Genomic DNA, 72,089 nt, shown 5'->3' on the forward strand with positions numbered 1-72,089 from the left:
TTTAAGGAATTGGGCATGTTAGAGGGCTGGTGGGGGGGGGGGGGGGGGGGGGGGGTTGGCAGAGAAGTAGCGGGGGCAGGTTAGTACTTGGTTATTTATGAAACTTATATTATGTGCATATTTTTGGATGTATGTATATTGCTATTTCTATTTAATAATTCAATAAAATGTTTATCAAAAAACATTTCGGGTCTAAATGATCCATTTGCCGAGCTAAGGAAATGTTGAGCATTATATAGTTGGAAAGGGGGCAGGGGAGGTGGTGCAGAATAGGACAGGGATAGGTCAGGGCAAAGGAGGTATTAGGCAAAAGGGGGTATTAATGCTGTCATTAAGGGATGAAGAGTGCTAATAATGGCAAAAGGTGAGATAGCAGGATGTATTCACGGGAGCAACTGAGCATCCAGGGACAGGTGAGCAAGTGGGAGAGGGGTGGAGTTGTGACGGGGCAGGCCAGGGAACTGCAAAGCAACTAACAACAAAATTGGGACGGGGGGGTATGGTAGAGAGGCAAGTTTACTGTCTGAAGTTGTTGAACTCAATTTTGAGTCCTGAATGCTACAACGTGCTAAATCGGAAAATATCTGAATATTGTTCTTCCAGTTTGTGTGGAACATCTCTGAAACAGGCCTAGGATGGACATGTGGGCATGAGACCAAGATACTGAGATGAAATGGCGAGTCACCAGAAGATTGGGTCACACTTGCGATCCGTTCCGCAAAGCGATCAGCCAACCTGCTTTTCTTTTCCCCAATGTCGAGGAGGTTGCATTGGGAGCAGCGAGTATTCTGTTTCCCTCCATGGATGCTGCCAGATCTGCTGATTTTATCCAGAATTTTCTGTTTTTATTGCTGTTTTAATTGATCTTACCCTTTGAGCTGTTAACTCCTTTAAGTAAACATAGCCCCAACCTTTTAAATGTAATCGTCTTCCACATGCTTTAGTTGACTTCATCCCATTTTCTACAATTAAACTTTGATCTTTCCAGAACTAAAAATTATCTCTAAAAATTACACAAACCATGAACTAGGTATTTAGAACAATAGCAAGTCCACATTGATGCCCAATATACACAGGGAGACCGGTATACACAGTAAGACCAGTATACTCAGCAAGACTGACGTACAAAAGGTATTAGTGTAGACAGGGAAACCAATGCACACAATGCCCAGATTCAGCCATCAGTGCTCACTGTTGTAACAGAGAAAATCAAACAAAGTTCCTTTAATGACCAAGGATGCCAGCGGTAGGAAGGAAAAGATTTGATCTACTTTTAACAATAATCTACCCATGGCAGTAACTGCCTACATTCACAGGCCCTGCTCAGGCTGGCTTTTATGCTCAGTTCTAACGAGCCCCAGCTGGGTGTGCTTCCAACCCCTACCTGGGACGATCATACAGCACGAGCCCCATGGGGAGAGCGATAATGGTTTCCTCATGGGTTTATGACAGTTCCAAAATCTGCACATGCGCAATTAAACAGGAATTCAGGAAGTAACTGGACTGGATTCTCCATATCGGGAACTCCACTACCAGCAGCAGGTGCAGAGAATGCAGCATCGTCAGAAAATGAGATTGATGTCCTTACGATGCTCTGGTCCCCAACTGGTGCAGATATCGAGGTACACGCCATGAGTAACTGAAAGCACTTAACTCTGTTTGGTGTGGTCCAAGAGCTGTCGATCATTGCTTGATCTTTATAAACATTGCAGTTAATTTCATAGCTGACTACTTCAAAACCACTCTGGCATGAAGGGAGATGAATGAAACAATGCTGGCAGCTGTGTGTGTGGAAGCTTTCAATCACAACCGAGTAAAATCAGTACCACAAATAAATTAATGAAAGGCTTGTAGCTCAAAAGATCTGTGGGGGTTTAAACCCACCTGACTGCTTTTCTCTTTCCAGGAATTGGCAGAAGGTGCTTCCTGTGCCTGAGTCGGTATGTGAATTGTGTAGATGAGTTCTAAAGCAGTGATATAGGGCATCACGGTGGCCTAGTGGTTAGCACAGCTGACTCACGGCGCTGCGGTCCCAGGTTCGATCCCGGCTCTGGGTCACTGTCCGTGTGGAGTTTGCACATTCTCCCCGTGTCTGCGTGGGTTTCACCCCCACAACCCAAAGATGTGCAGAGTACGTGGATTGGCCACGCTGAATTGCCCCTTAATTGAAAAAAATAATAATTGGGTAATCTAAAGCAGTGATATTCTTTCACTGCCTCTGTCTGGACTGCTGTCTAGCTTCCAGACAGGGCTCACTTCTTGGGGCAGGGGGGGGGGGGCTTTGCTGGGTGTCTCTTTAACTAGGTTATCTGTGGTGAACGTCACCTTATTTAGGGGGGTCTGGTGGGGGGGAGGTGAGCAGGGGGTCTGGTCACCATTCATACTGTGGAGGGGGTGGGGGGGGAGGGGGGTGGCGCAAAAAATCCCGGGGGGGGGGAGGAATTGTATTGCAGGGGGCCCAGCCGCCTGACCTCGCTATTGGGCTGCCCAATAAAATGAAGGCCAGGGAGCAGGATTCCCTCAGCACTTCCTCGCAATCCTCGGCATGAATAAATGTGCGTGAGCGTAAATCAGGAGCAATTCAGTTCCGGCGGAAGAAACGGAGAATCCTGCCCACTATCAGATTTTCCCTGCTCAGTATGCACCTTAAAAGCACTCACTTTTTCAAGTTTCCTTTGGAGTTTGTTTCTGTTTCATGTGGTATTCCTTAAAATGGCCACCTTTTGGTTTTGTCCCTAAATTTGTTAATTTAGTTTTACTGATTTACCCAAAATAGGATAAAAGCATTCACCAATGGACTCAGCATTGAAATGAATGTGAGGGTGTAGAGTAGTGGGGCTGGATTCTCTGTTTTTAGGACTATGTCCCCACGCAGTCGTACAAACTGTGGACTGTCACGCCAGAAAAACTGACGTGAAAGGGCCACATATTCCTAACCCTGTAGGGGGCTAGCGGTGAACCAGCATAAAACTAGCAGCCTTTGCTGCAGATACGGTCCCCCCCACTTCCAGGTCGGAAGGCCGTGCAGGTTTCTCTCTCCCCGCCGCTTGACAATGGGATTTGCTATTGAAGCTACCCCATCGCAGCCAGGAAACCCACGGATGGAGGTACTCTGCCAGCGGGAAAAGAGAAACCCAACGGCTGGAATATTCCGACCCTGGTGGCTCATTCCTATTGAGGTTAATTGACGTTGGAGAGTTTTAAAGTAATGGCCGGAATTCTCCGGTCTTTGCGATTCACTTTTCCTGCCGGCAATGGGAAATCCCATTGATGAACAGCGGGAAGATAGAATCACAGCTGCAGCAAACGGCACGCCACTGAGAAACACATGTTTGGCGGAACGGAGATTCCCAACCAATATTTTTCATTTTACTTTTTCTTCCTGCCTCTTTAATCTTTCCATCTTAATCAAACTTTCTTTGCTCTCTTTCCTGTATCTAATTTTGCAATGAATTAAACTTATACTTCTTGATTTACTCTGTGCACGTCTCAGTGAGCATTTTTCAATCTGATTGGTTGACGACGTTGGCTGTTGCTTGCTCTGTTTGCAAAGGCTCTAAATCCAGAGAAGAGGACATTGAATCAGACACCCGGTGACTAGCAAGTCTCTGCTCACAAGCCCATGAAGTCTCTGGCCTGCTGTCAATGGAGTGAACAGTGAACATTGTTCCTTTGCCAATGACAGCAAAATCCAGATGATGAGACCGATGCATAAAGTAAGACAAATACATAGATCTCTCCCTGAATGCTGCACCTTCTAATGTACACTGCATTTCTTCTTCCTTCCAAGTGCCTTCCTCAGTCTGTTGACAATGACCGTCAACAAATTTCAGTCTGTCACAAATGCATGCAAAATGCAAAGAGCTATTGCCCCAGTATTGCCCCTTTCACAGGTGACTGATGTAAAGTCCCCTCTCCTGGATTTATCCTGGCTCCAATTACCTTCATTTGATAGTCCAAAATTTGCTCTGTGACAAGCCTGGTGCTTGAGACTTCCTTAATATGTCTGCAGCCCCTTTCATTGTGGAAGCTGGCCATAGCAGTCCTGAGCAATGGCTGAAGGAATATTTTCCAATCAGCCCAGGAGTCAGCCTTTGATCAGACTTTCCTGTTTAAATATGGTCACCAGATGGGATTATCTGAGGACATAGTAAGATTCAGAATGGTTCTGACACTGCATCCCTTGTGCGCTGTACTTCATGAGGCGTTGCTGCTCTGAAAAGTCAGGAATGTTACACGGCGTGGGGGTGTTGAAAGCAAGTTTGAGCTTTATTTATGGGATGAGGGTATCGCTGGTTAGGCCAACATTTATTGCCCATTTCTAGTTGCCCTCCAGAAGGTGGTGGTGAGTTGCCTCCTTGAACCACTGCAGTCTCTGAGGTGTGGGTACACCCACTGTGCTGTTAGTGAGGGAGTTCATGATTTTGATCAGTGACAGTGATGGAACGGCGAAGTATTTCCAAGTCAGGGTGATGAGTGACTTGGAGGGGAACTTCCAGTGGTGTTTCCATGCATCTGCTGCTCTTGTCCTTCGAGATGGTAGTGGTCGTGGGTTTGGAAGCTGTTGCTGTTCACACCTCTGCCACGCCTCCCATGCTCCCTGCACTCTCACCCCATGTTTTCAGGCAACAGCTGCTCTCCCATCTGAAAGTCCATTCGTGATTGAACACTCATCTTTCTTTCCTTCGACAGATTCTAAATGGCGTAAAGTCTGGAAGGTATCCTACCATTATCCTTTAACCAGGTCTCCAACTGACCTTGAATAAAATGGGGCACAAGATCAGGGAAGTTAATTGGGATTTCTTTGATGAATTTCCTTAAATGTTCTGCACAGTGTTGCTAATGTATGAAGATGTTTGGCAACATTTAATACCTAAATACAAATTACTTTCACCGAAAGTTAACCTGTCAGAAAAGAAAGAATCGCGTAATATCATTCATAAGTAAATTCAGCTCAAGTTCTAGTGCATGTGAATGTCATTAATCAGTAATGGTGCCATTTATTCCGTCTGGCTCTCAACAGTGTCGTTGTGACAAAAAAAGAACAAGAAGTATAAAGTACAGTTCATTTCCTGACATTGCAAAATCTAGTGCCAGCCAACAAACAATTGCAATTAGGTCTTGATAAAGCGTGAGTAAAATAGTTAGCAACAAGAAAATAACCCTTTGTGCTACTGCACCTCCAATCTACCACAATTCAATTTTTTAAAGGCAATCCTATTGCTTTTTTTCCAAAGCATATTTGAGTCTGTGTACCATTGGGTGATGATACGCTGTTTTGAGTCTGAGGCACCAGCACAGTAATCCTCCACCCATAGTCCTACACACAAGCATTCTCTGCTAGCTGATCTCGGGGAGACACTGGCAGGGTCTATAAAGGACTACTGCTCAGTCTGCCTTCAAAGCTGGTGCGTCTTTAGGGAAATCAAATGTATGGAAAATGGATGCAAATAAAATGATGTCATAGAACTGCACGTCATAGCAGAAGAGGTCTATCGGGCTTGTGTTAGTTCTTTGAACGAGCTATTCCCTAAGCCCCACTCCCATTCTCTTTCGACATAGCCCTACAAAATATTTTAAAAATTGTTTTCCAATTCTCTTTTGAAAGTTATGATTGATTCTGCTTTCATTAGTATTTCCGTCAGTGAATTCCATGCCATAACATCTCGCTGCCCAACAAAGGACTCTTTTTAAACCTCCCCCTCTGAATCCTTTCATATTACCTGAGACCTGTGTCTTCTGTTTATCGATCTAACTGCCAGCGAAAAACCTTTCTCCTCATTTACTCTGTCAAGGTCTTTCATTAGTTCGGAACACCTCTATTAAATCTCCCACTTACCTTTCCCATTCTGAGGAGAACAATCCCAATTACTTTCATCTTTCCACTAGACTTAAATCCATATCTCTGGTAGTATTCTAGTAAATCCCCCCAGCTTCCCAATGTGTACAGTGCAGGATTGGATATGGTACTCCAGCTGAGGCTTAGCCAGTGACTTATAAAGGTTTAACATAACTTACCTCCGCCTGTACTCGGTTGGTGGAATTTGAAACGGATAGTTCTTAGTGTTGGGGCCTGTGGCAGATCGGAAACCCATTGGCATTTGAAACGAGTGATACACTCCCTCCCCACCCCTTCAAGGGTTTCTCACTCTTGCCTGGATATCCTGCTGCTGTTTGTGGGAATTAAGGGATTGAAGTGAGGGTAATGCTGCCCAAGAGTGAGGGGAAGAGGCCAGCCACTCAAACCAAGCAGGCAAGGAAATGAAAATGAGTTTACATAAGCAGCAGGAGATAGTGCACCAAGAGATTCCTGGACCTCAGACGGGTGGAAATGGTGAGTGTTATAACACTTTGATGTGCCAAGTACCACACTCTGTCTTCTCCTGCACTGCCCAGCTCCAAACACATCTTGTAGCTGTGCTGATCCCTCTCTCTGCACGGGCAGCTCACGTGAGCAGCCAACACCCACACCCACCATCATCCTGTTGCCCTCTCAGACCCATATCTCTCAGTCACCCTCATAATGAGTGTCATTTGCTCCTTTCCATGCCAGTCATTTCTAACACTCACATCTTTCTGTTTTCTCCCCTTGCGGGAGAAGAGAATGAAGAGCCTCAGTAAGAGTCAGTGACCCAGGAAAGGGGTGGGGGACAGGGTCAGATGTTTGTCCCCCCCACTGATGGCCTCCTTATAGCAAAAAGCAATGCATGTCCAGCTTGTCCAGGAGCCTGCAATTATGAGCAGTGACCTACCATGAAAAAGCTTCCTGAGCCATTGGTGCTCAGACCTGCCAGGTCTGCTTGGAGACATTGTTTTGGAGGGGGCCTTGCCTCCTTGGAACTAGATCTCTGTGTCCATCGCCTTTGTGAAGTGGTACATGGCTGCGGAGAAGGTAGTTGGTGCTCTGGCTAATGTTCCATCTGCTGCCACTGGTATGGCTGAAGTTGCTGCACTTCTTGTTCATCACCACAGATACAAGATGGAGTGGCGCAAACTGCTCCCGTGTAGAGTCTGGGGAGAGGCAAATGCAGCTGAAGGTGAGTAGAATGAATGACACGTTAAGTGACTTCTAAAAAGCTGCAAGCCACCTGTGGAAGAAATTTCTGAAAAAGAATGAAGTCAACAAATGCCACTCACCTGCCCACGGCTGAAGCTCTTCAATTTCACTGATCAAAAGCTTCCCAGCCTGTCAGTCTCACTGAAGAAGCACTCCCAACTGGTTAATCCAGGCAAGTTGCTGACAGCTTGGGAAATATGTCGGCTCGCTGTTAAATCTAGAATCCTCGATTATAACGCCACTTAATGATACTTGCAGTCGACAACTACTTACCCCACAGCCCCGCAACCAGACAATTTACGAGTCTCATCGCGCCGACTTGGCGATGCCTCCCGCGGGATTCGCGCGCTCGAGATGACTCGCGAGATTCATCCGAACCTCGCGAGACATCAAGATCTGGATCTTGCCCTCGCTGGCCGTTTAGTACTGATCCACACAAACGTGGACCAGGCATAACGGCACCTAGGGGGTTTACCAGGCCATTGGAGACCCCGGCTGGTCAGAGATAGGACAAGGTGGCACTCTGTTACACTGGCACTCAGGAACCTTAGCACTACCAGCCTGGTATCTTGACACTGCCACCCTGGCACTGACAGGTGCCCAGGTGGCAATGCCAGGGTGCCCAAGTGGCAGGGTGGTACTGCCAAGGATCTAGACCTGAAGGGGGTGGGGCATGTTCATGAAAGGGGAAATAATGGGGAGTACAAATGGTGGGGGGATTAATGATGAGTATGAATGTTAGGTCAGTTAAGGATGGTTGCCTTGAAAGGAGGAGCATGAAAGGAGGAGTGGGGAGACCTGAAAAAGGGGGGCCCTCAACGACCCCATAATGGGGTGTCCTCACTTGGGGGATATGGGGTACTGTCCATGTGTGCCGGAGGTGACATTGGCTGCAGCTGGTGCCTGTGGGGGACTCACAAGTTCATTTGGAGAGCAGGGCACCCTTTCAAAATGGCGGCCAGACCTCTGAGGAGCCGTCTCCCCAGCAAGTTCAGTTCCCCAGTGTTGAAAAAATTTCTAAGCATGGGCTTGACCAGGAAGAATCTGCCCAAAGCCACAAAGAAAATGTAGTTAATAGCAGATCTCATTCAAAAGCCGATGAGAAACACCCCACCAAAGTTACCCAAAATGACACAAGGCGCGATTTTCCCAAAAGTGAACATAGTCCCCTAACAAGCGCATTTAGCGCACTGCCAAGAAACACATGGCTATTCAACACGACTCGTGTTGAATAAGGGGCCTGAAAGGGGAAAGCGCGGCCGAGGTTGCACATTGCCCTGTTTTTTTACAATGGGGAGCTCTGCTCGCTGGAACTCCCCGTTGTAGCGAGAAATAGGGACGTCATTCTTAAACAGTATCCCAATCTCCAAAGCCCCAGTAGAATCTCCGACCTCCTCCCAGCCCGAACGCAATTTGGGGGGGGGGGGTGATATGGGGGGGTCCACCGCATCCCCCAACACCCATGCCGGGAAAACCCAGCCCAATTGCATGTCTGCAAGAAATGCCAACTTGGCACCTTGACAGTGCCACCTGGGCACCTTGACAGTGCCATAATGGCACTGAGGTAGAACCACCAAGGTGCCAGACTGGCACTGCCAGGGTGCAAGACTGGCACAGCCTGCATATCCAGGTGGTACCAGAAGTGCCAGGGCACTCCCTGCCCAAAGGGAATGCAGCTGGGGACTTTGATCCCCTTGGAGGCTTCCGTGAGTGCTATTCCATCTGGTCCCCTTTTGCAGGGACCAGTGCTGAACGGCGCTCGCCCGCGGTCTCTGAGGCCAAGGGGATGAATCCCAGAACTTCAGGTACCTCAGGAATTTGCACATTAGAGTGAGATTAGCTGACTCACTGTAAAAGGCAGATTTGCCAAGAAGTGATCGGGCCCAGAATAGGCGGGATTTACATCACAGCGTCGCGCAAGATCGCGTTGGCAGTGTGAGCCGGTAGATTCTGAGAGTGGGGTCTTCCGGGTTTTATCAGGCAGGCTGCACCACTATGGCCATTAGATCGCGCCCATGGCGACGCCCTTTTAAGATAAAGATGAAGAAAGAAAAATTCCCTCAGAGCGTCATGAGATTTTGAAATTCTCAGCCTCAAAACGTGGTGGAGGCGGAGGTAGAATCTTTCTGAGGCAGAGGTAGAAAGATTCTTGATAAGAAAGGGAGTCAAAATGTATAGGGAATAGGCAGGAATGCAGAATTGAGTTTAAAATCAGATCAGCCATGATTTTATTGAATGACCGATTAGCCATGTGGCCTACTCCTGCTCCCAATTTGTATGTTTTTATGTCCAAGAAGGAGCCAGCTCGTCTGCAGTCTTGCCTAGATCAAATCCAGTAATGTTGAAATTCCAACTCAGTATCACTTTTAGGGGGTTAAGCTCCTCACAAGCACAAAATACCCCTCTCCTTGCATGTTAAAATTCTTTCCTACATCTCCATTTCTAAAGCCAAGTACCCTGCAAGCTTTATAAACAGCTTTATCAATGTAAGATTGATGAAAGATAGGCCTAATCAGAAGAAAATAACTATTATCTTTGGTCACTGTTGAGGATATTTCTGTAAGTTACTATAAACATATTCAAATGATCATGGGCTAAATTCTCTGCCCTTGGTGCCGGGATAACATATTGCGATCAGACGGAGAATTGGGCATCCGGCAAATTGAGGATCATGCCCGGTGCCGAATTGACCACTATGCACTATTGACCAGGATGTTAAGCAGGAGGATCCACTTAGCAGGACGGGCACTGTATTCTCCGGCCTTTTGTGATTCTCCAGTCCCCTGGACCGGGAATCACACGGGCGGGATTTACAACAGGCCTCCCCATACGTGAGCCTGACGTGATGGACCTCACGGTAGGCCAAGATGGTTACTCCTTAAGGGGGTCTCCCCCGAAGACTATCCGATGGCCACCCTCCACTACCCCACTCCTCAATGAGTAAGCCTAAGTGTTGAATCCACAATGTTTACAATCATCCACACATCAAAGAGAGTTAAGTGCATTCCAATCACACCCCTTCTGTAGAAGTCAGGTATTTTAAATACACTTAATATAGGTAAGAAGACTGTTTAAGACAGAAATATTAAATCCCAGTTTTAAAATGAAAGAAATATACAACTTCCAAACTCAGACATGTGTTTGGGAAAAACAGAACCACTGATAAAAACATCATTCTTTCAAGGGCAGCAGCAAAATCCCATGGATTTTAAGGTGATATAATCAAAGGACCCATTGTTTTGAATTCTGGCCACTTGTGATAACAGCCTGAACCACATTCCATAATGTATGCAAGCTGAAACATTTTAAACTGTGTCAAAATACAGTTTCATTTATATTTTTGAAATAATAGCATGATGAGATGACTAACGTCTCAATTGTTGCAGATAAGCAACAATTGGAAGTGGCGTTGCATTGTCATGATGGACGGCTTTTTATCAAATCAAATGTGTTTTGAATATAGCTTAAACCAATTAAGATTATATTGGGGTGTGATCAGATCGCTTAAGACAGATATCAAATAGTATATCCATGGATAATTTGGCCACCATTTTAAGACTAGAGACAGAAGACTAGAGACAGAAGACTAGAGACAGAGACGAGAGACAGAAGACTAGAGACAGAAGACTAGAGACAGAAGACTAGAGACAGAGACGAGAGACAGAAGACTAGAGACAGAAGACTAGAGACAGAAGACTAGAGACAGAAGACTAGAGACAGAAGACTAGAGACAGAAGACTAGAGACAGAGACGAGAGACAGAAGACTAGAGACAGAAGACTAGAGGCAAGAAGACAGACAAGTCAGAAAGGCAAGAAGACAGACAAGTCAGAGAGACAAAGAGAACAAGACAGAAAGAGAGAGAGAGAGAGAGAGAATTAGAAAAGAGTTCTGTATTCCTATTTCATTTTCATACTTTGACTTCAGCCTCTGACTTTTAAAGTTGTGTTCAGGCTATTGTCTCAGAAGATAATTCCTGTGATTCTTTGAAGAAAATCAAATTGTCTACAAACTACCTTTTAAATCATTTTCAAGTTGTAACCAATGAACTTCAATAAAACAATTCTTATTTGCACCTGACAAGTTTTTAACTTGAATTTCTACTGAGTTTCAGCAATGTCTCACCAACAACCGGCAACCGTAAATTAAATAAAACTGGATCAAATCCTTAAGATACTTCCAGTCCCCTGGACCGGGAATCACACGGGCGGGATTTACAACAGGCCTCCCCATACGTGAGCCTGACGTGATGGACCTCACGGTAGGCCAAGATGGTTACTCCTTAAGGGGGTCTCCCCCGAAGACTATCCGAAGGCCACCCTCCACTACCCCACTCCTCAATGAGTAAGCCTAAGTGTTGAATCCACAATGTTTACAATCATCCACACATCAAAGAGAGTTAAGTGCATTCCAATCACACCCCTTCACATTTGAGTGATGTTGAAGTGCTGATCTGGAATTTGAATGCACTTTCTTTGATGCAGTGGATGTTTGCAAACTTTGTAGTTTCAGCACTTAGACTTACTCATCCATGAAGAAGATGAATGGGGCAATGCTCACATATGCTTTGTGGAATTTGTCAATCAGAGCCCACTACCAGAAATGAATGAATGGCATACAGCTAATAGACCTGAGGGTTTAAACACAGCTGTTCGCTGTCCAGGAATGGACAGGTGGTGCTTCCAGGTAATTTGTCAACTGTAATTTGTTTCACTGCCCCAGTCTAGGCTGCTCTCTTGTTTCCAGACAGAGGTCCTTTTACTGGTGGTGGGGGGTCCCTCTTTTTAGGGGGGCCCTATGGGTTGTCCCCCTAGTTAGGGGTCTCTTGTTCGGGTCCTTTAGTTAGGGGGCTCCTGTGGGATGTCCCTCTAGTTAAGGGGTTCCTGTGGGATGGCTCTCTAGTTAGGGGGTCCCTGTGGGATATCCCTCTAGTTTGGGGGTCATTGTTGGAGGGCTCCTTTAGTTCGGGGTCCCTATGGGGGTCTCTGTATTTAGGGCGTCCCGGCACCGGGGGTGGGAGGGACCAATGGCAGCACAAACAACATGCAGGAGAACATAGTCTTCCAAACACAGAATTTCCCCAATATCTTCTTCCTATGCTCCTGTCATCTTCCTCTAATCTGTTACTATTTCAGCAACCTGTAACAAAAGACTGTTCCAATTCTCTGCACAAGGTGGTGACTGTGAGGAACACAGCCATGTCAATTCAACCTTAAGGGCTTTTATGACTGAACCCAATGCAGCATTTAAATTAAAAATTGTTATATAACTTAATTTATCTTCAGCTTTACTTTTTTTGTTGGACATTTGTGAGGGGAAAAAATTGCAGCAGTTAATATACAATAAAACTGACCGATATTCTTTCTTATAAAAAATGAGAGCGCTGTATTATGTTTCAAATAACTGGCGTAGTAGTTTGCAGCCACATATTGTCACAGGTTCTCTGGCTTTGATGTAATTTATGATATATTGTCATAAAAATGAAGTCAGCTTGTGATTAACATATTTTGTGTAAACGACCTCAAATCAACATTAATATATTAAAAACACTCTTTAAGTATTAGCAGCAAGCATTCAAGCTGTTACAGTACGGCGGAATGAAATTAAAATGCAATTTTCTTAACAGTTCAACCGTGTGTAGTTAACTAGTAATGTAAATCAATGTATTATTGTTTCCTTAACTCTTCTGCTATACAATTATCTCATGTCTAGTTCTAGCCCTGTAGAGATTTGAGGAGGGAGCAAGAGCAGTTGCAAGAGAATGTTATTATAAGGTAGAGCTTGGAATCATACAGTGCAAATAAAGTGTGCTAAATATGGCCTCCTTTGATTCAAATAGCTGCTACATGGATTCATAAAATTATTTATCTCCGTTCCTCACAGAAAAGGGCAGCACGGTAGCAGTGTGGATAGTGCAATCGCTTCACAGCTCCAGGGTCCCAGGTTCAATTCTGGCTTGGGTCACTGTCTGTGCGGAGTCTGCACATCCTCCCCGTGTGTGCGTGGGTTTCCTCCGGGTGCTCCGGTTTCCTCCCACAGTCCAAAGATGTGCAGGTTAGGTGGATTGGCCATGATAAATTGCCCTTAGTGTCCAAAATTGGCCTTAGTGTTGGGTGGGGTTACTGGGTTATGGGGAGAGGGTGGAGGTGTTAACCTTGGGTAGGGTGCTCTTTCCAGGAGCCGGTGCAGACTCGATGGGCCGAATGGCCTCCTTCTGCATTGTAAATTCTATGTAAATGCACTGCCTATTGGGGTTACTTGAGATAGAAAGGTAGAAATCTGTCTTGGGCAATAGCACAAAGCTGATAGTATTTCATCACCTGCCTTTTAAACCCTCCACCCAATATTGGGTACCATTGGCTGCAACAAGTGTCCAAAGTGAATTTCTACCCCAAAGATTACACCAGGTTATCGACAGGATTCTAGTGAGCACTGTTGTCCATAGGCCATACACGACCCGTAAAACCCTCACAGGCTGAGTTAAGGACTTGTACTTTAAGGGTTGGCCTTTCAGTGTCCTCCAATAGAGGTGGAGGACTGCCCTCTCTGGGACATTCGTCCAATCATTATCTGCAACCTTGTCCAATGGTTTGGAGATGCCTCTTGAGAAAGCATTTAACTGGAGCTGCTCTTCCAGGCCCATTCCCCAACTTGCAACTTAAGCTAACACAAGAACAGGCAAGCTAAAACATAGAGTCAAGGGTGGAGTCGGGGGGGCTGTTGACAAAGTAATGTTATTATCAAGTCAGGGCAATACGGACAATTGAAGTCTTAATTTGCTTACTCACAGCATAAGGGGAAGACAAGCTGTTCAATGTCAGGAAGCCAGATGGTAACGGGATTGGAAAGCAGTTGGACTATTAACTGGCTGGTGGGCTTCCAAAAGTTCAGTAAACATATGGTGACCCGGAGGAAGCAGGATCCCTGTTTCAGATCAATTTTTCACTGCATCAAGTACACTTTTGGTCATTAGTGGTTCTTCCTCCCTTTCCCTAATCTTCGCTTAATTCCATTTCTTCAGTTTTGATCCTAATCTTCCTCTCACTTATTTAGTTTTCCTGTCATTGCTGCTGTCAGTCTTTGGGGGTTAAACAAAATCATAAAGGAGCCCAAAATAGTTCCATTCCTGCCGCATTTTGCTTCTGCTTTAGTCCCTGGCTCACCCATGCTGAGATATTTATAACGTGTCTGTATACTGCACTTGTTTCGATGCGATTGTTGATGAACGTTTGGCTATTCCCCATATCTTAACACATTGAAATAATCAACCTACTACAGTTTTATTACTCACACTATACCTCGACCATCGTACTGAGAATGCAACCAGCCATACTGAATTCCTACACCATTGTGATGTAGATTGTCAGGAACGCATGGATGTTATATATTACTGGTCAAAGAAATAGTAATTCGCACAAGTGAAAAATAAAAATCTGACATGTCTGTGTGAAATATCACTTGACAGTTAGCAGCATTGGAACATCAATTTGAAGACAAGACTAAATTCAAGGGATAATTCATTCTGTCCGAATATATAAATGCCCCTAATAATGACCATCAGTTCTAGGCATTCATACTGGTAACTCAAAACATTAATGTAAAAGGTCAGTGTAGATTGCATTCCCTCCCCTATGTATTAATATTTCGATCAATTTGGATGTTGGCTTTGCGAAGTGCAAAATTCAGACATTGCAAGTTTGAATCTGGTGTTCAGGTGTAATGCTGCTGGTGAGTGAGCAGTGTCTAAGAACATTTGTCTGTCAAGCACTTTGATCAGATGGGATAGGCCCTCAGCAAGTGAGTGAGATAACAGCAAGGGCTATGGCTTGGAGCACGGGAGGCCACCCGCCATTTAGACCTTCCTACCACTACCAGTTGCCCTCCTGCTGCTATTTCCTCATAGTTCTACACCTAATGCCTTTCATACTGTTTAGATATAAGAAACCATTTACAAACCCAATGTTCAATTGTCTGGGAGAATTGACCCAAATCGATATGGGAAAAATAAAGCACAAAATTGGGAAGAAACGTTTCACCTTGTTTTGAAGTATATCTTTACAGTTGCTCCCAAATGATAATCTGGTATCTCCTGAGGTACAACAGTTCCATAAAAGAAGGGATACATCTTAATTTTAACTTATTTTTCATTCATGGGAAGTGGACGTGGCTGGCTGGACCAACATTTGTCCTCCATCCACAATTGCCCTGCTCGGCCATTTCAGAGGGCATTTAAGAGTCAACCACATTGCTGTGGATCAGGAGTTACATGTAGGTCAGACCAAGTATCGATGGTAGATTTTCTTCCTTGAAGGTCATTAATGAACCAGAGGAGGTTGTACAACAATCGCCAAATGGTGTCATGGTCATCATTAGACTTTTAATTCCAGATTTTATTTCACTGAATTCAAATTTCCTCATCTGTCATGATTTAGATTTAGAATTTAGATTTAGAACAGTACAGCACAGAACAGGCCCTTCGGCCCTCGATGTTGTGCCGAGCAATGATCACCCTACTCAAACTCACATATCCACCCTATACCCGTAACCCAACAACTCCCCCTTAAACTTACTTTTTAGGACACTACGGGCAATTTAGCATGGCCAATCCACCTAACCCGCACATCTTTGGAATGTGGGAGGAAACCGGAGCACCCGGAGGAAACCCATGCACACACGGGGAGGACGTGCAGACTCCGCACAGACAGTGACCCAGCCGGGAATCGAACATGGGACCCTGGAGCTGTGAAGCATTGATGCTAACCACTATGCTACCGTGCTGCCCCATGGTGGGATTTGAACCCGAGTCCCCAGAACATTATCCTGAATCTCTGGTTCTCCACTAGTCCAGCGACAATGCCACTACACCATTGAAAAGGAAGCACCTAACGTCACACCACGCCTTGTGGTGATGCTACAGAGAAAATAATAGAGTGCTATCAGAGCCGAGATACCAGCGACTTTCTCATTCTTGTAGCTGTGGAATGATATACATATGGGAAGGGAGAACAAAATTGCAAGAGAATTGGAGAAAACATGTCAGCTACTGTTTGCAGACCGCTTGTCATGAAAATGTCATTTTAAGAAATGTTTCACTGCTCATATTACTGCAGTGATGTCAGGGTGTGGGTGGAGCTGGGCTGTCTGTCAGCTTTTTACTTTTGTTTAGGCTGTTTGCTGCAGGATGTGTTTTAGTTTCGTTTTCAGTTTTGGAGTTGAAGCCAGACAGAGCAGGTGTACTGCTGTTCTCTCTGTCATCAAAAAACTATCTCTTGATCATTTGGTGAATTCAGAATTATAAATGTTCTCAGTAGTGAATGTAATCCTAATGTGCTTCTGTTAAAAGGTCTTTTTTTAAGTCTTCTGGATGTGAAAAGGACAGCTTACGGATTAGTTTAAGTAGGAAGCATGTTGTGGAAAATGGCTCTTTCAGAGGCTCTGAAGTTTTTGGGGGTGGAGACGGTCATATGCAGTTCCTTACAGACAGAGACTAAAAGCAGACTGTTAGATTTGGCAAAAACATTGCAGTTAACATTACCTGACAAAATGCAAAAAGATGAGGTAATTATGGCGGTGGCTAAGCATTTAAAGTTGCCTCAGATACAGTTTGACTCATTGGAAACGGCAAAAATTCAGTTACAAATTAAACAAATGGAACATGAGAAAAAAATAAAGCAGCTTGAATATGAAAGAGATAGGGAGGAAAATGAAAGAGAAAGGGAGATACAGATCAGGGAAAAAGATAAAGGGCGCGATTCTCCCGAGTTACGAAAAATCGGGAAGCTGGCGTCAAAAACGGGCGTGTTTGACACCAGCCTCCGACCCCCCCCCCCCGACCGGGAACCGATTCTGCTCCCCGGTCGGGGCTAGCATCGCGCGGCCGTGAACTCCGGCATCGCGGGCTTAACGAATTTCGTTAAGCCCGCTAGCCAAAGTTAGCGACGGCTGATGCGTCAGATGTCGTCAGCCGCGCATGCGCGGATTGGACGATTCCAACCCACGTATGCGTGGATGACATCATCACGCATATGCGTGAAACCCGCACATGCGCGGGCCGGTATGCCCCTCAGCCGCCCCGCGAATGGATCCAGCGGGGCAGCGGAGGGAGAACGAGTGCGCGGGGTAAGTACCCGTGGTACAGCCGTGCCATTCGGTGCCATGGTTCCCCAGATCGGGACTTTACGGCCGTTTTTATGAACGGTCAGACCAGGTGTGTTTTACGTTCATAAAAACGGCCGTAAAGGCCTTGGAAATCGGCCCATCGGCCAGGGGAGAATCGCTGCTCGCTGTATAAAAACGGCGAGCAGCGATTTGTGTCGGGGGGCGGCCTTGGGGGGGGGGAGAATAGCGGGAGGGCGTCGGACCAGCGTGTCCATAAAAATTTACGCCGCCCGCTATTCTCCGATTTTTCGTAAGTCCGGAGAATTGCACCCAAAGAGAGAGAGTTTGAACTTCAGAAAATGGCCATGAAACATGACAGTCAGTTAAAATTGGCAGCCATAAAGGGAAATGTACAGTTGGATGATAGTGATGAGGATAGTGAGAAAGAGTGTCAAAGTCGAAGTCTAGGTGGGGATCTATTTAAATATGTCCAAGCATTGCCAATGTTTGATGAGAAAGAGGTAGGAACCTTTTTCATTTCATTTGAGAAGGCAGCTAAACAAATGAAATGACCACAGGACATGTGGGTATTACTGATTCAAACAAAGCTGGTAGGTAGGGCTAGCGAAGTGTTTGCATCACTATCAGAGGAGGTATCTGAGATGTATGAGGAGGTGAAGAAATCCATCTTAGGTGCATATGAACTAGTGCCTGAAGCCGACAGACAAAGGTTTAGATATTTAAGGAAATAACAGGTCAAACATACATGAAGTTTGAAAGGATCAAACAGAGAAATTTTGATAGGTGGATAAGGACTTTGAAAATAGACCAAACGTATGAAGCTCTCAGAGAAATTATACTTTTGGAGGAGTTTAAAAATTCAATTCCTGATGTCCTGAGAATTCATGTGGAATAGCAGAGGGTTAAACCTGTGAGATTAGCAGCAGAAATGACAGATGATTATGAATTAATTCATAAATCAAAGCTTGGTTTCTGACATCAGTTTCAGCCTGTGAGGGATAGAAACTGGGGACATGAGAAATACTCAAGTGGTAAAGGTAAAGGTGATCTGATGGGAGATAATAAAAAGAGTGTACCTCAGATTAAAAAAGAAATCCAGGAGGGTGGAAAAGAAATGAAAAGTTTCAAATGTTTTCACTGTAATAAACCATGCCATGTAAAGCCACAATGTTGGTGGTTGAAGAAAAGCACTGGGAAGGCTGATATGGTAAAACAGGATAAGACAGTGGGGTTTGTTAAAGTGGTAAAGGAAAGCCCAAGTTAAGCGAAGGAGGTGCAAAAGATTGTACAGCCTGATCAAGAGGTGATTGATAGGAAGATGCCAGATCACTTTAAAGAATGTACTTGTGTGGGTAAAGTTTACCCATGTGTATCAGAAGGAACAGGTAAAGAAGTCACAATTTTAAGAGATACAGGAGCTAGTCAATCTTTAATGGTGAGGAGCTATGTAGTTTGGGAAGAATGTTGCCAGAAAAGGTGGTAATATGTGGAATTCAGGGTGAGAAGAGTAGTGTTGAATTATATAAGGTAAGGTCCAGTGAAGAGTGGTGAAGTGGTAGGAGGAGTAATAGAGAAACTATCTTGTCCAGGAATACAGTTTATCTTGGGTAATGATACAGCTGGATCGCAGGTGGGAGTGATGCCTAATGTGGTTGATAAGCCAGTGAAAAATCAGACAACTGAAGTGTTGAAGGACAAATATCCTGGGATTTTTCAGGATTGTGTAGTAACAAGGTCGCAAAGTCACAGGTTAAGACAAGAGGAGAATTCAAAGAGTGAAGATGAAGTTGAAGTGCAATTATCAGAAACGATTTTTGATCAGATGGTTGAAAAAGAACAAGAACTGGTGGAGGATGAGGCAGATATTTTTAGTTCAGGAAAATTGGCGGAGTTACAACAGAAAGTTGCAGAAATAAAACGGATGATTCAGAAAGCATATATGGAAGAGGAATCTGAGTGGATACCAGAGTGTTATCTCCGTAAAAGTGATGGCTTAATGAGAAAATGGAGACCTTTACATATGTAGGTGGATGAAAAGTGGGCAGTAGTTCATCAAGTAGTATTGCCGGTGGGGTACAGAAAGGAGGTGTTGCGAGTTGCACATGAGGTACCAGTGGGAGCTCATTTGGGAATAAGGAAACCTCAAGCTAAAATCCAGAAACATTTTTATTGCCTGGACTACATAAAGATGTAGTAAAAATTTGTCAATCATGACACAAATGTCAGGTGATAGGGAAACCTCAAGCAGTGACAAAACTGCTTGAGGAATCCTTATCCTTAAGCGCCCTTAATACCCATTCCAGCATTTGAGGAATCTTTTACAAGGGTCCTAATTGATTGCGGAGGACCGCTTCTGAAAACGAAAAGTGGGAGTCAATATCTTTTGACTATAATGGATATGTCTTCTAGGTTTCCAGCGGCCATTCCAGTACATAATATTACAGCTAAAAATATTGTGGCGGAGTTACTTAAATTCTATACTAGATATGGACTGCCCACAGAAATACAATCGGATCAAGGATCAAATTTTATCTCGAGGTTATTCAAAGAAGTTATGGATAGCTTAGAAATAAAACAATTTAAATCAACTGCATACATCCTGAATCACAGGGAGCATTAGAAAGGTACCATCAGACATTAAAGACAATGTTGAGGGCTTATTGTCAAGATTATCCAGAGGATTGAGATAAAGGAATTCCATTCGTACTGTTTGCAATTAGGGATTCAGACCTTTTGAACTAATTTTTGGTCATGAGGGAAGAGGACCACTTAAATTGATTAAGGAAAAATTGGTGAGTGAGAAATCGGAAACTACATTATTGGATTACGTGTCAAATTTTAGTGAACAATTAAATAGAGCAGGTGAATTGGCTGGACAACATTTAAAAGTTGCATAAAATGTAATGAAACGGTTCGCGTACAAGAAATTCAAAGTTCGTAGTTTTGCCAGTGGAGATAAAGTTTTAGTGTTGTTACCAGTGGAAGGTGAACCTTTAAAAGCTAGGTCTTGTGGACCTTATCAGATTGAAAGGAAATTAAGTGAGGTGAATTATGTGGAAAAAACACCAGATAGAAGGAAGACTCACTGAGTGTGTCATGTGAATATGCTTAAAAGGTACTTTGAAAGAGAAGGAGAGAAAAATGAGGTTTTTAACTCTGTTTCTAACTCAAAGTGACGAACCAAATCCAGATGACTGTGAATTTGACATACCTCAAATTAAATTGGAAAATGAGGATGTTTTTTTAAATTGGGATAAATTGTTGAGTTACTTTCCAGAGGAAAAAGAAACTGACCTGAAAGAGTTATTGATATCACATGGGCATGGCTGTAGAGATAAATTGGGAAGTACTAAAATGGCTGTATGTGTAGATGTGGGAAATGCTGTTCCAATCAAACAACATCCATACAGACTTAACCCTTTACAATTGGCACAGGTTAACAAAGAGATTGAGAGTGTGCTTAAAAATGGCATAATTGAAGTGGGTTACAGCCAATGGAGCTCACCCATAGTGATGGTACCTAAACCAGACGGTACCCAATGGATGTGTGTGGACTATAGAAAGGTTAATGCTGTTACAAGGACTCTTATCCTATCTCACTTTTGGAGGATTGCATTGAAAAAGTGGGTCAATCAGTTTTTATTTCCAAACTGGATTTACTTAAAGGTTACTGGTAGGTACCTTTATCCGAAAGGGTGAAGGAGATTTCAGCTTTTGTGACTCCAGATGGTATATACCAATACAGAGTTATGCCATTTGGCATGAAAAAGGCCCCAGCCACATTTCAACAGTTAACTAACAAACTCGTTACCCAATTGTGCGGTATATATCGACGATCTGGTAATTTTCAGCCAGACATGGAAATAACATTTAAAACATCTGATGGAGTTACTCGATCGACTTCAGGAGGAATTTGGAAAAGCCCAAGTCACTTTCCTTGGGGAGTTTCCGATACCCTCAAGATGAAGGGAAATAACGTGATTTCTTGGCATGAGTGGATTTGATCGAACATTTGTGCAAACGTTTTGTAGCGTGATTGCTCCATGATGGATTTGCTAAAGAAACGTCAAAAATTTCAATGGACAGCGGAGTTTCAACATACATTTGACTGCCTGAAAGCTGTGATAACCAATTCTCATGTGTTGTAGAATTGCAAGGCACTCTGTGATAAGATTGAACTAAAGTATCTGACTTTAAAGAGAAATGCTGAGGCATAAAGAAATGGACGGATCATGTAGAGACCTTCTTGGTCAAAGAGACTGTCAAACGAGAAGGATTTCAGTTGGAGGAAGAAGGAAAAAAATGAACTATATTATTATACCTGTTAGTCTATGTTTTTTTTTTAAACGAAAAAGTAAATTTACTGTGTGCATTTCTTAAAGGATAGCGAAAAGGTGAAAAATGAAACTATCTTGAAGTTGATGGTTTATTTTTTTTTCTTGGGGGAGGTGTCATGAGAATGTTGCTTTAAGTAATGTTTGGCTGCTCATATTGCTGCAGTGATGTCAGAGTGTGGGTGGAGCTGGGCCGTCTGTCAGCTTTTTATTTTCATTTTAGGCTGCTTGCTGCACAGTGTGTTTTAGTTTTGTTTTCAGTGTTGGAGCTGAAGCCAGACCACACAGGTGTTTTGCTGTTTTCTCTGCCATCAAAAGACTATCTCTTGATCATTTGGTGAATTCAGAATTATAAATGTTCTCAGTAGTGAATGTAAACCTAATGTGCTTCTGTTTAAAGGTTTTTTTAAAGTCTTCTGGATGTTAAAGGGACATCTTACGGATTACTTAGTGTTGTATTCTTTGGGGATTGTATTTGAATTAATGGTTGCAAAGATGTTCACTATGTTTTTAAAGGTTAACTGGAGTTCATAGAATAAACATTGTTTCGCATCAAAAAATACTTTTCAATTTCTGCTGTGCCACACCTGTAGAGTGGGCTGTGTGCTCCACATATCACAATCTATTAAAAGTTGTGGGTCAGGTGGACTTCATGATACACTTTGGGGTTCTCTAAACCCTGGCCCATAACAAGCTATAGAATCATTCATGGTTCATTTTGAAAATGATTAAGTCAATGAACCAGTGGCTGATTTGACTGTCAAATAACTTGACAAATGCAAGTATGAAAGGCGCCAGACAAGAAAGAGTTGTCTTAGATCTGGCAGTTCTAAGATCCATCTCAAAACAAGTCAGCGAGTAATATGCAGACTGAAACTGCAATAGCTATGAGCTTGTGCTGCCATCATTCCTTGGTGTAAATAATCAAAAATCCTGAACACATTTTGACTTTCAAGTATTCTCAAATGAAAGAAATATGCTGTAAGTTTTCCGATAAAGGTACAGCAGCTCTGAAGTGTCAAAGAGCCTAAAAGTGGCCTGGTAAGAACAGCAAGATCTTAACTTTCCAAAGTTTTCCAGTGTGAGTTTTCTGTTCTGAGAATCTATTCAACTGATTGTGCCCAAACCAAGTACACTTCACAATGTCACAGTTTGGCTTTCCAGAGAGTTTGGTTAACAATTGCAACAGTTTTGAATTTTATGTGCGCTGGTGTAGGACCAATTTAATAAGGCGGTATGCTGTATTATCTCAGATGAAGAATTCGGTGATAAGCTGATGAGGATCACAATCCCAGCCACATGAAAACTTGAACATGGAAACTGAAATTTAATAGCCTATAACGTTTAAAAATAAAATCTGTGTCGAATAAACAGGCATTTCTTTTGAGTCAAAAACAAATGTTGTTATTTGCCAATCTTTGGCTTAATCGAGCAACACAATTTTGAAAGGAATATATGAAATTATCTTAAGTAACTAATAACTTATATTTATATAGCGTCGTTCGCAGAATGCATCATTCCAAGGTGCTCCCCAGGACTATTATGAAACACTGAGTTACATTAAGAGACATCAGATCAGGGGTGGGATTTACCCACCATCCCGCCACCTGTTTCTCGGCGGCAGAGGTCAGCGGGATCTACCGGTCCTGCCGTTGTCAACACGAATTCCCATTGATTGCACGCCTCATTGAGGAGAACCCATGCTCCGGCATAGGGCAGGAGTATCCAGCATGTGTGCACAGCCAGTAAATCCTGCCCCAGATGACCAAAATCTGGGCCAAAGAGGTGGTTTTAAGGAATATCTTAAAGGAACAAAGAAAGGTAGAGAGATAAAATAGTTAGGGAAGGAATTACAATGCTTGTGGCCTAGGCAACTGAAGGCACAGCCACCATAATTGGGAATACTGTGAGAGTCCTTCCTGTTTATTTCCATTGTTCCCATTTATATTATTTTTATTATTTTGGTCGGTGGATCCATAATCGGGACGTGCCTTTGAGCAGAAGACTCAAGGTTGAAACAGTCTGTTTGCCAGGACACTGTGTTCCCAGATTTTGTATTTTGCAAAGGCGAAGTCAAAATCTTTGGCATCAACTGGATCTTAGGAACCAATTTTGGAGGGAGTCAGTTCAGTTGGTTAAATGGCTATCAGTGGGTTGGCCAGGGGCAGTGTTCCACCTGACAACAATCAGTAATTGGTTCCTGCGTGGTGCTTTCTGAGAGAACTTAGCAGAAGTTTTTAGAACTCTCTCTCTTTCTCTCTCCTGCTTTGCTTAAGTGAAATAACTGATCTATTGTTCTGAGAGCAGTGTATGCCAGATGCGTACTTTGCTGTAAACCATAAATTATGCTAAGTCTGCAGAGAAAATAGACAGCCTTGCTGATAGAAAACCATCTCAAGCCTAGAAGGAAGAAGTACCAAAACAAAAGCCTGAACTTCAGAAAGACATTGACTGAAACTCATCCCAATGGATCACAGATCCTTATCCTTTTTGTTGTTAATTAGTATTTTATTTCCCTTTCCACCACCCTTTCCCCTCTGTATTGTTTGTCTGTGCGTGTGTATAGAAAGTGGGGTAAGTTAGGAAGGGGGTGGCTAGGAAAGGGGTAGTAGATAGTTACATTTTCTGTCCGTTTAATTTTAATACTGTACATAATAAACGGTGTTTGTGATTTCAAGTTACGAACTTGGTGACTGTAGTTTATTAGGCTTAACCAAATACTTGCATATTTTAAATAAAATCTAATTTCACATTTGTTGCAACTTCAGGTCAAGTGGAGTTGGCATTGACCGTGCACTAAGGTGTCATGACAACACACAAAGGGCCAGAATAAGTGGAAGACAGATATCCCAGAGGGTTGTGGAGGTGGAAGGGATTAAAGGGAGGGGTAATGAATAATAAACATCCACAGCAATCTACACAAAGCAAAGTATTCAAAGGAGCTGTTGAATAAACTGATGCTCACAGGCCTAGGGCAGAACTTCATGCACAGGAAGATTCTCACTCAGTCAGTGGGAACAGGATGCAAGGCAGATGTGAGCAGCTTCACCAGAGAGAAAATGGATGAGTGATCAAGCATAATGGCATAGGCTGTTGACTAAGAGCAGATCTCCTGACTTCCCTCTGTCAGCTAACAAAGGTGAGGAGATTCAAAAATTAGGAAGAGGGGGGGGAGATATAAGATAGTTTTTAAAAAAATTAACTAATGCATTTGTTGAACCTCTATATTATTATGCTGCTCCAACTAGCAACAACCAAACATTCAAGCCAAAATCAATAAGACAGTTACACAAGTTTACATTACAGGACCACATCCGGTAATCATTAGCCAATAACATTCCACACTAAAACCAGTTAAGAAGTCTTACAACACCAGGTTAAAGTCCAACAGGTTTGTTTCAAACACGAGCTTTCGGAGCACTGCTCCTTCCTCAGGTGAAGAAGGAGCCGTGCTCCGAAAGCTCGTGTTTGAAACAAACCTGTTGGACTTTAACCTGGTGTTGTAAGACTTCTTACTGTGCTCACCCCAGTCCAACGCCGGCATCTCCACATCACACTAAAACCAACACTTGAAGGAATTGGATTTCCCTCCCTTGTTCCCAGAATTATATTGTCACATTTCCTTTTGGATATTTACTGATTCCCCCCCCCCCCCCCCCAAATCCCAGCCCCACCCCGAGTCTCAACACCACAAAATTATGTTTCATCTAGCTTTCTTCAAAGGATTCATTGAGTGACATTCCCTCACTTCCCCACCCACCCCTTGCAATGATGGGAATTAAACAATGGGGCGGCATGGTGGCAGTAAGGTTAACACTGCTGCCTCACAGCACCAGAGACCTGGGTTCGATTCTGACCTTGGTGACTGTGTGTTTGCACATTCTTCCCGTGTCTGTGTGGGTTTCCTCTGGCTGCTCCAGTTTCCTACCACAGTCCAAAGATGCGCTGGTTAGGTGGATTGCCCCTAGGTGGAGTTACAGGGACAGGGTGGGAGATTGGTCCTAGGTAGGGTGCTCTCTCAGAGGGTCAGTGCAGATTCGATGGGTCAAATAGCCGCCTTCTGCACTGGAGGACTCTATGATTCTACACCACATAATAATAATCATCTTCATTGTCACAAGTAGGCTTACATTAACAATGCAATGAAGTTACTATGAAAAGCCCCTCATCAGCACATTCCAGCACCTCCTGGGGTACATGGAAGGTGAATTCAGAATGTCCACGTCATCTAACAAGCATGTCTTTCGGGACTTGTGGGAGGAGATGGAGCACTGGGAGGAAGCCCACGCAGACACAGGAAAACATGTAGAATCCACACAGACAGTGACCCAAGCCGGGAATTGAACCTGGGACCCTGGAGCTCTGAAGCAACACTCCTACCCACTGTGCTACCGTGTTGCCATGCGATATTTATGTAATGAACTGAACTATAGATTAAGCATGTGTTAGACCAAATAGAGTGTGAGGCAGATCAGAGTCCGTATGCGTTCAACCCACTGGTTTCATAATTGCCTTTATCAAAAAAAGCATTTCAGTCAGATACGGAAAATAAAGAAAGACAGACTTACCTTATGGGCAGACACATCGATATCAGATGTGCAACAATGGAGTGAGACATTGTCGAATAAATTAGAGAATTGGACTTTCCTTATTGTTGTTTCGAGAAGTTCTGATAATCCAGAATGAAATATGACAAAGATAAACAACCAGATATATTGTGGTTGACAATAAGCTTACATTCAATTGCTCATTGCTGATCGAGAAACTCCATTGTGCAAACTACATTGCTCCAATTTTGGTGGTTTGGCATTTACCTGAAACCTTGGGGGTGATATTATCCCATCCTACTAGCTGGCCTGGAACATACTCCGCAAGAGACTAAAATTGGATAGGTCTACTGATCAGCTGCACCATCCTCACATTTTAATAGCCCAGCTTCCAGCAGCATTGGGCTGCCTGCCACAGTTAGGTTAGGGGGTCTCATTAATATTTAAACATCAAGGCTGAGTGATGCCAGCCAGACCTCACCAGGAATTGAACTGCCAATCAAGAGCCAAACACCCTGTGCTAGAGCCACCAGTGAAAATTGTGGCAAGGATGAGTGAGGCCTTATGTGCAGAAGTCCTTGCCCAAGTCCCCTAAGACCATAAGGTGTAGGACCAGAAGTAGGCCATGCGGCCCATCAAGTCTACTCCACCATTTAATGAGATTTCTGATGGATCTGCTGTGTTAATCCTCAACTCTGCTTTCCCACCTTATCTTCATAACACTCGATTCCCTTGCAGATGAAAAATCTGTCTATCTCGGCCTTGAACATACTCAACGACCCAGCATCTACAGCTCTGTGCAGTAAAGAATTCCACAGATTCACGACACTCGGAGAGAAGAAATTACTCTTCAGCTCTGTCTTAAATGGGTGATCACTTGCTCAAATCCCCAAAGGAACTTCCATGGTCTATGCTTCCCTATCCTTCCCTAGTTTATGTTCCACCTTGCCCAACTTTAAAAAAAAATTTTGAGGACCCAATTCATTTTTTTCCAATTAAGGGGCAATTTAGCATGGCCAATCTACTTGTCCTCCACATCTTTGGGTTGTGGGGGCAAAACCCACGCAAACACGGGGAGAATGTGCAAACTCTGCATGGACAGTGACCCAGAGCCGGTATCGAACCTGGGACCTCGGCATCGTGAGGCAGCAATGTGAACTGCTGCGCCACCGTTCTGCCCCCACCTTGCCCAACCTAGCCATCAGCAGACTCCACCCTCTCTGCTCACCAGTTAACAGAGACTGGGCTTTGGTGTCCTGGAACAGCCTCCAACTGGGCAAAGTCCTGGTCCTGTCCACTGACCACCTCTTTTTTCCAATCAGGTTCAGTTTGGAAACCTGCAGCACTGCATCGAAATAAGGCTCTAAAACAAAAATTGGTCAGACTTCACTCAAATTGCATCTGTTGGGTAGGCCAACTGCGTACTCCCAATTTCCCTTCCCACCCCAGCACACCCCAGCCCTTCACCGCACCCTCCCCTCCCCCAGCAACCACAATCCCTTTCCTCCTCTCCAGGCACTAGTTGTGCTCCAGTGAACAATCACTAATTCTTGAAAGGGGTTCTCTAAACACTCAAGCTGATGTATGTAATTGGAATCAGCCAGAAGAAGGATAAATAATGTATGTTGAAAATGGTGGGGGGCTGGGTTGAGAAAACATGTCGGGTGTGTCATATATATCATGAGATGCAGACAGGCAGTGATTGACACACAGGATAACCAATGAACACACACGACACAGAACAACCAATCACCAGACAGGATACCGCCACTATAAAGCCCACAGGGCATTAAGGTTCTCTCTCTCTCACAGGACACGGCTAGGGAGATAGTCGCAGTGCAAAGGCCAATGAACATCACCACCATGTGGGAGAGAGCTAGTCTGGTCAAGCCAGTAGGAGGTTATCAGTTAGGTTAATAGAGTGTCAACCCACAGCAGATTATGTACAGCAATCAACAGGTTCAATAAAACAGTGTTAGACCATCTCCTGTGTCAGAAGCCTGTTTTTCGTTTTACTGCATCCAGTTGCAGTCGATGTTAGACCAGCACAGATAACACATCAGGATGGATTGCTGTTGAAAAAATTTGAAGCTCCCCTATTATATATTAAATATTTTATGTTAAACATAATTGAGAATTTATACAGATTGTATTTTACATATTACTGGAGTTCAATACTTTGTATGTGTGTATGTCTGGAGTCATCAAGTGCCAGCGAGCTTTAGTACTTGCAATCGATCTGCCTTGCCACCTGGCCTTAAGCTATCATCTTTCTTGAGGCTCAGGGTATGCATTTAAAAACCTTGTGATGATTCTCTGTGTAGAACCTATGGAGCATAGAAAGTGGATTAATTCATATCAGGAGTGAGGTTGTTAATAGGCACCATTATGGTCAAAGGAAATTAAAGCAACAAAAGAGAGATAATAGTAAGAACAAAATAAAAAGGATAAAATAACTATAATTATACCTAAGTAAGAAGACAAGTTGCAATCCGTTGTCAAGCTTATTTCGTCACATTATGACAGACAGGATAAAATATCTAGGCTGATAATTTTGAGCTCATCACCAATAGCATTAAAATTAATCTTGATTCCTGCAGCTACCCTTATCCCTTGCACCAGGCAACCTTGTTCCCTGCTGACCTAGTTTGTGTCTTCACTAGTCAAGGGGTGTCATTGAACTCAAAAGCACATAAGCACTGGGGTGATTGAGAGCTGCTGAAGCATAGTTTAGTGCAATCACAAAGAATGCTGTATCATGCATGATGTGAAATACCACAGAGAGAGGAAGAGAAACACACAAAGAGGCAAGCAGTCAGCCTTTGTCAGCCAGCCTTAGTGTTGTCTGCTGCAAGGCAACAAAGGTTGAAAGCAAAGTCCACAAATTAATAGCTGGATACGGAAGACAATTAAAACTTCAAATATCTGAGTAGGTTTTTAAAAAAAATTGTAAACCAAACAGCTCTATCCAGGATCAGCGTGCCCTTTTTGTGATCACCCAAAACTTGGTAAATGCCTTAAAAACCCTAGTATTTCTGTCGGCTGTCCAAACGCTAGGCCTGTGTGGGGAAAAACATATAATATAAGCATAGCTTCTGAACAGAGTGCTTCAGTATATTATACAGGTTCCTAATATTTTAAGGAGGGCTTTTGTCACTGTTTGTCAACTCCAAGTTTCTCCTCCTTCGTGTGGTAAATTCTGGTATATATGTCTTGGTTTCTGGCATTGGTAATCTTCTAATTACCCAAAACTGAGTTAAGCCTTCATGTCGCCAAACGCATCACAGCAAATTGCCACCCCCACATTGATTCTGTCTACACCTCTCGCTGCCTCAGGAAGGCAGACAGCATTATCAGAGACCCCTCCCACCCAGGCTTTGCCTTCTTCCAGACCCTTCCATCAGGCAGAAGGTACAGAAGTCTGAAGACTTGCACATCCAGACATAGGAACAGCTTCTTCCCCACAGCTACAAGACTCCTCAACGACTCTCCCTCGGACTGATCTGTTCCCTGTAAGAACACTATTCACAACACCCTATGCTGCTCTTGCTCATGTATTTGCTTTGTTTCCTTTGTTTGGCCCCTTGTTCCGCACTGTATCAATTTTTCAGCTGCAAGGGAATCAAGGGTTATGAAGATAAGGTGGTAAAATGGAGTTGAGGATTAACACAGCAGATCCATCAGAAATCTAATTAAATGGCGGAGTAGACTTGATGGGCCGCATGGCCTACTTCTGGTCCTATGCCTTATGGTCTGTTTTGTCAATGTTCTCTCTTGATTATTCTTGTGTCTATTCTGTACATACTGTGTACGTTCCTCGGCCGCAGAAAAATACTTTTCACTGTACTTCGGTACATGTGACAAGAAATCAAATCAAATCAAAGGGACACAATGTGCAAAGAGATAGTGTTAATACTGGAAGGTTGGAACAAATATGTGAGTGGATTCAGCACAACATAAGAAGCTGACAGTGAATGCGGGTGAGGCAGCAGGAGATCAGACATGAGTCAGTAGTTCAATGGGAGGATTATCAAACGCAGAGAAAGATACCACAGCCTTGTCCAACCAGGATTAGCTGTTCTTTCATATTAAAGATTTTTCTTTATTTTCCCTAATGGGATATGAAGGCATTTCAGGTTTAGCAACTGCAGACAGATCAGATATTTGTTTCATTGAGGTTTATGGTCCATAATTTATGCTGTGAATTCCTACCCTCTTGCTATCTGCATGATCTCTGTGCGTGGATTGCTGCTATCACTGATTGTTTGCCGAAGATATTTGCATACTAATTGCTTTAACAGTCTCCTTTAGGGTTTTGATATTCTCTTCATTGGTACGGTGTTTTTGAGTGGTAATCTCACATGTTGCGGTTCAGTTAGTGCTGTTTGTATGATTGATTTTCATTATCTGACAAGATAATGATTGCAGTCAAGTGAAGTGTTGAAACACCTCAGTTTGTGTTCACAGGTCTGCAGCCTCCGGAGGGTCATGGTCTGTTGTGCTTGGTGTTTTTGCTTAGCATTTTCTGACACCTTCAATTTTTACAAGTTCAAGTGATTGCCTGCCTTTCAATAGAAATCGCTCTCCTCTTCTGTTACTGTGTGTGATGTAATGAGTCTCCATTAGGTACATACCTTCCATGCTGCAATACAGCATGATTGAATGTAAGGTATGATCTATTAATGACAGATCTGCTGGTGGCCTCGTTCTTTGTGCTTATAGAATTTGTCAATAATTCCTTCTGGCAGGCCTCTACAGTATTTGATTTTGTGCCTTTTCCTATTTGTTTGAATTGTTGATTTGATTGCAAATATCTCCAGATTTATTCTTTTTTTCAGCTTCATTATCACAAATTATCTTGTGGGTACCTACCTATTCTTGATGCAATCCCTTTAAAAGAAACAAGCGCAAATTCTACTCCATCTTTTGGGGATGTAAGCAATTACTGAAAACATGATTTTCAGTTCTTTACTTGATATTATTTAAACTAACCTTTTTATGTCTGCTCTCACCTACCATGCCTTCTAAAAATAAATGTAATTGTTCTTCTATAATAGGTGATAAGGGATATTCTATTGGACTATTGTTCACTTTTTAGAGCCTTTGTATTTCTGTGTGTGGATCCAGTTTAGCTCAGGTGGCTGGCTAGCTTGTTTGTGATGCGGAGTGAAGCCAACATTCCGGCACCGGTTCAGGTTATTTATGAGGGCCCCTTGCCTTTTTTAGCGAAAGGAATAGGATATAAAAGTAAGGAAATGTTGTTGCAATTGGACAAGGCATTGGTGAGACCAGACCTGGAGTACCTTGCACAGTTTTGGTCCCCTTATTTGAGGAAAGATGGAGAGGCATTGGAGGCAGTTCAGAGCAGGTTCACTCAATTGATTTCAGAGAAGAGGGGCGGGATTCTCTGTCCCACCGCACCAGTTTTCTGGTGTGTCGCGACCCCCACTTGCTGCGGGATTCTCCATGCCAGCAACCGGCAAATGGGGTTTCGCATTGTGTGCACTCCCACGCTGTCGGGAAATCCACGGGCTTGAGTGCGAAATGGAGGGTCCCGCCGATGGAGAATCCAGTACGTGGGGATTATTTTATGAAGAGAGATTGAGCAGTTTGGGCCTATACTCTCCAGAGTTTAGAAGAATGAGGAGAGATCAAATTGTGCAGAGGGGGTAGATAAGGTATATAAGTTGATAAAAGATATGGATAAAGTAGATTTGGAGCGGATGCTTCCTCTTGTGGGGCATTCTAGAACGAGAGTTCATGGTCTCAGGATAAGAGGTTGCAAATTTAAAACAGAGATGAGGAGGAACTACTTCTCCAAAGGGTCGCGAATCTGTGGAATTCACTACTCCAGAGTGTGGTGGATGCTGGGACAATGAGTAAATTTAAGGAGGAGTTAGACAGATTTCTAGTTAGTGATGGGTGAAGGATTACAGACGGTGGAGTTGAGACCATGGTGAGATCAGCCATGATCGTATTGAATGGTGGAGCAGGGTCAAGAGGCTAAATTACCTTCTCCTGCTTCTAGTTCTTATGTTCTAAGAGAGAACTATTCTATCTAATTCCACCTTCCTGTTCTTGGTCTGTAGCTCTGTAGGTAAAAACACCACAAGCACAAATCTGCTGTTCTTTATTAATAAGGGGATTTCATAATTATTAAGGGGATAAGGGATTATGAGGAGAATGCAGGAGATTAGGGATGAGGTACATTTCAACCATGATCAAATGCAATTTAGCATGGTCAATCCACCTACCCTCCACATCTTTGGGTTGTGGGGGTGACACCCAAGTATTCAATGGGAGAATGTGCAAACTCCACAGACAGGGACCCGGGGCCAGGATCGAACTCGGGTCCTCGGTGCCTGAGACAACAGTGCTAACCACTGCACCATTGTGCCGCCTAAGAGCCTCATCGATATTGTAACAAAACTCAGTACAATTCCCTCATGGCCTTCATCATTCTTCATCAGGTTTATGTTTCTTCTACATCATGTGGTATGTTTTGATATTTCTGTATTGGTTCCTGACAATGTGTAACAAGTTGCTTTTGGGAGATGTTTGTTACTTGTTTTTGTTTATGGATGAATGTACTTATTCAGAAATGATGCTAGAAGACAAATCCCACTAATGCTGTTGAAAGTTATTGTGAGAGACTGGACATGTCGGAGGCTAGATTGGGCTCCACAGATTCAATGTTTTAGGTGTGATAAGGCCAGGTACATGTAAAAATAACTTCAGTGACCTATACTCACGCATCCATATTCTTGGTGGGAAGTGCAATGGACCTCATTTTGAAAAAAGGATTTGTGAACAGGCACATCCAGGTGCCATGTGAGAGTACCTTTAAGATATGAGTGTTCATCAAATAGCTGTGGTGGATATACCTTTAAGAAAGGGGTGTTTATCAAATAGCTGCAGTGATGTCAGAGTACGGGTGGAGCTGGGATGTCTGTCTGCTTTTACTTTTGTTTTTGAGCTGGCAGCTACAGTGTGTGTTTAGTTTCATTTTCAGAGTTGGAGCTGCATCCAGCCAAACAAGGCATGATGTTGATCTCTCTCTGCATGAAAAGAATGTCTTCAGATCACTTGACAATTTAAAAGTGATAACTGCTCTCAGTAGAGAATTTAAACCTGCTGTCTTCATTAAAGTGGGTATTTGTCTTATGGATGTTGCTAGAAAAGATTAAGGGTTACTTATAGAGTACTGTATTCGTTGGGGGAAGTATTTGAATTGATAGTTTTTAAGATGTTCACTCTGTTTTTGTAAAATGTTAACTTGATTCATATAATAAACATTGTTTTGTTTTAAAAGTACTTTAGATCTCTGTTGCATCACACCTGTAGAGTGAGCCCTTGTGCTCCCCATAACCATAATCTATTAAACGTTGTGGGTCAGATGAACTCCATGATACACTTTGAGGTTCTCTAAACCCTGGCCCGTAATACAGGCAACAGCAGATAATGGTCTAACAGTGTGCAATGCTGACTGGAGTACTGCCATCTTTGAGTGCTACACTTAAGCCTTAGCCCCATCTTAATCTCACACTGCTAAACATATTGTTAAACATGAAGCACAAACTGCCAGCGCTATTGAAAGGGATCATGAACTACTTACAGTTTAGTTACTGGATGATTTCCTGTGGCTGCTGGAACAAATGTGTACACTTTAGAACATTCCTACCTTTGGTTGAAGTTTCAAAATGCTGAAGCCAGTTTCTTCCATCTTGCGATCCAGTAGGCCTTCCTCAGGAAATCAAGGATGACTGGGAGAATGAAAGGAGAGTATTCAGAAAAGGGCAAGATGCTGGGAGAGGGAGGAGAATGGATGGGTTGGGGAATCGGATAAGTGCTCTGCAGGAGATCATATCCATCCAGGTTCTTTCAGGAGCAATTCTCCTGCCAGGGCTTCAGATGCTTTCCAACGGCTTGACCCCCCCCCCCCCCCCCCCCCCCCACTACAAACCCAGGCGGCTGAATTACCTACGGCTGCCAAGGTTGACTGTTGCAATGGACCTTTCTGCATCTGGCATCTTCCATGCTGCTACGGGAGAAAGCATCTGACAGTTTGCAGTTTACTCCTTATAAGGGAGATCTCTGAGTCTCTTGGCACAGAGAGAGAGAATTTAATTTCACTGCCTTTTGCCAGGGACAAGAATGCCGAGTAAGCATGAGAATTTTCTGGCATTGCTGGCTTCCTCATGGTGCAAAATGCTGTTGAAATGCCCTGTTATCTCTCATGTGAATTCTGCCATTTTCCTGAACTGAAAAGGATTCCACTGCCCCAGGTTACAATTGCAGTGCAAGCAACGTGAGTGAATACCCATTAACGTGGCAGCAATCATGATTCCTTTATTCTGTGGCAAGTCCTCTGTGTTAACTGTATTTGACCCACCATGGCAAGTCAAATGTTGGATACTGGGCAATAAGGGTTGTTAGTCTTTACAGGACTCACAGTATCTGTCTGCATTTGTCACACATGTGCACAGCCGGCATACAGTGAGAGGCATGCGATCACAAGGAACACTATACAGCACACCATTGGAGTCATTCCCTGCTGCCTGTTCTGCTCTGGAGAAGTCCTATAATAATCAGTTGAGGGGCTATCAAGGTTCATTCTCATTGCTGCATGCTGCACAAACTGACCATCATGAGGGAACAGCCCTTGTCATCACTTATCAGGCAAGAAGATGAGGAGTAGGAGGAGGAAGTGGAGGAGGAGGAAGTGGAAGAGGAGGAAGGGAAGCTACAACACAGACACTCGCCTTTCTACCCAGACGAGGCACTATGTGATCAAATCATTTCCAAGTGGGACCACAAACCTCCACCACACTCACTTTCCCAGTCACAAACAATCCAATGCTCCATATCCTTCCTCTAACACTTAACATCATCATAATATTCTCTTTTTGACAACATAAAAATAAAAGCCAATAAAAATGCACATTCCAGTCCAAATGTATAATTTAAATAAACAAATCAACCTTGTGCCTTTCCTTAGTACCTCCTCCAGCTACCAGTGCCTTTCCAGTAAGTTATGTCCCCAGTGGTTTCAACATGGCTGAGGTAGGTTACTGATCTCCAACTGGGGAGACTCCACATGATTTTGGAGGCCGAGAAGGCCCAGCTTCAGACTGCACCATCTCGTCGTGGGTGACCGCAGTCTGGGGTGGCTGGCTGACAGGCATCATCAAGGTCACTGGTGGTCTGGGAATTCAAATACTGTCATTGAGAGTTTAATGCTCCACATGCCATCCTCCTGCGGGGTGGGTTCTTAGCAATCCTAGAACGTTGTTGGAAAACATATTGATGGACTCTTGTGAGGCCTTCGAATTCCCTTTGAACAGTAATATCCTGAATCTTCTGGCAACAGCCTGAACCTCCCCAACAGCTCTCAAATATTTGATGCAAAGTATTTGTGGCACAATGAAAGCTGGGAGAACAAGCAAAACGGTGTTTCTAGAAAAGCCCAATGTCCAGGGGGTGCTGGACACCTCCGTACTTGCTGACATTGAGTGCAGGTTCTGGTGTGCTGGCACCTGTGCTATCCTTTATCCTTTCCCCCCATTCCTAGCTCCTGTGTTTTTGCTCCCAGGGTCTCGCCAGGTGAAATTCCCCCCTTTGTTCTCATCTCTAAACTATGTGCAGTGTCTGAGTTGGTGGCTGTGAGTGTTGGATCAAGTGACGGTGTTTCTTCATGTTCCCTTTCTTCTTCCTCCACTGAATGCGAAGGCTCCAGGTCTGAATGTATCTGAAAAGAGAAAAGCATTCAGTCGGGGGAGACAAAGGAACGAGGGAGATGTGGGCTGACATAAGAAGGATTATGAATAGGAACATCAAAAATTGGGGCTGATTCATCCATTCCAGCCTGCTCTACTATCCTCCAGGATGGTAGTGGATCGTCTACATCAACTCCACCATTGGAGGAGGGGGGCACTGGATGCCAACCTAGAGCCATCCTATAGCGTGGCACCAGCTCTCCTGGGTTCCGACCCTCTGACTAGGCCACATCTCGCAGTCAGCACCTGGTAGTGTGGCATGTGCCGCCAGCAAGTGCTCTCCGGCCCCAGAGCTCCCAGAGGATGCCACCAGGGGCATTGAAAACCATGGGACATGGTGCGCAGCTGGCTGCCTCCACGTCTGATGTGCACCCTGGGTATACACCTGAATGCAACGGTAGAGCAAGTTGAGGATCACTGAGAAGGCACTTGGGAAGGGGTGAGCAGGACTGTATAGGGGTAAGGGGAAATATGCGTTGGGGGGTGGCTGTGGGAAGGATGGGAGAAAGGGGCGGCACCATCAGTAGAGTGGGGCACTGTTGGACACTCTGTAAAATTCATTAAAATAAATGCACCTCGAACAGTGGCTCTTTCCTCCACTATGTGGGTCAAGCACCAATCACATGCTCCATCCTTTGACAGAGGGATACCTGTCCTTATCCTCCTCATGGGAAGTGGCTACCTGTTCCTCCCGCTCCACCTCCAGTACATCGCCCCATTGCTGTGCCAGGTTGTGGTGGGCACAGCAGTCCATCACAAAGTGGGTGAGCCTCTGGGAGGTGCACTGCAGTGCATCGCCAGAGTAGTCAAGGCAACTGAAGCGCATTTTGAGGCGTCCTATGCACCACTCAATGACAGTTCAAGTGGCCGCATGGCCTCGTTGTATCAGGTCTCCGCATCGGTCACTGGCCTCCGTACTGGCATCATTAGCCAGGTCCTAAGCGAGTACCCCTTATCCTCCAAGATAAGGCCATTCTGGGATGGACCTAAAAGAGGCCGAGGATTTCCGACTACCCCAGGATGTATCTGTCATGCACACGCGCTGAGAAGCCTGCACACATGTGCATGTCTTCATCTGATGGTCTCACACAAGTTGGATGCTCAGGGAGTGGAAACTTTTCTGTTGATGTCGTGTACTCCCTAACCGTCCAGTGCACACAATGCGACATGTGTGCCATCTATTAGCCGTGGACCTGGGGCATCCCATCAATGGTGGACAATCCTGCTGCCTTGGCGTCTTGTTAAGCTTGGTCCATGTCAAAGTTAAAATAGTTTGCCACCCGGGCAAACAGGGCATCCATGTCTTCATGGTTTCACGTGGGATATAGCTTGTGAGATGCCACACAAGTCCCCGCTGGAGCCCTGGAATGATCCTGAGGTGCAGAAGTTCAGGGCTGCGGTGACCTTGACGCCGATCGGGAGCAGGTATCCTCCTCCTCCACGTAGTGCAAAGGACATGGCACAGGTGCCGTACCATCTCCTTGTTGAGGTGGAGCCTCCTGTGACAAATGGTGATGGTCACCTGCTTGAAAAACCTGTTTGTATACCTTGGACAGTCACGGGCCTACCCCTCAGGGTCCCTCCTTGCCCTTCTGGGTGGCTGGGTCCGCAGGGTGTGGGCAGGGCACAGCACATGGGCCGCCACCTCGGGCCTCTGTCAACGCTGCTGCTGCCACCGCCTTCTCCGGCGTGTGGCCACCTGGCCTACCAACAGCACCACTAGGGCGAGTTCTGCTGGGTCCAAAATATTGTCCTTAACGTTCAATATCTGTCAGGAATTGGGAGAATATGGTGTGATACTGACAACCAGCAGAACTTTCCACTGCAGGAGCCTCCAGTCCCCCCATTGCCCTCCACCCCTAACCCCCCCCCTCGCGACAGCAGGAGTCCCTGGTCACTGAACCCCACAACCTATACCCCAGGACACCTGCACATAATGTTACCTGGACTGGGTGCAGGTCCCCTCCCAGTGCACTCACCCACCCTCCAGCCACGGTAAAAACTCCAGTGCAAGGGCCCAGCCCCTGTGTGTTCGGATGTTGAACCTGAATCCATGGTGTTGCTTCCTGCAGTGTTCAGGCACGGTGTCCAGGCATCATGATCTGATTGGGATGCTAGGTAATAACTCCCACATGCTACATGGCCCGCCTACCAACTTGGGAATTCACTTGGAAAATGTGAGGTTCTCACTTAACTACAATTGCCAATTCCAAGGTAGCAATAGCCTTCAGCCGTATGGTCAGAGGCCTCGGCGGTCAATGGGGGTTATAGTAAGGTCAGTGATCGGTGGGGCAGACAGGCAGGGGCAAAGGTTGCCGTGGAACAGGTACACGTGACCCAGGAATTGGCCTGGCAAACTCACGGGTAATTAGGGGAGAGGTGCCAAAGGCAGCATGGTAGCACAGTGGTTAGCACTGATTATTCACAGCGTCAGGGACCCAGGTTCGATTCCCCACTTGGGTCACTGTCTGTGTGGAGTTTATACGTTCTCCCAGTGTCTGTGTGGGTTTCCTCTGAGTACTCTGGTTTCCTCCAACAAGTCCCGAAAGACGTGCTGTTAGGTGAATTGGACATTCTGAATTCTCCCTCTGTATGCCCGAACAGGCTCCGGAGGGTGGCAACTAGGGGATTTTCACAGTAACTTCATTGCATTTTTAATGTAAGCCTACTTGTGACACCAATAAAGATTAATATTAGACCCCCCCCCCACTTTAACCAAGACCATGGGAGGCCACCCGCCCTGCTTCACGACCCCACCCTCCACACTCTCCAATGGCAGCCTATCCCTACCGAGGCAAGCCACCCGGTTGCTACCCATCCCCTCCGGTACCACGGGCTCTTTGCCAGTTTCACATTTTTCATAAGGAGTACTAATCATCGTCCACGTGACCACTTCTGGGGATCCGTTCGATAGGGGGTCATTCCCGTTAATTTTATGGAGATCAGGCTTAAGTAGTGATTATTGCTTTCTCGCCACGCTACGGCGAGTTCTAGATTTCGCCAAGGGAACTGGGCCAGTTAGATCGCAAACAGACCTGCGCCGGCGCAGATCTCGTTTCTGGCCTCTCCCGCTATTTAACGGCTTCGACGCATTCTTGATTAAATGCAATGCGCCCATTAGATCGTGCCCTATATGTCTCTTGCCAACTTACTTATATATTCAATTTTATTCTTCTTTATCAATATCTTGATTATCTCACTTCTCAGGCTTACTATTAATTTGACAGCATTGAAAGCCTTTTCCTTTAGATCAAATATGGGGTGTGATTTAATGGTCATGCTGTGCCCGAACAAACAACTCGCTGTGGCGCAGCGTGGATGATAGAAGCTGGGTGCCCCAGCTCCCGGGATCTACCCAGTTCTCAACACCTCACGAGATCTAACCCAATCACGCAATTGCAATGTAAATCCCGCCCATTGTGGGCGAGATCATGGGGCAGCATGGTAGCATTGTGGATAGCACAATTGCTTCACAGCTCCAGGGTCCCAGGTTCGATTCCGGCTTGGGTCACTGTCTGTGCGGAGTCTGCACATCCTCCCCGTGTGTGCGTGGGTTTCCTCCAGGTGCTCCGGTTTCCTCCCACAGTCCAAAGATGTGCAGGTTAGGTGGATTGGCCATGATAAATTGCCCCTAGTGTCCAAAATTGCCCTTCGTGTTGGGTGGGGTTACTGTTTTGTGGGGATGAGGTGGAGGTGTTGACCTTGGGTAGGGTGCTCTTTCCGGGAGCCGGTGCAGACTCGATGGGCCGAATGGCCTCCTTCTGCACTGTAAATTCTATGATAATCATTTTTTCGCAAATCTGCATATTAAAGCCAAACAGCTACTCTCACTTTATTGTGCAGTATCCCAAGGTATCCGAGGTGTGGGATCAATCTCTAACAGGAACCAGATGGAATGGAACTCATGGGAGTCTCCCAGGAGATTGGAGGCCCCCAGGTGCATGCCCTTTAGGCAGAGTGGACCTCTGGCACTGCTGGTGCCACCCAGGCACTGGCACCCTGCCAGTGCCACCTGAGTGCCAGTCTGGCACTGCCCAGGTGCCTCTGGCAGGGGCACTGCCAGGATACCAGGCCTTGGCTGCGCAGTCCCTGTTGAGGCCCCTCAGCAAACGCAAGTCGTATTTTATAGCCTTGTGTTTCTCCACGCTGTGAGCGCTTAGTTCCCATTTAGTAAAATGGTGCCCATTATGTTTAACTTCTCTTGTTAGCCACAGTTGGATTGCTTTTTTTTGTATTACTTTATCATAGTTACAAAGCCAGAGCTCAGAGTGTGTAAAGGGGCAAACCCCTGATCCAGCTCCTTATCTGCTCCAAAAATCATTTCAAATTGAATCTAATTCATGGTCCCCACAAGAGAGACATACCAGATCCAGGCATTACACCTGATCCCACACTCATCTTAGCCAAAAGGCCGAGAAGTCCTTAAAGAGATTCATTGCAAGTTAAAGTTTTCAATTACTTATCCGCAGGTGTATCCTTTTGACAATCTGCAGTATACAACTTGCCCAATAGAAAGTTTGCTTTCTTCAGATTTCAGTCTCTAGTTTTGCTCATAACTATATCAATCCCAAAATAATACAAAATTCCATCATATTTTGTTCACTCTTCCCTGGCAGCATTTTTACTTGCATACGCAGCACGGTAGCACAGTGGTTAGTACAGTTGCTTCACAGCTCCAGGGTCCCAGGTTCGATTCCCGGATTGGGTCACTGTCTGTGCGGAGTCTGCACATTCTCCCCGTGCCTGTGTGGGTTTCCTCCAGGTGCTCCGGTTTCCTCCCACAGTTCAAAGATTAGGTTAGGTGGATTGGCCATGATAAATTTCCCTTAGTGTCCAAAACATTTCGGTGGGGTTACAGGGATAGGGTGGGCTTCAGTAGGGTGCTCTTTCCAAGGACCGGTGCAGACTCGATGGGCTGAATGGCCTCCTTCTGCACTGTAAATTCTATGATATTTATTAATTAACCCTGCCACATTGCACAATGTTAGATCTCAGCTAACCTATTCACCAACTGACTCTTTAACGTACTGATTTAGAAAACTCTCTTGATGCATGAACTTGTCCTCTACAGTTTTACTGCAAATTTTATATGCCCAGTGTGTATGAAACACCCCATGATTACCATATCACATCTATTTTCCTGATTTATTCGCTGCCTGACATTACAGCTATTGTTAGAAGCACTATCAACTATTTTTTTTTCTTTTTCTGCCCCTTGCTGTTTCTTGGTTCGACCCAAATTGATTCCACCTTTTAATTTTCTGAATTAAGATCCTTTTTTTCGCTCATCCTTTCAAGGCAAAATCGCCCCCTTTTTAATTTTGTCTACCTTTTTAAAAGTGAACTATCCTGAAATATTTAATTCCCAACCTTGGTCACTCTGCGAACACATCTCTGTAATGGCTATTAGATCAGCACCATTTATTTCTAGCTTTACTATGAACTCATCTATTGTGTTCTGAGTATTTCAAGCATTTGCCTTTAGATTTAGCATTTTGCTATTTTTCCACAGTCAATTTTCACAGTCACTGTGCTGGACACCCTTTGTTAAGCTTCCTGTCCCTTCCTGACGTACTCAGCTATTTTTACTCAACTGCCCGACATCCTTGACTTTTCTCATACTGCTTTTATATTTACCCCTTTCTGAATCCTCCCACACCCACATTCCCATCTTCGTTAGTTTGACATCCTATTTATCACCCTAGTTATTCAATTCAACCAGACACTGATCCCAGCCCAGTTTAAGTGGAGACCCTCCCAATAGGCAAGCTCCCTCTTTCTCCTGAAATGCTGCCAGTGCTCACGAATCAAAACCTTGCCTTCCGCACTGCATTTCACCCACACATTTAACACGCAAATCTGTCTGTCCCTTATGCCAATTTGCTTGTGGCCCAGGTAATAGTGCAAAGAAACCTGTCAAGCTCTGCGTTTTAATCTAACTCCTCAAACTCTCTCAACAGTCTCCCGTGCCTCGTTGTGCCTGGGTATTTGATTCCTAGGTGGACCATAAAATTGAATCCTCCACCTTTCACTCCAATCTTCTCCAACCATGCAGTCGGATTCAACCCTGGCAGCTGGTAAGTGGATACCCTCATCATCAATCACTCAGCAGGACCACTAGCCTATGGTCCAACTGTGGCCCTGTCCCATGATGCCAGCACCATCTCCTAATGGGAAGTAAAATATGCAGCTGTGCTTGTCCTCCTCCAATTTGATGAGTCAGAGTACACGAGGGAGATAGAGAGTGGCAGCAAAACGAAGGAGCTGGTCATCGCCTTCAGGAAGTGAAGTGTCGTACACACCCCTGTCTGCATCAATGATTCCGAGGTGGAGATCATAGAATCACAGAGGCCCTACTGTACAGAAGGAGGCCATTTGGCCCAACAAGTCTGCACCGAGACCCTTTGAGAGGGCACCGTACATATGTCCACTCTCCTGTCCACCCTACCCTCTACCCATAACCAAACCTGCACATCCCTGGATACTGAGGGGAAATGTATCACAGCCAATCCACCTAACCAAACCACCTATCATCTTTGGACTGTGAGAGGAAACCGGAGCATGCAGAGGAAACCCACCCAGACATGGGAGAATGTTAAAAATTCCACACAGTGACCCAAGGCTGGAATAGAACCCAGTACCCTGGCGATGTGAGGCAGCAGTGCTAACGAGTTTGTCACCGTGTCATCCATGGCAGTTGACAGATGGTTAACAGCTTCAAATTCTTAGGCGTACACATCACCAACAATCTGTCTTGGTCCACCCACGTCGATGCTACCTCCTAGAAAGCACAACAGCGCCAATACTTCCTCAGGAAACTAAGGAATTTTGGCATGTTCACACTGACTCTTACAGATTGATTTTTACAGATGCATCATAGAAAGCATTCTATCTGGCTGCATCACAGCTTGGTATAGCAACTGCTCGGCCCAAGACCGGAAGAAACTACAGAGTCGTGAACACAGCCCAGTCCATTATGCGGCCCCACGTCCCATTCATTAACTCTGTCTACACCTCCCGCTGCCTTGGGAAAGCGGACAGTATAATCAAAAACTCTTCACCTGGGTTATTCTCTCTTATTCAACCTCTTCCATCAAGCAGGAGCTACAAAGGTCTGAGAACACGTAGTGACAGATTCAAAAACAGCTTCTTCTACGCTGTTACCAGACTCCTGAATGACCCTCTTATGGACTGAACTAATCTCTACACATCTTCTCTACTGTTGCAGCACTACATTCCATATGCTTCACCCAATGTCTGTATCTGTGTATTTACATTGTGTATTTATTATATGCCCTATGTTGTTTCATGTATGGAATGATCTTCCTGGACTCTATGCAGAGCAATACTTATTACTGTACCTCGGTACACGTGACAATAAATCTAAATCTAAATCTGAATTTGTTGCTCTGTCTCTTGTTACACACCACCTTCTCCTGCAAGATGGAGGGGAAATGAACCACTGAGTGATGTGTTAGGCAGGTTGGTTCAACGTAAACTGCAACTGGAGGCAGTGAAGCTAGAAACAGACATCTGACACAGGAGATGATCCAACACTGTTTTATTTAACTAGCGGACTGCTATACATGTTCAGCTGTGGGTTGACACTCTACTAACCTAACTGATGACCTCCTACTGGCTTGACCAGACTTACTAGCTACCGCATGGTGATATTGCTCACTAGCTTGTGTACTCTGACTGTCTCAGTAGCTGGGTCCTGAGAGAGAGAGAGTCTTAATGCCCTGTGGGCTTTATAGTGGTGGTGTCCTGTCTAGTGATTGGTTGCTCTGTGTTGTGTGTTCATTGGTCATCCTGTGTGTCAATCACTGCCTGTCTGCATCTCATTATATACAGGAGTGGGTATTATGACACTGAGTATTGACAAACATGTTTGAGTGATGTGGCTGTTATGGTTAATTAACTTTCAGTATGCGTGAAAGTGAGTTGCGAGTGTGAGGCTTGCAACAGTGCTAAATGTGTGAGGCATACAAATTGAAGGATTTAGTCCCATTGATTGGTGGTAGCTGAGCGATGGGTGAATGTGTGTGTGCATTTAGCAATGGATAAGATTAGCGTTTGTAGTGGGTAGGATATGCTGCTTGCAAATGACGTCACTCACTTTTTCAACTCATGTGAGATCATTAAACTCCTTCCTGCACTGCACCAATGTTCGAGGAGCCAACATGCCTGGCATTAACCTCTATTGTTATTTCTTCCCTCTGCTTCCTGAGCATCTGTCTCAAGAGCCTCCTAACCCCACCCCCTGCAAACTCGCCTCCATTCCATCGCTTCTTTTAGCACATGATGTGAAAACCTTTGCGTGCACTCTGTTAACCATGCTTCACTCTTTCACAGAACAGATGCAGCTCACAAAAGGGTCCGGCCACTTTAAAAGGTGCAGGCTGCCTTTCTGCAGCACCAGCGGCTCTCGATATTGGGCTCCCTGCTGATGTTTGCAGCCAAGGAACAGCTGTGTGTTAGTGCTGGTTGCACACAGAAATCATTGAAAACAGCAGGCAGCACCAATTTAGCATGCTGCCTGCATTGCACTGAATGGGTACAGGTTAAACACACATTGCAATCCCTGCAGCCATTTTTGGGGGGGCCATCCAATCTAACCTTCAAATGTCTGTCAGGGCTATTGGTCTGGATCTGCCACAAGTCAAAATGACAATCATAAATGATCTACTGTGGTTTTTGAAGATTTTTAAAAAGTTATATTTTCAGAAGTTTTATGAGGATAAAGTGGTTTGCATAACAAATCAGGTTGTGTTATCCATTTTGATTGAGGTCTTATTTCAAATCTTTGAAGCAGATCCAAATGTTTATTTGGTCTCTGCAGCAATGTGATTGCTGCAGTGTGAAATCTAATCACATGCTACAGCAGTTAGCTTATAATATTGGTGCCGCACAGTGCCAGAGACAAAATTTGATACTTCTTCGAGTGGATACTGAAAACTTGACGTAATGTAAGAGCGCAATACATATTATGTTCTGGGAAGAACTTTAATTACAGGAAGAAATTTTAAGATAGCTTGTATTATCTGAGAATTATAACTGATTACTTTATAACAGCTTCACATGATATCAGTAATGAAAATACACCAGAAGCACAATGGTATGGGCAGGAGAGCAAGTAAAATGGTCTCCCTTCTAAGCAAGAAACGCAATGCAATATGTGGAATATTACTCTCCTACTCCACAGTTTTGATCATATTTATTTCATGTATACATACAGCAAGGTGGCACAGTGGTTAGGACTACTATCTCACAACACCAGGGACCTGGTCTCAAATACTGCCTTGGTGACTCTGTGGAGTTTGCACTTTCTCTCCGTATTTGTGTGGGTTTCCTCCGCGTGTTCCTGTTTCTTCCCACAGTCCAAAGATGTGCAGGTTAGGTGAATTGACCATGATAGATTGCCCCTTAGTGATCAAAGGTTGGGTGGGGTTCTTGAGATAGGATGGGGGATTGGGCCAAGGTGGGGTCCTCTATTTGAGTGTCGATGGGCTGAATGTCCTCATTCTGCACTCTAAGGATTCAATGATTCTATCATATAAAATATAAGTGTGTCATATGAAATATATGTGATATGAAAATAAATTAATTCAATCTTTCCAGCCTGCTTCCACAGCCAAGTAATTGGGGTGCACCCATTTTTTGGCAAGCAGTTGGCTCCATACCTTGAATGAGAATGATTAGATTTGGACCACATTATGATGGAGCCAGCGTAGTTTACCAGCCAACCAGCAAAGACAAGTAAATCACCCACTGTCAATGTCGGATCGGGTTTAAGCAAATTAATCACGGTTTAAGCAAATCGTGGGCCCAGAGTCCAGGGATTAGCTGAAGGACCAAGTCATGTGGGGTTAGGGGTCAGAAATATAAACCATTATAAACTGGGTTAAATGTGAGGCTTAAATGGGTGCAGTCTGTCTCCTCCTGGCTCCACACTCAGGAAATTGGATGATTTTCTTTGTTGTCAGCAATGCCAAAGGCTGGTTTACTGTTTGCAGCCCACAAAATCCACCATTAGACTGGGGATCTTAAGCAGATATTGGGACCCATTCTTGGGAAAGGATGTCTCGAGTGGGAGTATGTATCTATACTTGGGGAGAATGAGATCAAAGGCTCGGGGGAGAAAGCAGGATTAGGCTATTGAGTTAGATGATCAGCCATGATCGTGATGTATGGCGGAGCAGGGTCAAAGGGTCAAAAGGCCTCCTCCTGCTCCTATCTTCCATGTACCTATACAAAGGGCGGCCCTTTATTTCCCTTAAAAAACATGGTGGGCCCGTCCTATTGAAACAACTGGCACTGCGTGACACAATTTGTAGGTCCACTTGCTTCATGAAGTGAAAGCAAAAAACAAGATCATCAGCAGGGTTTTACTCTTTGCTGCATGATGAAGTGGCATCTTAATACTGAAATACTTTTTCAGAAAGTTCGGAACTTCCAATGTTTTGCAGGGTAATATATCTTCTGCTATTCTGTTGAGAAAGCACATATTTTGCACAAACCCCATACAAAATGGCTTATATCAGGGGCAAAGTCTCTGATCGAAAAATATAGAGCTTGAAAAAACTTATGAAGAAGACCCAAAAATAGGAATCAATGCAGGAAGAACGACCTATGTATTAAATGTGTTACAGATATTGAAAGGTCCTCACTTGCTGTCCACATTGAACCTTTCAAGGGAAGAATTGAGGACGTGTTATCTATAGTGCAAGCATACTAATTCTCAATGGCTGGTTACTACTGATTCCATTCAATTAAGCTCTAAAATATTCTGTTTTAAACGGTATCAATGAGCATTTAATTTGACAGCAAGCATGGTTGAACGACTGCCTTATATAAAATCACCCAAAGTTTAGCAGACTAGACTGAACAATATTTTGTTTAATTCGTCCTTTTGATTAAGGTTTTTTTTTCCTGACTTCTACATAGATACAGCAGCAGTCTCACTGAACATTCTTTAAATCTTTAATAACCATGCTGTGGAGGTATTCCTTCCTCCAAGAAGCAACAAAGAAACATAATAATGAAACAAAGCATTTTTATTATTCAAATGCTTTCCCGGGCCTTTAACATATTGTTGTATCAGCCACCTCTAAAGCGACATCTGTGTTATGTTCTGTGTGGTGGCCCGGGTAAAGATGCACGCAGAACATCTAGTTCTTTGACTAGTAAGATAGTTTACGGAACAAAATGAACACATGGACAGGTAACTGATGAACTATAAAAGAAACAGTAACAAATAAGTGAATTATCCTGGAGCTACTTCTAATGCAACTGCCCTCCAGTACAACTTATCACCAACTGTTGGATCTCTGGAGTCACATGGTGGAACACCTTCCCCAACTGCTGGTTGGAGGTCTTAGATCTGGGGAGTCACATGGTGGATTACCATCCCCACCTGCTGGTCGGAGGTCGTACATCCAACTCTATACATTGCTATACATATCACCACAATCTGATGAGTTTTTCTGAGTGGGCGTCAGCATATTTCCCATAGGGTCAAATTCCAATTCTCTTCCCGCATCTAGTGGTGCATTAAGGCTGACTTTCATTTGTTTCCATAGCTATTAATCTCCGGAAAAGGTGGCTAGTCTGTCACCAGAGGCTTATAGCTTGAGGGGCGTCATTCCGCATCGAGCATGGATAACCAAGAGGCTCTCCTGCTCCTATCGCCAGCCATTGGCATTCGGTAGGATTTACAGGTTGGCACTCACCCAGTTTGACGACGATATGAATACACCTTCCTTGGCCATTAATCTTCGGATGGGACTTGAACACGGAGCTTCTGGCTCAGAGACAGGAACGCTACCCACTGTGCCACAAGGCTTTCACACATCAACTAGGTTAGGTAAATTGGCAGCACCAGAGGTGAAGTATTACTTTTAATCAGGCTCAGGGAGTCCAAGTAAGTGAAAGTAAACAGCATTTATTCAAGGATCACACAAAAACAGTCAACCCCCACCGTATGTCCCGTGCTGGTTATTACATTTCTCCCCCCCAAAGAGACCCTCTCAAAGGACAATGATGAGGAGAAGACAATGAAGTTGCAAAAATCGGTGACAAAGAATAATAATAAGAAACCGGTGCAGCACTCGCAGCAGTCGAATGATAAAGACGTTTCGGCTCCGGTGGGTCGCTGTCGAGTGGAGAAGTAGAACCGGCCGGCATGTACCTTGCCAGCAAATAATGTTTACGGCAGGAATGCCTGGTCAGATCATCAACTGAAGGCGGCGGAATCACGACGCCGGTAATCTCAGACGTCTGCGATTCTATGCCGAGTCTGGGGTCAGGACATCAAGCATGTCAGTGTCGTGGAAAAATGGAGGTGTCTCAGCTCTTTGTTTCAGGCAGAAGAGACTGCCTGGAACTGATATGATCCAGGTGCAACCAGATAAGCTTCCCCCACAACGAAACTGATGAGACTCAGGGCCCGATTGACGATGATCCCTGAGAGCCAGCGAGCGCCTTCAGCAAAGTTAAGAACGTAGACCGTGTCGTCAGGTGCGAAGTCTCGAAGAGGTCGACGTTGAGCTGGACAATACCCCTGCGCTTCTTGGTTACGGCGTACCTGAGCACCAATGTGTGCCAGCAGAAAACATGGTCGTGTCTCAAGCCATCGACCCATTAACAGCTCGGCAGAGGCCACTCCAGGCACATGAGGTGTGGTCCTGTATAAAAAACCAGCCGGGTATCCATCAAGCCCATTGTCTGTTTTTTTAGCCCCCATTCAACCGTCTGCACAGCCTTCTCGGCTAGACCATTCTAAGGTGATAAGGAGCGGTGCGGACATGGTCAATCCCATTGCACTTTATATAAACGGCAAACGCTTCGCTTGTAAACAAAGCTCCATTCTCAGTGATGAGCACTTTGGGTATGCCATGGACCGAAAAAGAAGTATGCAGGCGCTGTACGGTCGCTTGAGACATCATGGATGTCATCCTGTGGACCTCCAGCCACTTCGAGTGGCCGTTCACCATGATCAGAATCATCTACCCCAAAAAACAGCAAAATCAGCATGAATTCGTGTCCAAGGGCAACCCAGCCACTCTCAGGAATTTAAGGGCACAGCTCTGATGCTCCTGACAAAGAGGGCAGTCCTGGGCCAACCCCTCTATAGCGGCATCCAACCGTGCCACAAACGTAGCTTCTGGCCAACATCGTCATCTTGGACACTCCAGGGTCTGCCACATTAAGATCCTTCAAAACCAAAGCCTGCCCTTTTGCAGGGATGTCGACCCTGGTGCCCCACAGGAGGAAACTGTTCTCCTTGGTTAGTTCGGAGAACATGGAAGAAAATGCCTTCAACTCTCCTGGAAGCTGATGCCACTGCCCACCCTACAACATCAACTGATGCACCTTAGTCAGCATTGGGTCAGTCCGTGTCCACTCATGGACACAGGAAGCAGTCACAGGCAAAGAGTCGATCAAGTTAAGGGCTGTGATGACTTTGTCCGCAGTGGGTAGGTCAGCTGCCATGACCAGCAGTGGAAGATGTCTCAACGTGTCCGCATCAGCAATTTGTGTCTTTGGAAGGTGTTTAAACGAGTACTAATATGCGGCTAACAACAAAGCCCAGCGCTGGATCTGTGCAGACGCTATTGGCTTAACTGCCTTGTTTTTCCGAAAGAGGCCGATTAGCAGCCTAAGGTCAGTTATGATGACAAAATAGTGACTGTAGCGGTATTGGCTGAAAAGGTTTGGCGCCAAAAACAACAGCCAGGCCATCCTTCTCAATGTGCGCATAGTTTCTCTCGGCAGCTGTCAGTGTCCGGGAGGTAAATGCGAAAGGACGGTCACAGCCGTCACCCATACAATGCGAAAGGACAGCGTCTGTGCCATATGGCAGGACATCACATGTCACATACAGCGGTTTGGTCGAGTTGAAATGAATCAGCAGCTTCGAAGAGGATAAGCAGCACTTTACCTTCTTTAAGATCCTCACCTGGGCAGCACCCAAAACCCAGGGGTTGCTTATTCATCAGTAAATGAAGGGGGGCCAGGACGGTAGCCAGGTTCGGTATGAACCCATAATAATTCATGAGTCCCAAAAAAGAACGGAGCTTCGTGGCTTCTCATGGTGCAGGGGCCATCTTTATCGCCTGTACTTTATCCGTTACTGGATGTAGCCCTTCACGATCGACCCGGTAGCCCAAATGCACAACCTCCTTAGCGTGAAAGACGCAATTCTCCCTGCGCAGGCGGACTCCATACTCAGAGAACTTCTGTAGCAGCGCCTCGAGGTTCAGAAGATGCTCCTCCTCCATGGCCCCCATAATCAAAATGTCATCTAAATAGACAGCAACACAAGGCAAACCACGCAAAATGCTCTCAAACACAGCATACGCTTAGGACATGCCAAATGGAAGCCGGGTGTATTTGTACAGACCCTTGTGTGTATCAATAGTTACATACTTCAAAGCTGCAAATAAGCATTGCTCATATCAAGTTTAGTGAACGCGATCCATCAGCCAACATAGCATATAGATCCTCTGTGGCGGGTAACGGTCTAACCTCAAAGCCATGTTCACTGTTAGCTTGTAATCGCCACAGAGGCGAACTGTCCAATCTGGTTTCAACACCAGGACCACTGGCGACACCTAGTCAGCCAAGCGCACTGGCCGGATGATTGCCAAACTTTCCAACCATCGAAGTTCGATCTCAACCTTCCCAGCTATGGCATAAGGGACTGAGTGAGCCTGAAAATATCAAGGTTAGGCCTCTGGGTCCACTTGGATAGTAGCCATGGCCCCCTTAATAGTATCTAGGCCGGAAACCTTCAGGAAACCTGCTCCACGCCAAGGATAAGATGCCCTTCCCCACTTGAAGGACATATTGCCAATCAATCTTCAAGTGGCGCAGCTAATCACAGCCCAACAAGCTAGGTCCATCGGCCTGAACAATGATGAGGGGAAGGTTCCGTGACTAAACGCCGTAAACCACTGGAGCGAGCGTACACCTCAGTATATTCAAATACTCGCCCGTATACATGGCCAACCGAGATGTTGTGCCCATCAACGACAAGGTGCTCAATTGCTGCTTGATCTGATCGAAGGTGTGTTGCACCACTACCCGAAACAGCCACTCCGGTGTCCAACTCTATCAGGAGTAAATGTCCATTGACCTGCGCCGGAATACATATCAGGACAATTCGGAGTGCTGGCACGTAATTGAGATCCATCTCGGCCTCATCCTCAGCTTCTTCCAGGTTATCCAAATGGAAGACTGTACCACGGGGTCGATGCCGACCATGACAAGGGCGCCTGGGTCGCTAGGTCTCTTGCCACAGGTGACTACGCCTGGTCCAATGTCTGCACTTCACGCAGCGGGTGGAATCGCAGTCAACAGAATCCAGGGATGGTGTGCAGCACGGTGGCACGACGGTGTGGTGCTTGGCTCCGTGACCAAAGGCTGGAAATGCTGCGGCATTCCGTCTGAGCCATAGAGGAACCATTCACTTGCCATTTTAAAAAATATATATGATAGAACATACAGTGCAGAAGAAGACCATTTGGCCCATCGAGTCTGCACCGATCCACTTAAGCCCTCACTTCCACCCTATCCCCGTAACCCAATAACCCCATCTAACCTTTTTGGTCACTAAGGGCAATTTATCATTGCCAACCCACCTAACCTGCACGTCTTTGGACTGTGGGAGGAAACCGGAGCACCCGGAGAAAACCCACGCAGACACGGGGAGAAAGTTTTGAAATTAAATGCAAAAGGCAGCACGGTAGCACAAGTGGATAGCACTGTGGCTCCATAGCGCCAGGGTCCCAGGTTCGATTCCCGCACAGACAGTGACCCAGCGGGGAATTGAACCTGGGACCCTGGCGCTGTGGAGCCACAGTGCTATCCACTTATGCTACCGTGCTGCCTTTTGCATTTAATTTCAAATATTTGCAGAGCAATGTAGAAACAATAATAACAACTAACGCAATTACCACATGAAGACAAGTATCACAAACTGTCACCGTGTCTGTGACAGTAGTCCCTGTTTTATCATTTCCTGCATTATTAACATAGTGTGTATCATATTGTTTTTTAGAAGTGTTCTTATTGGGACTTTTAGCGTTTAGTAATAAAAGTTACCCACAACTTTACTTGCGCATTCACAGGTATTGCCAGGACTTTACATAGTTTACAATTACATTTGTTGTGCTGGATAGGGAAGTCCTGTTCCCTCCTTGAGTTCTCGGGCAAGGTTAGGATGATCCACTTCCCAGTTTGGCACGTGTAGGAGGGACCTGTGACTCCTCCTGCAAATGGCCTTCCTCCCCGTTCCTGCTCCGCTATTTGAGAGCTCCCTTTCATCCAGGCTCCCTGCACCCTCTCTCTATACCCCCCTTCCTATCCCTACCCTCCCTCCCTTCCTATCTGCCCCCCTACCACGGCCCCTACTTAGTTGCTGGTTGCGGCCAGGTCTGCAAAGAGGTTTGTGAACTTTGTCCATGTGTCGTGGAATCTCTCCTCGGGCCCCTTATTGAAAATGTAATTTTTTCTAGTTTCAGGAACTCGGCCAGTTCTAAGAGCCACTCCATGGCCCTGGGTGGCGCTGCTGGTTCCCAGCCTAGCACAAGTCTCTGCCTGGCGACTGTTGAGGCAAAGGCCAGGGCATCCCCCAACATTCCTGCCCAGAGCTCTGGAACCTCTGACACCCCGAAGACCGCCAGCGATGGGCACGGCTCCATCTTGGCCCCACCACCCTGGACCTGACTTTGGAAAATTCCATTCAGAACTTCCTGAGGTTGGGTAGGACCAGAACATGTGGGTGTGGTTGGCCAGGCCCCCTGAAACCGCACGCACTTATCCTCCCCCTCCGGGAAGAACCCACTGATGCATGTCTTAGTAAAGTGCGCTCTGTGCACCACCTTGAGCTGTATCAGGCTTAGCCCGGAGCAGGAGGAGGTGGAATTGGTCCTGTGCAGCGCCTCGAACCAGAGTTCTCCCCTATTTCCATGCCCAGCTTCTCCTTTCATTTCCATCTGGTCTCGTCTAGTGGGGTCCTGACGTTTTCTATAAGTCGTCCATAGATGTCCCACATTTGTCATCTCCGAACCAGTCCGTCCCTACCATTGTGTCCAGAAATGTGTGTCCGGGTCTCTCACTCATCCGCCATGGTCTGCATCAGTGTGACTTTTCGGTGTATTGTTTCGTTATCCCCAGGTGACTTTCTACTGATGCGAAACTAGCAACTACAGGAGGGGGAAGAGCAGTGGGTTAATTTGGATGCTGGTAACTGCATTGCACTGTTGACTGTGTAGTGTTTAACATGTATTTGGGTTTCTTTGTATAAATCCACTGTTGTGGTTTTGCATTTGTACCGATATTCTGTAAAGAGGTATTTGTGTGTATGCACGGTACCCTTTCTTTGTTGGTTAATGGTTAACATGAAATGTGGATGAATAAGTAGTTTATTTTTACCTTTTTTGTACAAAGATTTTGGTGACCGTTAATAAAATATTCTCGGGGCGGCATGGCCACCAGTGGTTAGCACTGATGCCTACGGCACTGAGGACCCAGGTTCGATGTGGGGAAGGGTGCGAGGTGTCAGCCAGTGATTTGCGGGGCGTGGGATGGTTGTGAATTTGAGGGGTGGCAGGCTATCTGATGCCAGGTGAGAGGTGGTAACTCATTGGTCTTCTACCTACGTTGAATGCTGGTCTTCCTGGTCATGCTGCTCACACTGACAGTCGCTGCCACTACATCCCATGCTGCATTGGTGGCTCTCCTGCTGGTCCTCTAATGACCTCAGATGAACTGGATGTCCCATCTCACACCCACAGCATCCAGAAGCCTAGCCAGGTCGGCATCACTAAAGCGAGGAGCCATGACCTTATGTGTTCACTGGGAGTGAGTGGTGAAGGAGCGTTTAAACGCAGCTCCCCCATGTTAGTGGTGAACTGTTGAGGCGTGAGGCTGGCGAATCAGACGGCGAGACAGTCAGTAATGGCGAGAACCTTGTGGGGGCTCATTTCTGACACTAAGTGCCGTTAAATATGAGGAAAATCTCAGCAACGCGGCCGTCGAGAAACACCCTGGTAATCACACCAAAATTACACTTAGTATTATTTCCACTAAATCACACCTAATTATCTATTCCCCAGAGAACAAAATAAAGGAAATTACATGAGATTATTATTTTTTTTTTAGAACAGTACAGCACAGAACAGGCCCTTTGGCCCTCGATGTTGTGCCGAGCAATGATCACCCTACTCAAGCCCACGTACCACCCTATACCAGTAACCCAACAACCCCCATTAACGTTATTTTTTAGGACACTAAGGGCAATTTAGCCTGGCCAATCCACCTAACCCGCACATCTTTGGGCTGTGGGAGGAAACCGGAGCACCCGGAGGAAACCCACGCACACACGGGGAGGACATGCAGACTCCACACAGACAGTGACCCAGCCGGGAATCGAACCTGGGACCCTGGAGCTGTGAAGCATTGATGCTAACCACCATGCTACCGTGCTGCCCACCCAGTATTATTATACTGAGCCCATCTTTGGTAACCAATATCCATGACTAGAATGAATTATGATTACTTTTATGATGCTTTAATTGCACCTCTGTCGCCAAAAAGCCTAACTGCCTTCCAAAGCAGGACTTTCAGAAACAGCACTGCAGTAGTCACATACTAACGCAGAGTTTCAACCGTTACTGCACAAAATGAATATAATAGTTTATCTGAAATTCCTGCATTCAAAGAACAAAGAACAATACAACACAGGAACACGCCCTTCGGCCCTTCAAGCCTGTACTGGTCATGATACCACCCTTGGCCAAAACCCTCAGCACTTCCTAGTGCCTTATCCCTCTATCCTCATCCTATCCATGTATTTGACGAGATGCCTTTTGAACGTCGTTAATGTATCTGCTTCCACAACCTCCCCTGGCAGCGCGTTCCAGGCACTCACCACACTCTGTGTAAAAACCTGCCTCGCACATCTCCTCTAAACTTTGCCACACGGCTTTAATTCTATGCCCCCTGCTGACTGAGCCCTCCACCCTGGGAAAGAGTGCCTGCCCATCCACTCTATCCATGCACCTCATAATCTTGTAGACCTCTATCAGCTCACCCCTCAACCTCCATCGTTCTAATGAAAACTGTCCGAGTCTATTCAACCTCTACACATAGCTGACACTCTCCTCACCAGGAAACATTGTGGTAAACTTCCTCTGCACCCTCTCCAAAGCCAACCGTTCTGGTTGTGTGGCGACTAGAATTGTGCGCAATATTCCAAGTGCGGCCTAACCAAGGTTCTATACAACTGTAGGATGACTTACCAGTTTTTATACTTAATGTCCCTTCCAATGAAGGCAAGCATTCGTATGCTTTCTTGACTACCTTGACCACTTGTGTTGTCACTTTCAAAGATCTGTGGACCTGCACGCACAGATCTCTCTGGCTTCCTATATTCTTAAGAATAATCATAATAATCATAATATAATAATCAAAAATTGTGCAAACCGGTGCAAATAAATATACAAGGACTACTACAGACACCGTTTAAAACTGGAGCCCAAGGGATAGATTACCTTGTCCGACATGCTGAGAAAGAGAGGCAAACAAAATGTTCGGAAACTAGGCCCACATCCTGGACCAGCCTCATAATTGGGGCAAGATGCTGCTCTTGAAAATGCCTGAGGTTCAACTGTTGCAGGAGTTAAAGGACTAAATGGCCAGGCTTTGTGGTTTGCTGGTTTTCATGTCAACCAATGCTTTTGGTGAAAGGATGTGTGGAAGGCAACCAGCAGCCTGACTGACCCTTGTTAATTAACCGCTCTCAGCGGTCCTCTTGGTACTCCATGGTCAGCCTCACCAATGCCATTTTGCAGGATAAAGCTGTGATTAAGATTGCCTTAAATTAAAGGCATCTTGACAAAGGTCTTGAAAAGAAAGTTTGTTTCTTAAGCCAATGCTGACCATCACAATGAATCTGAACAATTGTGAAGTGAAATCATTTCTGATTCATCTAGTCAGTGCTGTTGGAGAAGAGAACAATTTAATAAATTTTGCTTCTCTGCTGAATTGTACAGCTGACTCATGCTGCTGTTGGGTAAACATAGGGAGAGAGAGATGCAACTACATACTCAAATAAGTAAAGTATTGGTTACTTACTTAATAGATTTATAGACAGTTGATTGGCTTATGCTACTGACGTCCCTGATGGCAGCCTTCAATGGTTCCAAAATATATATAAGTTAAGAGAGTGTGCAATCATCGCAGTGACATACACATGGATTTTGGATCAGTTGGGATGGTATGTCTCAATCAATCACAGTCTCCGCTGTGAATCAGCACATTTATCATTCACCATTTCTCTTTGTGACAGTACAGCAGGACCGCCCTTATTGGTCTTCTTCTTAAAAGCACAAGTAAAGGGGACTTCCCAAAGGGAATACTATTAATACTATTGACACAATACCACAATAATTGATAAGTATATATCTGATCAAGATAGAATCAAGGAAAAACGCAACGAGGAAAGGCTCAGAAATGTCCTCCAAATGCTCCTGCATATTTTTGTCGGGGATCTCTGTATCTATTTCTCTTATTAACTCTGTAACAAGGGCCTGTTTGGAAAGCTGGACTTAGCAAAGAGCACGTGAACAAGCTCGAAAGCATTCAGAGACGAGCAATGAAATTGATTCTAGATAACTCAGACCGAAGTTACTCGGACACAATCAAACAACTGATTATGTGTTCCCTTGATGAAATGTGGAAGAAGCCCTGTCTAGACTTTATTGAAAAATCTTGAATCTCACCTCCCATTGCTACTATCTCTTTCCACATACACATGTGCAATGGAACTATGTTATTAATTATGTTTTCTTGTTTTGTGTGTATCATTATCGCAATTTGGCGTTGATAATTTTTCAATAATCCAATTATCCCTATTTATCTACCAATCTATTTTCTCTTTCACATTATCAGGTAAACAAAGCAGCGACAGCAAAACCTTGGCCAACCAGAACCTTGGCAAAGATCTTGATCCAACGGAACCTACCTTAGTGCTAGTCTCGCATGGTAACAGAGTGGTTGGCACTGCTTCCTCACAGAGCCGGAGACCCGGGTTCAATTCTGGGCTTGGGTGACTGTGTGGAGTTTGCACCTTTTCCCTGTGTCTGTGTGGGTTTCCTCTAGGTGCTCCAGTTTCCTCCCACAATCCAACGAGGTTAGGTGGATTGGTCATGCTAAATTGCCCCTTAGTATCCAACGATATGAGGTTACGGGATAGGGCGGAGATTAGGTCTAGGTAGGGTGCTCTTTCAGGGGGTTAATGCAGACTCAATGGACCAAATGGCCTCCTTCTTCACTGTAAGGATTGTATGGATTCTATGGCCAGTGCTCCTACACAGTACTGTCCCAGTGGCTGCAGCATGGTGACAGAAGGCTGCTGACTTTCAGTGAAGGGTGCAGCAGATTGCCTTGTTGCTCTGGACCTTGTGGGCCTGACTTTGAACTGCACTACCACGGCATAGGAGGCAACAGTTTGGACAGGTTGAGAAACACCAGCAAGGGTGTGTTGGAGTGACAATGATAGGGAGCACGAATGTTGTCATTCTGCAGAAGTCATGTTCGAAAGAGCCTCCCGGGGCAGCACTATGACGATCCTCGTAATCTATTGGAGGACATATTTCTGGATGACTGCTTCTTTGAGTAATGAGATCAATGACTATGATAGCAGTTGTCTGCGCTTTAGTAGCAAGCATGGATGTCATGTCATCTCTCTGAGTTGCCAGTGCAGCGTTGAGACACTAAGTGACCACCAGATGCTACATCCCGACTGGGCACTTAACTGATGTCATGGAGTTGGCCAACTCTTCCGCGGTATAAGTGATGGCTGCAAGCTCTGTGCAATGCCTTCTGCCATTTTTGGAGCCAAACTCCTCACAGTGCATGCTGATCAGTAATTCTTCTGTAGGCCATCCCATCAAAATCCATGTCTGAGTTACCTTTGTACAACCTCACCCTCCAGTGAACTGGCACACAAACGTTCCTTTCCCCTCTCCCTCTTGGATGGCTGCAGCTCACTCCTGTCCCAAGAATCACCATGTGCAGTTCCGACTCTGTACTTAAACTCTAAAGTGTGCGCAGCGCCAATATCTGTGTCGGTGACTGCGAGTGTCAGAGTGATGGCACTTCTTCATCAGCATTATGGTGTTGCTCTCCCTCTTTTTCCTGAGATTGCTGTGGCTAGCCAGGCAGCAGTTCTTAGGTATCTGGAACCAGAATGCAAGAGGAACGATTTGGGAAGGATTGGGTGGAAAGCAACCTAGTCACATCATCTGCAGCTTGAACCTCATATCAGATAACAGGATGAAAATGAGGTTGACATTAAGAGACAGGAGGCAGGAATATATCAACATCCTGAATATTCTCAGTGACACCAGATGCAAAGTGACCCATGATGGGGAGAATTCCATCTCCTCAATAGTGTGAAGGAGACGCAAGCGTGTCAGTGCCTCACCTTCTCTGATCAGCGCTCTGTTACTGTGTGACTTAATCCATCAAAAGGGAGGCAAGAATGTCAGTGATTTCACAATGTCAAGATGACATCCCTGTCTCAGCTGATTAGCTGGAGGTATATGGATGCTCCAAGAGTTGTGAGGCGAGCATCACAAGGTGGGTGTTTGAGGGTGAGCTGAAGCATCTAAATGATAGGCCTCAGCCTGAATGATAAGGACTGCTGCTAGGTGAGTGATTGGAGTGTGGTGCATTAAGAGGTTGGAACCGCAGTGGTCCTTTGAAGATGCATTCTCTGACCTTAACCATTCAGATGAGGGTACTAGGTGTCTTATGGTACTGCTGCCATGTCCTCGGGACCAAACGCTAGGTGTAGATCTCCCTTGTCATCCCTCTCTGAAAGTGTCCCTCGGTGGAAATAGGACCTTTCACGTCTACAGGGCAATCTCTCTCTCTCTTTGTCGGTGCTTCACTTATTCAGCTTTTATCACCAGCCAATTGCAGTATTGGAAACTAGCAGCTTCCTTGCAATCAGTGCCGTACCCCTTTAAGTGGGCCAGGCTGTCTTTATGAAGTGCTGGATTACAGGTTAGCCACAGAGACGGCTGGGCTCCATTGAACATTCAGCTACGCAGCAGCTGACTGCGACAATCAAGAAAATGAGGAGGCAACACGAAGGTTTGGTGCCTTTTATCTCATGGGATCAGGTTGCAAATGGTGAACCCTGTGCCTAAATACTGCAGTGTTTCGCCCCAAGGCTTTTTTCTGGTCGGTATGAACCTGATGAATTACCGCATTGGAAAATGTCAATCCAAGGTGCAACTCGGCAAAATCATGAATGGAAATGGGCACAGTTGGGTTACTCCATCAATCTATGAAGTAGACTGGGTGGAATACTGATAAGTCACCTCCACATGCTCTATTTCAGCCATTCAGATCCCCTCAGAGGCCTCCAAAGCCTTTATAGGAGAATTTGGGGATCCTTACCACCTAATACAGTAACCTTCGAAAGATGGTCCTTGCAAATTGACTTCCTTCAATATCTAAATTTAAAGGCCAAAAGTCAGCATTTCCTTACAATAGACAAATTATAGTTTGCAATGGAGGCCTGGGTTGGAATAAGATTTAATATTGACTGACATTGTTTCAACTTTACATTATTATTTATACACAAAAATCAGCATGTCTGTCACAGTTTTAACAATATTTGCTTACTCATTGGCAACAACTACCACAGACTCCCTCCATTGTGATAAATGTAGAAAAGTAATACATATTGTAGTTATGATCTAGCTTGAGGAAGAACTTATCCCAAAAAGGACTGGACAACCAGGCAGAATATAGTTGTCATTTGAAGGGTCATGGGTCGATCTTGCATCCACCTCATCCTCTATTTCGAAGGAACATAACTAGGACAGAGTTTCTGAACTGTACTGGAAATTCCACCCTTTCGGCCTTTGAGCCCTCAGCAAATGCATGCCAGTTGAGTGCTGTGGAGGCCTACTCGAACCCTGGAAATGCCCTCATTCTTTACTGAGAGAAGTAATCACTACCCAATCGTGCTTCATATTTGCCAGAGCGGCCTTGTATTGCACAAAAGTTCCTTCACTTGGTCGGTCAATGTTAATCTGTCCTTGTGACCAAGACGTGAGAGGAATTTCCTGGCTTGCAGTTAGCCTGACCAGGGAATCGTCTTCATCAAATATAGACGACAGGCATGGGGTCCTGAAAATATTTTCGATCAAAGATCTATTAATGTAGAAACATTGAAAACTTATGGCATAGAGGAGTCATTCGGTGTGTGCTGGCCTAAAGAAATTGTTCCCGCTAATCCCACTTTCCAACTCTTGACCCATATACACGTAGGCTATTGGAACTTCATGTACAGATCCAAGGTGGGGATTTCTATTTCTCACACAATGAGGTTTTTTAATTTGTTCATGTAGTGTGGGTAACGCTGTTTGTGCAGGTATTCATTGCCCTTCCCAAAGGGCATTTAAGAGTCAACCACAGTGCTGTGGATCTGGAGTTCTATGATGGCCAGATCAGGTAAGGACAACAGATTTGAAATGAAATGAATGAAAATCGCTTATTGTCACAAGTAGGCTTCAAATGAAGTTACTGTGAAAAGCCCCTAGTCGCCACATTCCAGCGCCTGTTCGGGGAGGCTGGTATGGGAAGTGAACCGTGCTGCTGGCCTGCCTTGCTCTGCTTTCAAAGCCAGCAATTTAGTCCTGTGCTAAACCAGCCCCAGATTTCCTTCCTTAAAGGACATTAGTGAACCAGATAGGTTTTATGACAATTGACAATAGTTTCATGGTCATCTTCAGACTTTTAATTGCAGATTTTAAAAATAAATTCAAATTTCACCATCTGCCGTAGTGGGTATTCAAACCCGGGTCCCCAGAGCATAACTCTAGATTATTAATCCAGAGACAATACCGCTACACCATTGTCTCTCCAAGGTCAAACCCCAACCACCTTCTGGGTAAAACCTATTCTGCTCAACTCCCTTCTAATCTTTCTTTAATTAACTTTAAATCTATTCCTCTTCTGTCGTTTGGTTGTATGCAACTTGAGTATTGATTAAAAGAGTCAAAGCACTCTTTTTTCAGCAATTCTCCTCCCTTCATTAAAGGGTTCTCTGAAAAGCGAAATAGGTCCCTCCAACCCACCGTATCTACACCTCAATTAAATCTCCCCTCAACCTTCTCTGTCGTAAAGCAAAAAAAAACAGTCCATCCAATCTTTCCTCATAACTGAAATTCCCTATTCCTGACAGCACTTTTGTAAATCTCCTTTGCACCCTCTCTAGTGCATTCACATCCTTCATATCATGCGGTGATTGTATTAGAAACAGTATTCTAGCTATGATATCACTAGTGTTTTATAAATTCCAGCATAACTTCCTTGCTCTTATATAATAGAGGATAATAAAGGCAAGTATCTCATTTAACTTTATAACCATCTTTTTATCTATTCAGCTACCTTCAGCAATACAAACATATGAATTAAGGGCAGAAGGCCATTGGGCCCATCTGGCCTACTCCACCATTCACTACAATCATGGCTGATCTGATTGGAACTTCAACCCCACATTCCCTCAATGTCTTTTCACCCCTGTGTTAACTAAGGGCGCGATTCAGTGGCCTTGCTGCTCTCGAGTGAGAGTGCAACAAGGCCGTTGAGTGGTGGAAGAGGCCAAAAACGAGAACCGTGCCAGGCGCCAAATCGTTTGTGATGCAACCGATCCACTCTCATCGGCGAAATCAGGATCCTGTCATAGCGTGGCAAGAAACTAGTAATCACCACTGAAACCTTATTTTCATACAATTACCGGAGCCACCAACTATCCAACAGCCTCTCGTGATTCAACTGCCTCCCCAGCAAGTGGCCACGCTGGCACCAAGTAGTACTCTTTTTGAAAATATGAACCTGGCGGGAGGGCTGCTGTAGGAACCCTAGGAGGTTCCAGGGAATGAGCCGAGTGGCAGTGAGCTTGCTGCCCCTGTGCTTGGAGGAGTGTAGGGAAGCAACCGGGGGAAGGATGGGGGGGGGGGGGTTGGAGCCCCAGTTGGGGTGGTCCACCATGGGCGGTTGGGGGGTTGGAACTGGGGGGGGGAAGATTTCGGAGCTGGGGGGTCTCTTCTGGGGAAGGCAATGTTTTGCAGGTCCTCCATGCCTACCCCTGGATCATTTGTACCCCATTCCCTGCCTGTCTGGCCCTCCAACCACCCATAACTCCTCTTGACTGCGGAGGCTTCTGGCCGTGCAGCTGAAGGCTACTGCTAACAAGGAATTGGCAATCGTGGTTAAGTACGAACTTCACACATCCCAAGTGGATCCCCGTGGGTCGGTGGGCGATGTAGCATGTAGGGGTTATTGCCTCGCTACCCAATCAGACCATGAGCCCTGGACACTGTGTCTGAACACTTCGTGAGGCAACATCAAAGACTCAGCAGCCAACATCCGTAACACCCAGGGGATGGGTCCCAGCCCTGGGTACATGTCCGTGACTGCGGTTTGATGACTTTCTGTTCGGGTATCTGGGGTGCAGGTGTGGGGTCAGGTGAGCAGCCCCTCCCCCCCCCGCCCATTGCGGCCAGGTGTGCGTGGGCAGGCATGCCAGATGGAGGGGGCGTGTGTGGGGGTGGGGGGGGGTGAGGGGAGCAGAGGGCCCTGGCAAGCTTGCCGATGGCACATGTACTACTGTTCTGCCCTGTTCCAGGTGCTGACTGCGAGGCGTGGTGTTGCCGATTCTTTCCTACTTGGTCTTTTCTGTGGCTCTGTTCTAATTATGGCAATCAGTGAATTTGCTCTTCCTTTTATGTTATCTGTGTCCGAATGCTTAGAGTCGCCAGTTATCGAATGATATCACCACACGTTTCAACCGCCTATCGATCAAAGAGCCAAACACCAGTTAGTTCGTTCAAGGTCAAAGGTACTTTATTTACACACAATTAGTCATGCAGCATAAACACTACTAGTTAACTACACCTATCGACTAAGACAACCTGTGCTTAACTTCAGGCACCCGGCTTAGGTCGGAAAACAGTGGCCGCTGTTCAATTCTGGATCTCTCAGGTTTAAAGGAGTAACTGCTGCTCAGCTGGGCTCATCCGTCTGGTAGCAGGCATTGAACTTGAACTCGCTTCTGGTGTTGCTGCAATTCGCGATGGACGTGACCGGGGTACCAAGGCCAAGAGAGGGAACATATGGCGAACTCTTCCTTTATACTCGGGGGGGGGGGGGGGGGGGGGGGGGGGGGGGGGGGGAGGGGCTTTCGCACTCTTTTGGGCGGTCCTTCGATTTGGGCCTTACTAATTGGGTGATCCCTGATCACTCTGTTCGATTCCTTAACCAATAAGTGGGCGGGGATCTGGATGGCTGGGCGTGTCCCAAGTGGTCACTGACCCCGTTGTTTGCGTTTCCCTTGAACAGGGAGTGGCGCCGAAATGTCTGGGACTGTCCCGGTTGCTTGAGTACCAGTCCTTTGTTTTGGTGGAGATAGGCCATCAAATGTTAATCGGCCCCATTAAAATGTTAATTGGACGGAGTTTCGATACCGTCTGGACTTTTTGCTGAGAAATATGTATTTCAGGCTCTGAGCCTGCCTGAGTCTTGGCTTGTCCATTTTACCCACCAGGCTTTGCGAGTTTCTCTGTACCTAGTTGGAAGTAGCCATCCCAGATGGCTACTGTGGCATTGTCAGAGGAGTGGAACTCGGGTAAGCTGGTAGCTACCCTCGCCACTCCATAGGATGGGTCCGGGTTGGCACCCAGCAACCCCTCTTCCCGGCCAGTGCCCATCTCGGGATGGAGGGCAGCAGGATGGAGCCTCGGCTGTCCCTGCATCATCTGCCGCTGCCAGCCTTGGCGGCTGCCCAATGTCTCCTCCATGGTGTTGACACCCTCGGCAATGCTCCTTTGTGATTGGGACAAGCTTTACAGTGCCTTGGCAATGCCCACCTGCGGCTGGGGCATGCTCCACAGCACCTCGGCCATTCCTGTCTGAGCATGCCTTAGTCTAACAAGCCTTAGACTCGCAAGCCTTCTCTGAACTGCTTCTAACACATTTACAACTTTCTTCAAATAAGCAGATCCATACTGTATATAGTATTCCAGATATGACCTCACCAGTGCGCTGTACACTGAAACATAACTTTCCTACATTTGTGATCAATTCCCCTCATGATAAACAATAACATTCTATTAGCTTTCCTAATTACTGGCTGTACCTGTATACTAGCCTTTTGTGGTTCATGCCCCATGATATCCAGATCCCTCTGCACCTCAGGTCCAGGATTCTCCAACTCCGGGCCGAGTCGGAGAATCGCCGGGTGGGGGCGCGATTCACGAGATGCCGCTCCGACGCTGGTCCGCAGATTCTCCGGTGACCGGAGAATCGGTGCCATTGGCGCTAGCGTAGTAGGCTGACTGGCCGCCGGGATAGGCCGAGGTCCCGCCGGGTAGGACCACACGTGAATGGCGCCATTCACGTGTGGTCCTACTCGGTGGGACTCGCCGTTCATCCTGCCGGGGGGGGGGGGGGGGGGGGGGGGGCGCGGCCTGGTGGGGAGGGGAAGAGGGGGATCCGACCCCGGGGGGGCTCCATTGTCCTAGTGGGGGCCTATGTTCCTCCGTGCTGGGCCCCTCTAGTTCTCCGCCATGTTGCGGTGGGGCTGGCGCGGAGAAGGAAACCCATGTGCAAATTCGCACCGGCCGTAGTGTGCAACGCGAACTCGCGCCGGCAGTAACGTGCATTGCGCAGACCCGCGGCGCCCATTCTGACGCCGGTATCGGCAGCTGGAGCTGTGTGAGTCACTTCAGTGCCATGCTGGCCCCTCTGTGTGGCTAAGGATCGCTGCTCCTGGGGACCTGATGACACCATTGTAAAATGCGATGGCATTTACGACAGCATCAACACTTCACCTCAGCCCCCAGCAGTGTGGTTCATACAGGCCCATATCTCTCCTCAATGTGGATGCCAAGGTGCTGGCAAAAATCCTGGCCACCAGGATAGAGGACTGTGTGCCAGGGGTTGTACACGAGGACCAGACAGGGTTTGTGAAGGGAAGGAAGCTGAACACAAATGTGCGGAGATTGTTGAATGTCATCATGCTGCCGGCGATTGAGGGGGAGGCAGAGATAGTGGTGGCGCTGGATGCGGAGAAGGCCTTCGATAGAGTGGAGTGGGGGTACTTATGGGAGGTGTTGGGGAGGTTTGGATTTGGTGAAGGGTTTATTAGATGGGTGAGGCTGCTATATGAGGCCCCGATGGCGTGCGTGGCCATGAATGGGAGGAGGTCAGAGTTCTTCCGGCTTTACCGATGGACCAGGCAGGGTTGCCCCCTGTCCCCCTTGTTGTTTGCATTGGCAATCGAGCCGCTGGCGATGGCGTTGAGGGATTCAGAGAGGTGGAGAGGTTTGGTGCGAGGTGGGGAGGAACATAGGGTGTCGTTGTATGCCGACGACCTGTTACTGTATGTGGCGGACCCGGTGGGAGGGATGCCGGGGGTGATGGAGCTGCTAGCTGAGTTTGGGACCTTTTCAGGTTATAAACTAAATTTAGGCAAGAGTGAGGTGTTTGTGGTGCACCCTGGAGACCAGGAGGAAGGAATTGGTAGGCTCCCGCTTAGGCGGGCAGTTTTAGGTACCTGGGGGTGCAAGTGGCCAGGGACTGGGGGACTCTTCACAAACATAATTTCACCAGACTTGTAGATCAGATGGAGGAGGAGTTCAAGAGGTGGGACATGCTGCCATTGTCGTTTACGGGGAGGGTGCAGTCCGTCAAAATGACGGTGCTTCCGAGGTTCTTGTTCCTCTTTCAGTGCCTGCCCATCTTCATCCCCAGGGCCTTCTTTAGGAGAGTGACTAGCAGTATCTTGAGCTTTGTGTGGGCACATGGGACTCCGAGAGTGAAGAGGGTTTTCCTGGAGCGAGGGAGGGATAGAGGCGGGCTGGCGCTGCCCAACCTTTTGGGGTACTATTGGGCGGCCAATGTGTCAATGGTGCGTAAATGGGTGATGGAGGGGGGAGGGGCGGCGTGGAAAAGAATGGAGATGGCATCATGTAGAGGTACGAGCCAGGGTGCCATGGTAATGGCGCCGTTGCCGCTCTCCCCTAAGAGATTTACCACGAGCCCGGTGGTGGCGGCGACCCTAAGAATCTGGGGACAGTGGAGGCGGCATAGGGGGGAAACAGGGGGCTCGATGGAGGCTCCACTGGGTGGCAACCATTAGTTCATCCCGGGGAACAAGGATGGGGGATTTAGGGGGTGGCAAAGGGCGGGCATCAGCAAATTGAGGGACCTGTTTATTGGCGGGAGGTTTGCGGGCCTGGGGGAACTGGAAGATAAATTTGGGCTTCCCCAAGGGAACATGTTCAGATACTTGCAGGTAAAGGTGTTTGCTAGGCGACAGGTAGAGGGATTCCCTTTGCTGCCCTCACGGGGGACGATGGAAAGAGTGCTTTCGGGGGTGTGGGTCGGAGAGGGGAAGGGGAAGGTAATGCAGGAGGTGGAGGAGTCGTCAGTGGAGGAGCTGAAGGCTAAATGGGAGGGGGAACTTGGGGAGCAGATAGAGGACGGGACTTGTGTGGATGCCTTAGAGAGAGTCAACTCTTCCTCTTCATGTGCGAGGCTTAGTCTCATCCAATTTAAGGTGCTGCACCGGGCCGACATGTCCGGGACTAGGATGAGTAGGTTCTTTGGGGGTGAGGACAGGTGCACCAGATGTTCGGGGGGTCCAACGAATCATGCCCATATGTTCTGGGCATGCCCAGCACTGGAAGAATTCTGGAAGGGGGTGGCGGGGACGGTGTCGAGGGTGGTTGGATCCAGGGTCAAACCAGGGTGGGGACTCGCGATTTTCGGAGTTGCGGTGGAGCCGGGAGTGCAGGAGACGAAAGAGGCCGGTGTCCTGGCCTTTGCGTCCCTAGTAGCCCGGCGGAGGATCTTGCTGCAGTGGAAGAATGCAAGGCCCCCCGAGTGTGGAGACCTGGGTCAATGACATGGTGGGATTTATAAAGTTGGAAAGGGTCAAATTTGCCCTGAGAGGGTCAGTACACGAGTTCTATAAACGGTGGCAGCCTTTTCTGGACTTCCTGGCTCAAAGATAGGTAGCTTGGTCAATAGCAGCAGCAACCCGGGGTGGGGGGGGGGGGGGGGGGGAAGAGAGAGAGAGAGGGGGGGGGGGGCAAGGGGGGGTGTTCCTTATTATAGTTTCTATTTTTTTTCCCACTACGGTTATGTAACTTAACATTGTGTTAATTAAAGTTGTTGTTAATATGTTGGGTTCTTCATTGAGGAGGGGCGAAGGTTCATGATTGTTGTCATTATTGTTATTGTTGGTATTTTAGTATGGTTTGATGTTGTTGTATAAATTCAAAATTTTTCAATAAAAATGATTTTAAAAAAACACTTCACCTCAGGATCAGAGAATCCCACCCCAGATCTCTCACCATTTTGATAATAATCTTCTTTTTTATTCTTACTATCTAAATGGACAATTTCATATTTGCCCACATTATATTACATTTGCCAGGGTATTGCCAACTCACTTAACCTACCTATGTCCCTTCATAGCCTCCTTACTTTTACAATTTACTTTTCTACCTGTCTTATAATAATCTTTATTAGTGTCACAAGTAGGCTTACATTAATACTGCAATGAAGTCACTGTGAAAATCCTCTAGACGCCACACTCCTGTGCCTATTCGGGTACACTGAGGGAGAATTCAGAATGCCCAATTCACCTAATAAGCACGTCTTTTGGGACTTGTGGGAGGAAACCTGAGCACCCGGAGGAAACCCGTGCAGTCACGGGGAGAACATGCAGACTTCGCACAGTCAGTGACCCAAGCCAGGAATCGAACCTGGGATGCTGGCACTGTGAAGCAACATTGCTAACAAATTGAACAACCATACCTTGTAAAAGGTTGAGGCCCTAGCACTAATCTCTGTGGCACACCACCCATCACATCCTGCCAACCAGAAATAGACTCATTTATGCTTACTCTGTTTCCTATTAGCTAGCCAGTCTTCAATCCAAACCACAAGGGACCCAATATTGAGGCCTGTCGAACCCTGCTTGAAGCGGCCTTCCAGGCTCAAAAACAACTGTCAACCGTTAACCATGTTACTTCCTGCCACTGGGTAGTTTTTGGAAATAATTTGTCATGGTCCCTTGGATCCCGTGGGCCTTTACTTTTCTGACGAGTGTACATTGTGGATCCTCATCAAGAGCCTTGCTAAGTGTGCTACCCTCATCAATCCTTTTCGTCACCTCCTCAATAGATCCAATCAAGTTAATCAGATACAGCATTCCCTTAATAAATCCTTGCTGACTGGCCTTGATTAATTGTGCCTTTCTAGTTGACCATTCATTCTGTCCTTCAGAATGTTTTCGTGCATAACTTTTCGAACCGTTGCGTTGTTGGACAATTCTTCCTCCCATCATTTTTTCTGTCTGTTCTGCTTCTTGCTCATTCTTTCAAACCTAGTTTTTTTTTACATAAAACAGGCATAGCGGACGAGTCATCTGCCTATATAAGCCAGGCTTGAAGGACTTAATTGGGATACTGCAACAGACTTCTGGAATATTCCCTCTGATTTGGAGCTCTATTCACCTGGGGTCTTGACATCATTATTTTATTCATGGTGTCCTGCCTAGTGCCAACAACAGCAGCACCATCACAGCCTCCACGAAAACACTGCACATGGTTATTCTGTAAGTGTACATTCGGAAGCACAACAGTAGTGAGATGAGAAACAGTTTTCTAGAATGTGTTGGCCAAACCTCATTGCTCATGTATGATGGTGACCGTGCTTTAGTACAGCAGGATCAGTTGCTGTCTTTTGTTGTGATTGCACAGGATAATAGATATTGATTCTCATGACACTGACCGACATCAGATTAAACCACAGCTGAATGTGAACGAAAAGGTCAATCCGGCAAGCTCCACTGTATGATTATTGCAATCTGGCTAAATTTAATGAGTCTGTTCTCCTGCAACTGCTCCCTCGCACACACCACCCCCCGCCCCTCCCACGCACCCCACCGCGCAATCATTTGCCATTCCTGAACCACCAGCATGAAAATATTGCCTTCCTGTGAAACCCATGGGGGCAAATAAGAACAGTTACGATTATTGCCTGGCAACACTTTACGCCTAGTTATATATCAACTGCATGGCACTAAGTAGACAATAAAATAACCACGAGGCAGATTATCAGCTTCAGAATTTAAAGAATGACACATAAATGAGCGACGAGTATCTTTTCTCAATTTCAAAACATCTCTTGGACTTAAACTAGCTGATCGTCAAATCTCACTCCATTCACCAATTAAGATATTTTGTTCTTGATGCACTGCTGACATGTGGTGATGAAATAAAAGCCTCATTAGTCCCAGGTATTTGTTCCTCAGATCATAATTCCACAGAGATCATGGTTACTGAGCAACGTCTAAGAGATGAGCCTCATAAAAGTGCACCTGTTTGTCTAACAAGGCCAACTGGGAGATGCTGTGGCGCATACTCACAGCCATTAACTGTCTCTGCATTGAGAGCTGATTGCCGAACCTAAATAAAGTTGTTGGCATCTGTCAAAGAGACCGAATAGTTTGTCACCTGAACAAGCTGGGAGGCTCAAAATATATCCTTCCTTGTAGGTTTAACCGACGATCAAAAACCAACAATACGAAACCTCATTGCTTTGCATATTATCAGCCAGTTTATTAAAATAATAAGCAGAGCAATTCCTTTGATTACTAATTGCTTTTATTTTGGATACAATGCAGCAAGATTTCATCCCATGAGTGCAGAGAATATCAAATGTTACCAATACTGTTTGTTGTAAAATGATGCATAGCACCTTCAAGATATGTTCCGGTGCTTGTAAACAGCCCTTTGAATCCGAGCAAATAAAGTTGGCATTGAAGGCTGCACATCTAAACATAACAACAGGTAATGTAAACTACCATGCATCACACTTTCACAATAAGATTCACACTGGGGAAATCACCTGCTTGAAAAGGTCTGAAATTCAGGTTCTCTAGATTTGAAGGTTGCACCACATAAATCAAGTTGACATCCGTTCTCCTCCTTGTTTCTTTGCATGTATCAGACCACTCAGCGTCGGTTCATCCTTTACAAAGGAGCAGCAGCATTGACATTCTGGCAAATACTTCTCCACAAAGCCTTGAGTTTTTTTCTGCTATATGGAAATCATATTTACAAAACTCTTTTGTATCAAGCGTAGCTGAACAAAGACTGACATAACACCAAACTTAGACATAGTAAATACAACAATACCCAGGCTTTTGAAAGAATATGCTGCAGGCATTTCCCTCAGCATTTGTTAGAATGATGAAGTTTATAAAACTATGGGGCAAATTCTCCCATCGGGAGACTATAAGTACTGAAGCCGGAGTGAAAACAGGAGTGTTTCACTCCGACGTCGGAGGCCGCTCCTCGCCCCATATTCTCCCACCCCCGGGGGGGGCTAGGAGCGGCGCCGCGTAAATGACATCACCTGTGAATGCGCGATTGCCGTCCTCTCCGCGGCCGCCCCGCAAGAAATGTCGGATGGATCATGCGGGGCGGTGGAGGAAAGGAGTTCCTCCTTCAGAGAGGCCAGCCCGCCCGATGATGTTTGCGGACTGTGGGCGGAATTCTGCCCCCCCCTCTCCCCCCCCCTCTCCCCCCCCCCCCCCCCCCCCCCCCCACGCCGGGTGGGAGAATTTGCCGGGGAGCCGCGCGAGTCCCGCCACGTCGCCCCGGCACCCGCACGCAATTCTCCCACCCCCCAAACCGGCGCAATGAGATTTACGGCTGGCTGCTCGGAGAATCGCCGCTCGCCATTTGTAATGGCCGACTGGCTCATGTGTAACTCTTCCTGGCGCCTTTCCAGTCAGTGGGAGAAACAAATCGCATGATGTTTTTTAAAGTTACTTTTGAAACTCAGAAGACCACGAAGAATTGTCAAACTACCTTTCAAAATGATTTTGAGCTCATATTGGCACGGTTACAGGCAGCATTGTGGAACTGTCAAGATTTTGTAGACCAAATTCCTGTACAGTTCAGTTGGCTCAGTTAATAATTATTGGTAATCTTAATTTTAGTATCATGGTTTTAAGCTCTGCATTGAGTGATTTTCTTTCATATTTTATTTAGGAAGGCATTAAATTATACCTAAATAGCTAATCAAGAAACTTGGATCAGGCAGTTTGGGCACAGTTCTTTGGCAGATAGGGTTTGTTCCATTATGAAATGTTGTAGCTGACACATTCATTGGAAGGCATTGGGATTAGCACTTAGGGAACTGTTGCCAATTTAATGGAATACTATAATAATGCTGCTCTTTCGAGTCGCCAATATGATACTGAGGCTCTTTTTACGCTATGACGTTATGTGCCAACAGTGTCGCCAATACTGTGGGTGTTTCTATTTCTCACACTGAACCACAAGGCTTTCCCGTATATCGGTCAAATGACCACACAACCAGTTTGTCAGTCCAAGTTTAAAGATAGTTTATTTACACACAAGGGTTACTTCAACATGCAAGCACAATATACTACAAGTTAAACTACACCGATCAACTACAATAACCTATACTTAACTTCAGGCGACCGGCACTGTGAAAATGGATAAGGCCTTTATCTTGATCACGTGGCTGGTTTGAAGAAGTGCCTCTGTCTCTGCTGGGCTCATCCTTCAGGTAGCGATCGTTGGTCTTGAACTTGGCTGTCTGGTCATTATGCTGCAGTTGGGCTGGCACAGGCCGGATTCAAAGGAGGCTGGCACAGGCCAGGTCCAAAAGAGGCTGAACACATGGCTGTGTCCCTTTTTATCCTTCGGAGTTTCGCGCTCTTTTGGGTGGTCCTTAATCTTGGACCTAATAATTCGACAGGCCTCAATCACTGCCTTCGATTTTGGCCAATAAAGGGGCGGGTGCCTTGGTGGCTGGACGGGTCCTTCGCAGTCATTGACCTTGGCAGTTGGGCTCTCTGAGTAAAGGGAGTGGCGCCGATCAGTCTGTGTCTGTATCGGTTTCTTGAGTGCAGTCCTGTTGTTCTGGGGAAATGGGCCATTGGAATGCAAACGACCAGGGGTTTTGATCAGGTCTCGCTATCTGGGTTGAAAATACACACAAGCTCTGTATCTGTCTGAGTCCTGGGATGGCCATAATTCCCATGGTCCTTTGCAGGTAGCCATCTCAGATGGCTACATCACCACTTATTGTTGCTGCAACTGCTGCGACTTTCT

This window comes from Scyliorhinus canicula, chromosome 17, assembly GCF_902713615.1.
Source record: "Scyliorhinus canicula chromosome 17, sScyCan1.1, whole genome shotgun sequence".
NCBI lineage: Eukaryota > Metazoa > Chordata > Chondrichthyes > Carcharhiniformes > Scyliorhinidae > Scyliorhinus > Scyliorhinus canicula.